The sequence below is a fragment of the Sus scrofa genome, chromosome 1 (genome assembly GCF_054392235.1).
Source record: "Sus scrofa isolate SSC_HxYL_T2T_F1_AM1 chromosome 1, Sscrofa_HxYL_maternal_Yorkshire_Landrace_v2.0, whole genome shotgun sequence".
Classification (NCBI taxonomy): domain Eukaryota; kingdom Metazoa; phylum Chordata; class Mammalia; order Artiodactyla; family Suidae; genus Sus; species Sus scrofa.
Window position 1 is genome coordinate 241,972,770 of NC_139383.1, and position 71,802 is coordinate 242,044,571.

At 43.3% G+C, this 71,802-nt stretch overlaps 1 protein-coding gene across 3 annotated transcripts; it reads left to right on the plus strand.

The window, feature by feature from the left end:
- The first annotated feature begins 12,643 nt into the window (after positions 1-12,643).
- On the plus strand, positions 12,644-42,372 carry PSAT1 (phosphoserine aminotransferase 1). Of its 3 annotated transcripts, XM_084988352.1 has the most exons (10): positions 13,012-13,576; positions 13,749-13,857; positions 16,276-16,336; positions 17,267-17,336; positions 19,972-20,177; positions 20,989-21,161; positions 24,067-24,236; positions 30,105-30,233; positions 40,217-40,354; positions 41,264-42,372. In XM_084988352.1, exons 2-10 carry the CDS (start codon positions 13,750-13,752, stop codon positions 41,367-41,369), a joined length of 1,161 nt encoding a protein of 386 aa, XP_084844478.1. In that variant the 5' UTR covers positions 13,012-13,576; position 13,749; the 3' UTR covers positions 41,370-42,372. The 3 variants fall into 3 exon arrangements, with proteins under 3 accessions (XP_020920809.2, XP_084844478.1, XP_084844469.1); XM_021065150.2 differs by lacking the exons at positions 13,012-13,576; positions 13,749-13,857 and adding an exon at positions 12,644-12,771; XM_084988343.1 differs by lacking the exon at positions 13,012-13,576 and having other exon boundaries at positions 13,754-13,857.
- The last annotated feature ends 29,430 nt before the right edge of the window (positions 42,373-71,802 follow it).

The following is a 71,802-nucleotide window of genomic DNA, read 5'->3' on the forward strand; positions in this document are numbered from 1 at the left end:
TCTCATTTCTGCCTCCACCATCAGTGTGCTGTGTGATCTGAGATAGTTCCTTTCTAGTCCTCTGTAAGATGAGGGGCTAGACACTACCATTCGAAGGGCACTTTCAGCCTTTCTCTTCTTTTAAATATCTGGCTCTCAGGATGATCCATGCTAGTGAATATTCTCTTGGTTTTGAATACCCCCACCCCGCCCGCCTTCTTCAGTTCTTTTTTTTTTTTTTTTTTTTTTTTGTCTTTTGTTGTTGTTATTTCTTGGGCCGCTCCCGCGGCATATGGAGGTTCCCAGGCTAGGGGTCAAATCGGAGCTGTAGCCACCGGCCTACGCCAGAGCCACAGCAACGCGGGATCCGAGCCGCGTCTGCAACCTACACCACAGCTCGCGGCAACGCCGGATCGTTAACCCACTGAGCAAGGGCAGGGACCGAACCCGCAACCTCATGGTTCCTAGTCGGATTCGTTAACCACTGCGCCACGACGGGAACTCCCCCTTCTTCAGTTCTTTGCTCAAGTTTTGCTCACTTCTTCAACGGGGTTTAACTTCTGTTCTTCCTGAGCTGTCTAGAGAGGGTAAAATAGTAAAAAAAAATAGTGTACCCTATATCTCCCCAGTTAAACTGAGGACTCAGGCTTAATAAAATAGAGCTCTCTATTTATTGGAAGAATAGGACATAAAGAAAGCAAGAGGAAGAAGAATCTCAAACTATCCTCGGCAGATAGGCATCTTCTGGTCCCAAGGTTGGATGCTGTCACTAGCTGATAGGATAGAAACGGCCAGAGATACAAAAGATATGTAGCCAGGAATTGAGTTCTGCTCTTAGAAGAGTGGTTTGAGTTGCTATTATGAAAGACGCTTGGGAAAATTACCTATACAGATCTGAGTTCCCCCAACATAACCATGTAAGATGATTTTAACAGAACTGAGACTATTGTTGCTAAGCAAAGTACACTAGGGTTTCTGTGTTCCTTTTAGGAAATATCTTGTCTGTGTTTTGAGGACAGAGAATGATATGATGTGTCTTGAAAGGGCTAAGCCCCTCTGGAAAAATATGCTTACTTGTTCCTTTGCAGTGTGTGTGTGTGTGAGAGAGAGAGAGAGCTCATGCGTGCCCACACACACACACGCACACATGCACATGAGCATCCAAAAGATGTGATTGGATGACACCATGAACTTTTAGTTTCTGTGCTGAGGGAAATAGCAAAATGGGTCAGAGGATTTCTTGGAACAATTATGTTTTCAGAGGCTTGGCTGAATTTCTCAGCAAAACCCCTGGTTGGCTGCCTACTAAGGAGTGAATTTGGCCAGTTTTGGACCCTGGGACAGTTTGTACTGTTGAAAAGTCTCAGTCTTAGACAGATGGTGAGTTCTGTAATTGAACTGACCTTGTATTTAATGGAGAACAAAGAAGCAGCCGCCCATTTCCCAGGCTGACTTACTCTTGGTGTGCTGTGACTTGTTTCCTGGTAATAAAAAGAAACAAGGGTAGCATTGCTTAGAAAGGAGAGGCATCTCCAATTTTTGGTTGGCCCGAAAAAACTGGGGTCTCTCAGTGTCTTTGAGCAAGATAAACATGAATCTGAGCAGTTTGGGCTCTTAGAAGCACCTTCTGCTTTTATTTGTTGAACAGGTAATATCCATACAAAACTGTTACATCAGAAATGGAACATCGGAACTTTTCACTGGTTTATTTCTTTCTAAGGCCCATAAAGAGGAGAGACTGAACAATTATTGGCTCAGTTAATTTATACTGCTTAATTATTCCAAAAAAGAAGTGTGTGTCTCTGTATGCTCACACATGTGCATATGACTTTTTATTTTTGGTTTCCTTACATTCTAATCAAATTTTGCTTAATATCTTGTAAAATTAAAAAGCAAGTTACAAAACAGTGCATGTAGTAAGCTACTTTTGTGTAAAAGGGAGGGAGGGAATGAGTATATATTTGTATTTGCTTCAGCAAATGCTAAAGAAACTCTGTAAAGATACAAAAGCAACTGATAAAAGTGGCTTTGGAGATGAGATGGGTGGAGAACTAGGATATTTTCATGTACATCTTTCATATGTTTGATTTTTGAATCATGTGACTATATTATCAATTCAAAAAATATTCCTAAATTTACATTTTCTTGAAGGTTGGACATTCTCCATCTACACTCTGAATTTATACGAGGCTTGACTATATTAAAATGATCATGGGTTACACTTGCTCAGGAAAACTAAAAAGGGGAGAAAAGCATTTTGGAACAGAAAAGGCTGTCCACATTTTTCCTCTGTAAGAAGATCTAGGAAAACAAAAACAAATTATCATAAATGTTTCCAGGGACCAAAACTGCCTAAAAACGCCAAGTTCAAAAAATAGGGAAGAAGATGGAGTTCCCGTAGTGGTGCAGTGGTTAACGAATCCGACTAGGAACCATGAGGTTGCGGGGTTCAATCCCTGGCCTTACTCAGCGGGTCGAGGATCTGGCGTTGCCGTGAGCTGTGGTGTAGGTTGCAGACGCGGCTTGGATGTTGCTGTGGCTCTGGTGTAGGCGGGTGGCTACGGCTCCAATTACACCCCTAGCCTGGGAATCTCCATATGCCGCCGGAGTGGCCCTAGAAAAGGCAAAAAAAAAAATAAAAAATAAAAAATAAAAAAAAAAAGGGAGAGACTCTCCCAACCTCTGGACCTTTTAAATAAACATATCTCAAAATTTACAATTATATTGCAAAGCTGTCAGAAAGCTTCTCCTCTGAGCCATCCCCCTAAGGAAGGTTAGAACTGTCCCCATGGCACTAAGCAGTTGAGACTGAAGACCAGTGTGATGGCCACAGCTAATCTGGAGATTAACAGATGAAAAAAAGATGAGAAGTAGCTTGAGGTGAAAAGGGACAATAGATCTTCAGAGAAAAATGGAAAAGCTTAACCAAGGCTGCTTGAGATACCACAGATGAACTCTAGCTGGCAGAGAAGGGGAGCAGTACCAGTAAAAAGTCAGAAGATTATGTTTTTCTCCAGATATATGCCCAGGAGTAGGATTGCTGTATCACATAGTAGTTCTATATTTAGTTTTTTAAGGAACCTCCATATTGTTTTCCATAATAGTTGAATGAGTTTACATTCCCACCAACAGTGTAGGAGGGTTCTCTTTCTCCACACCTTCTCCAGCATTTATTGTTTATAGACTTTTTGATGATGGCCATTCTGATTGGTGTGAATATCCATCTCAATGTAGTTTGGATTTGCATTTCTCTAATAATTAGTGATGTTGAGCATCTTTTCATGTGCCTTCTGGCTATCTACCTGTCCTCTTTGGAGAAATGCCTATTTAGATCTTCTGACCATTTTTTTTTTTGATTGGGTTGTTTGTTTCTTTGATACAAAGCTGCATGAGATATTTGTATGTTTTAGAGCTTAATCTCTTATCAGTTGCCTCATTTGCAAAGATTTTCTCCCATTCTGTGGGTAATGTTTTTGTTTCTGTTTTATGATCTCCTTTGCTGTGCAGAAGCTTTTAAGTTTAATTAGGTCCAATTCATTTTTGTTTTTATTTTCATTACTCTAGGAGGTGGATCAAAAAAGATATTGCTGTGATTTATGATACATGCACCTTGATGTTCCTTGCAGCACTATTTACAATAGTGCAGACATGGAAACAACCTAAATGTCCATCAACAGAAGATTGGATAAAGAAGATGTGGTACATATATGCAATGGAATACTACTCAGCCATGAAAAAGAATAAAATAATGCCATTTGCAGCAGCATGGATGGACCGAGAGATTATCATATTAAGTGAAGTAAGCCAGAGAAAGACAAATATCATATGATACCACTTGTATGATACCACTTGTATGATACCACTAATAAAAATGATACAAAAATTTGTTTATATAACAGAAACAAACTTGAAGTTTTCAAAATCAAACTTAGGGTTACCAAAGAGGAAACTGCTGTGGGGGAAGGGATAAATTGGAAGGATGGGATTAACACATACGCACTACTATATATGGAATAGATAACTAGTAAGGACCTACTCTACAGCACAGGGAGGTCTACTCAATGTTCTGTAATAACCTGTGTGGAAAAAAGCATGGATATATGTATATGTGTATGTATATGTATATTATATGTATATGTATGTGTATAGCTGATTCACTTTGCTATAAACTTGAAGCTAATACAACATGGTAAATCAACTATACCCCAATAAAATAGAACTAAAAGCAAACAAAAGAACCAAAACGCCCTTTATCCTGCTAACAGTGCCACAAAACCTATGAGCCACTGCCTCTTGTATACCCAGAGATCAACTTGCACAGGAGCAGAGGTAGGGAGAAGAAATACGGAAGATGAAAGGAAAATGGGTGTTTACCCAGATAATTATATTGAACTAAGTTTACCAAACTGGACTAAAATTTATTTCCCACTGTGGGCTCCAGCAGTAAAAACTTGGGAGGAAACTTATTAATAAAGAAAAAATAAGAAGTTAAAAAAAGAAAGTCAGAGGAACACTGCCTGCAGCCTTGCCTGCTGCTGGAAGAGGATGGGCATTTTACTGAGGGAGTGGCAGCATCCGAGGGCGGCAGGGCAAAGTGGTGCCTGCCCGTGCATGTGTGGCTGCCTGCTCGGCTCACACCCTTCACTTTCTAGATTCTTGTCTGTTGCTCAGGTTCAGCTTGTATTTCCCTGGGCTTTCTCTCTTCTGGGAGAATTTAGATGACTTAACCGACAGCTTTAAATCATTTTAAAAGCAGGGAAATGTGTAGAAGACAAAGTATCATACTCCCTGGAATAGAAAGGCGAGGGTTTCATGTCCTCTCCTTGGTCTGATTGATTAGATTCTTGGTGACTCTAGACAGATCCGTGAGCTGGGTTTCAGCTTTTCCTTCTGTGAAATGGGAGAAGAGGTGACCAGCAGGGCACAGGGATAACACCTGTGGTGAGACAGATGGCAGAACCAACCCAGCCCAGCAGCATCACATTACCCCTTGCCCATTTTCCTCATTAGAAAGTGAAGGAGTTGCACTAAATTCCTGAGATCTATGATTTGAATTCGGTAACAGGTACCCCCAAATGTATATGTCACACTGAAAATACTTCATATTTCCATATAGACAGCATTGTTATAAAGAAGATGACAATTTCATCCCATCCCCGAGTTCTGCAGGCCTCCACCCCAGTCTCTAGGCAGTCATCTGGGAATGGCTTTGTGCTGACTTAGAGGGGAATGTATTTTTCCTGACCATTGTTCCAGGACAACTCTGCGAGAGACTGGCTCTCAGAGTGTATGGATGGATGATTCTAGACAACATGCCAAGATTCCTTCCAGCTCGGTGAGTGTGGGAAAAAAATTTTACTCTACCCTGCCCCCACCCCCTCAGCCCTGCTCCTCTAAGCACCTCTTCTTCCCCCATAAAATATATCCCTTCAACAACCCAAAACTTGCTGAGACCTGTCATGATTTTTGGGTGGTTGCGCAAAGTCAGAGAAGTGGGATTGGATCCAGTGCCCGTTGGAAAGGAATGAGTGATCCTATCATTTCCCCCTAGGAGCCTCAGTCATCAGTGAAAGCACTGACCTAGAATTCTAACTGCAGGACGACGTGTTAGTACTCGATGCAGTGACCAGCCTTTCACCCTCAGCAGAAACACTTGGTGGGAGGATGGGCCTTATCAGTCACAGCCTCTCAAAAGTTGCCAAGTATGGGAGTTCCTACTGTGGCACAGTGGAAATGAATCTGACTAGTATCCTTAAGGATGCGGGTTTGATCCCTGGGCTCACTCAGTGGGCTGGGGATCTGGCATTGCAGTGAGCTGTGGTGTAGGTTGCAGATGCGGCTCAGATCTCCAGTTGCTGCAGCTGTGGTGTAGGCTAGCAACTGTAGCTCTGAATCAAACCCTAGCCTGGGAACTTCCATTTGTGACAGGTTCAGCCCTAGAAAGCAAAAAACAAACAAACAAACAAAAAACAAAAAACAAAAACCTTTGGAGTTTTCGTGGTTGCTCAGCAGTAAATGAACCTGACTGGTATCCATGAGGATGCAGGTTTGATCCCTGGCCTCCATCAATGAATTAAGGATCTGGCATTGCCGTGAGCTGTGGTATAGGTCACAGATGCTGCTTGGATTCCTCATTGCTGTGGCTGTGGTCTAAGCCAGCAGCTACAGCTTCAATTTGACCCCTAGCCTGGGAACTTCCATGTGCCACTGGTGCAGCTCTAAAAAGACAAAAAAAAAAAAAATCAACTTTTACCCATACTACTCTTTGAAAATAACCAACTTTTAAAAAGCCAATTCAGGAGTTTTTGTTGTGGTGCAGCAGAAACGAATCTGACGAAGAACCATGACATTTCAGATTCCATCTCTGGCTTCGCTCAGTGGGTTAAGGATCTGGCATTGCCATGAGCTGTGGTATAGGTCACAGATGTGGCTCAGATCCTGCGTTGCTGTGGCTGTGGTGTAGGCCAGCAGCTATTGCTCTGATTGGACCCCTAGCCTGGGAGCCTCCACATGCTGCGGGTGTGGACTTAAAAAGCAACATAAAATAAACAAATAAATAAAAAGTTGATTCAGTTTTGAATATTCACTATGAAAAATTCTAGAAAAATATAATTTCTTCCTCCCAGCAACAAAAACTATCAGCAATGTTACTTATTTCATTCTTCCTGCCCCTCATATCCACTCTAGAAGTGTCTATCAAGCACGTACCATACCTGATGCTGTTATGACTTTGAACAAGGTCATAGTGAGAGCTCTCAGAGGATGTACATTCTAGGGTGGACAATGAATAAGCACTGAGTACTTCAGAGACTGGTAAGTTATGAAGGAGATGGCCCAGGAAATAAGATGAGGAATTGGAGCGTGGACTGGGGGTCACCTTTGATAAGGTGGTCAGGCAAGATGTGAGAAGATGGTGTCTAAAATGGACTGAGAGAGAGAGGGTAGAGCCAGCTTTGGAGAAACTGGAGGGAGAGAATTCGAGGGAAGGAAGGAGCCTGAGAGGGTCCTGGGCCTGTAGGAGCAGTTTGGGGATTGAGCAAGTCAAAGGCTGAGCCGAGAGGTGATCATTTGACTTTTCATACTGAGATATTTCCACATCATTAAAACGTCTTCGTACACGTCTTTTTAAGTGGTGGTACAGCTGTTCACCACATGCATGAACCATGACACACTGAACCTGTCTTCCGCATGTGCCCGGGCACTCCCCTTTAGCCACAATGCTGGCCTTGCTCTTCCTCTCTTTCTATGATTACAGAAATGGCTCTCACTCATGGCGGCTTTGAATTGGAATTCTTCTTTCTCTCTTTCTTTATCTTTTTAGGGATGCACCTGCGGCATATAGAAGTTCCCAAGTGTTGGGGAAAAGTGACTCTGGCTTCGATTGTCAGTGTCAGAAAGTAAGACACATGAACATGGGGAGATCTTGACAAGGCTCTTTACTTCTGCAGAAGGGTGTGAGTACTCAAAAAGCACGCCAAAGAGGGAAGACCGCCTCCCCGCATTTATCCCTAACACAGGTGGTATATCTGTCCCCTTCCCATTGGTCAGGTCAAGGTGCGCATTCTTCTCGGTTGACTAATTTGAAACAAATTGTTATTGAGAGAAGAGGGAATGAGGGGTGTGGAGGAAGGTGTCTCAGACAAAGCAGGAACAAAATGGAGTAACCAAGAATTCCTTCGACAGAAAAGACATATACTAATTCTCACACAAGCTAGGGGTCAAAATCGGAGCTGTAGCTACTGGCCTATGCCACAGCCACAGCAAGACCAGATCTGAGCTGTGTCTATGACCTACACCGCTCATGATAACATGGGATCCTTGACCCACTGATAGAGGCCAGGGATCAAACCCATGTCCTCATGGATGCTACTTGGGATCCTTAACTGCTGAGCAACGACAGGAATTCTTGTTATTCAAATATTAATACAAATATTAATCTTCTCTGCCTTCCTATACAAAACATAAGCCAAAAAATAAATTAAATTACAATGATTGTTTATATCTGAGGCTGCGTGTGTGGTCCTGCAGAGTTGGGACTTAGTTTGGATTATGAGAAAAAGAAGGGGAAAAACAGGAAGTTCTGAGTCCAACACTGGCTCCTTGGCTTTGCTGTCTCCTTCTTTTGTCTTAGTAACTGCTCAGAAAGAAAAGGAAGGAACAAAACCACCACCTGATTATTAACACTACAGAAGTAATTCTACAACCAAGACTTGATGGTTTCTACAACAGGCACGTGTAGACAGGTGATTAAACAAAGTTCTCTGTGGCCCATTTTCATGCTTCCACGTAGAACCCTGGAATGAATGAGGTAAACAGCACTGATCCAAAACATGCACACACACACACACACACACACACACGTATACACAGGGCTAGCACCCTAAGTATGATAAATAATGTGTCTACAAGCTAGAGAAATGGTGCTGGGAGTTTTGTTCTTTTTCTTAGGAAAATAGTGGTGAAATAAGTATGTTTTCAGGTTAAAAAATCCTGATGGTTTTACTACATCGGAATCTTTTCAGGCTGTCAAAAGATTTAAGCAGTGCGCACTGCCCTGTGTGATGTCGCCCACTGGTCCACAGAGATCAATTCTCTTAACAGGACCCTTTAAAGAATTTACTTGTGTGAAGCTGTGGTAGAATGCTCTCTATGCTGACTATTTAGGAATGAAACAAAAAAGGGGGATTGAGGGATGAAGAGGCAGAGCACAGGGAATTTTTAGGGCAGTGAAACTACTCTGTATGATACTGTAATGGTGGACACATGTCTTGTACATTTGTCCAAATGCATAGAATGCAACACATTAGAGTGAACTCTAATGTTAACTATGGACTTTGGGTAATGATGGTTTGTCAGTGCAGGTTCATCAGTTGTAACAAATGTATCCCTCTAGTGGGGGATATTGATAATGGAGGAGGCCATGTTGTGCAGGGGTAGGGGAGCAGATGGGAAATTACCATACCTTCCTCTCGATTTTGCTGGGAATCTAAAATTGCTCTTTTAAAGTCTATTAAATAATTTTTTTAAAAGCAAAGTAGGTGAGCCTTGAAGACATTGTGCTAAGTGATATAAGCTCTTACAAAAGACAAACTCTGTATGTCCATTTAATAGATATTTAAGTGACTGAACCAAACTTGGGTTCAATTGCCTAACAGGCATCAAAGCCAATTTACCGATACCAGATGTGGTGGAGGAAGCTACGGCATTAATTGCAAGTTGTCGAGCAAGGAAAATGGGCAGCTAATGCTCAAAAAACTTGAACTCCTGTATGGTTTTCAGGGAAGAATTTTTACAGGCAACATTAAGGGTGAGGGTTGTAGGTGATCAGCTTGTGGACATTCTTCTACTAACTGCTAGGAAGGTAACAGAGTAATGTTTTTAAGTCTCAGTCATCAGTCTTCTGGTTCCAACCAGTCTGGAGCCTGTGCTGGTGATCAGCATGCAATTAACTTCTTCCACCTGGTGGAAGTTTTAGTATCTGCAAAACAACTCAAGGATATGGCTCAGGATATTATCTATAGCCATTGAGGAGGAACTAAAGGTCCTTGACTTTATTTTATGGATAACTATTATTTTGTCTTACTTAACTGCTTTCATTTGTTCCTGTACTTTCTCACTTCTCTGATTAAAATTGCTCTTTGGAGCTCAAGGAAGGCCTAGGAGGCTAAAGCTTTTCTATAAACAAGAGGCAGGGGACGCAAGGGTCTGTCCCTGGGAAGACCCTACAGACCCCTTCATTTCCTTTAGAGCAGTCTATTAAAACAAAAGGGGCCCTCCTGAAATGCAGGGGTTCCCTGGGCTGATTTTATACCTCTTTACTGTAATATAGGAAAGGGTGACCAAAAAATAATTTAGACTAAATTATATCTCCCCCAGTTTCTTCCCTTTTCCTAGTCAATTATGCAAGCAGGGGGTGGAATGAGGGGAAAATCATGGTGGCTGAATATTATATAGCAGTCCTTAGAAGGAGAGCTGGTGATCAGTAGATTGAGTCAGGCCTGCAGAGACGCTAGGTCTGGCCCCTCACACTATTGATCTGTACAGTGTTGTGTGATATTTAAATTTGCACGCATTTAAAAGTTGGTAAAGTTCACATGAAAACCTAGGTTTCTAGTTTCTCATTAAATATGGGAAGATAGTTTGAGCAAGCTTGTTTACTCACCTGGCAACAAGAGCTGTTGCATTTAGAATGGTTTGTTAATTAAGATAACGAAGCCCATCAGATTTTAGTGGCATAACCTAAGAGAAGTTGATTCCCCACTCATGTATAACAAGCCCAGAGCAGGTGATTCAGAGACTGGGGATCCTTCCTTTCTGGGTCTCCATCATTCCTGAGGGCCTAGGAGTCTTTGATTTCAGTCTGTGGAATAGGAAGGCAGAAGTGGGAAGCACATCATTCCTCAACCACCTTGGCTTGAAAGTGATATCCTCTGTTCCATTCCATTGGTGGGTCCCAGGACTTCCCTTTTGTCTCACAACATAACTACATGACGTTGCTTCTACAGTGGCTGTGGCTCAACCCCTGGCTCAGGAACATCCACTGATGGGTCCCAGGAACATGACCTGCCTTGGTACAAGAGGAGCTGGGAAATGCGGAGCCTGGCTGGACATATACTTCTGGCAAAGATTCTCTTCCTTGGAAGGGGCAGCATGAATGTGTGGTGGGCTGATGCAACTCTGCCACAGATAGGTGTGTGCATTTTAATTCACCACAGCAGCACTGTCTTTCTATCCTCGAGGGGCCCTGGCTTAAGGTGTTTGTGGACAGGGTGTGAGGAAGAAACACAGAAAGAGATAGATTCTTTCTAGAATGAAAAAAAGATTTCCTTGGGTTGGAAGAGAGAGACAGAGACAGAGAGACAGAGGTTAGGGGGTCCCTGGACAGAAGGTCTGTGTGCCATACTTACTTGTAATATCATCTAGAAAAATGCAAGACCCTTGGAGAAGGACTGCAATGCATGTCTTGGTCATGCATAGCCACCCTCCACCCCACTCAAATTTCCTGTGTCCCTCAGTGGGTCATAAAGAGCTAATCTATTGAAGCAGCAGTGGAGACAACTCAGCCAAATCTGGAGAAGGATAGCCAAATGGATGTGTGCTTCAGACTATGTAAATCCCTGGGATTAAGGGCTCCAGGAAGGAGGAAAGCTAACCACCCCACTCCTCCAGTAGATTAGCTGCTAGGGGTCTACAACTAAGTCATTACATAAAACAATGGATACGTGATAATTTTTGCACACCTGAATTTGTGGACTGAGATTCTTGCCCTCTACTCACTTCCGCAATTTTCTAAATGAAGGTGCTGAGGAAGGCAGTGACTGTGTTCTTTTTAACCTTTTCTAGAAAATTTGCCCTCCTACTCCCAAACCTAAAGCAGTCAATCTCACCCCTGCCCCATCCCTCCCACATACCACAAAAAGCAAACCAAAGTCCTAGCCCTGTCAGTTTACAAGCCTTTTCCAAGTGCGGTAGTTGACACTGTGGCTGGTGTGATGTCAAGCCTCAGGATAGGCACTGGGTGTATTCCTGGTGCATCACTTGTGCGCAAAGATTTGGGAAAATATTTTTTATAAGAAACTCAGTTAAATTATGGGGTAGAAGGCAAAATTCACTTTAAGAAATGATGAAATTCCAGACTTCACAGAAACTTATTTCTTTCGGAAGGGGGCCTCCCTGTTTCAGAACCTCCTGTGGGTCTCCACTGGAGTTCTTTTGAGAGGAACACTTCGGTGGAAAAGTTTGAGCGGCGCTGGCCCTGCGCCTGGCCTGGCTCTGACCCTCTTCGCTGGCTTGAGCTGTGGCTCCCCAGGGGTATCGCGTTCTTGTTATTATCTCCTCAAGTCTCTAAACTCACAGCTTGTCAGCGCCTATTGCAACCTGAGAGGTATTGCTAGGTTCTAGCTCGCTCTTTTCCCTAAAGGAAACGGAGAATCATTAACTTAAAAGGCATTGCCTGGGGGGCATCCCGGTTTCCCCAGTCAATGCTCCTCCCAGCGTCCTTGGTCACCTCCATTCCTTAAACCTGCTTTAATTCTTGGCCCCTTAATCTCCTTTAATTCTTGGCAAAGAACATCATCCCCCCATCCACTTCCCCCACCCACATCTTCCGATCACAGTTCCCCCTGCAATGCCGTTCTTGGAGGCCCCACCTCTCCCCTGGAGTATCTGGCACCCATGGGGGTGCTTAGGAAAGTTTGGCGATTTAATGACCGCTAGTTGAAATATGCATCAGAGCCCAGCCCAGAATATGGTGAAGATGTGGTTGAATTGGGGGGGAGGGGGTATTTATTTCGCATCTTCCTGTGCAGCGGAGGGAGAGGGGCTGCGGTCAAGGTTGGAGGACTGGAACGGGCCTCGTCGAGGGTGCAGAAGCACCAGTGCAAGTTGGCAGGGGCAGCCTCTTCTCGCCTCCCACGATTCTCCCGCGGGCAAGCAGCCGAAATGCCTGGCTGGTGCAATCTCCCACGCGACTTGCAATGATCAAAAAAGGGGCTGAAACTGTAAACGCGAGGAGGAGCAACAGCTCCTGAGCCTCCACTGGGTAGCACGACCAATGGGGATGCGAGCTCCTTTGCAAGGACCAATCAGAGCAAGGCCAGCGACAGCGCGGGCCAATGGGGGCGCTGGCTCGGCGCTGCAAGAAAACGGAGCAGGAGCTGGCTGCAAGACTTGGGCTGCCCACGCGATCGGTCCTCTGCGACAGACTCTCCGTACCGATTGCCGCACCGCACCATGGACTCCCTGATGCAGGTGGTCAATTTCGGGGCCGGGCCAGCCAAGCTGCCGCGCTCGGTAAGTCACCTCGAGTGAGCGCCGGGAGTGCGCTCCAGTCGGGAGCAGGCGCGCTTGTGGCTGTGCATCCCCGCACGGGGCGCCCCGATTCCCCCCTCCCCGCCCCGCACGTCTCGAGGTCCCCGAACGCTCTGCGCAGTGTGCACTTCCAGTTGAGGGTCTCTCGAAAGTGAACCTCTGGGAGAATACTTTGGGGAGGGAAGCTTGGCGATGTTTGCCTGTGCAGCTGCTCTTGGCGCCAGTTGCCTGTACACCGGGTGCAGAAATCTGCTTGCTGGGGCGCACTCGGCCTCACCGCTGCGCACCTACAGATTCCCGTGCGGTGCCTTCTCCCTAGCAGGGCCGGAGACGCGTCGGAAAAGAAAAAACTCTCATCTCCTCGTTCTCGAGCCAGGCAGTGTCGAATGGATGCATGAATGGACGCTAAGAATGAAGGGTGAATGGGGTTTGCCTTAACTGGAAGAGATTGCAAACTGGAGGTCTGCGCACGACCCCTTGTAAGCCAATGTTGGCTTTAACCAGCGCTTGAGAACATTACTTTACAGAAATGGAAATGTAAAAGCTTTCAATCTAGCCCAGACTTTCCCTCGTAGTCTCTCGGAGAAACTTCCTTCCCTAAAGCCTTTTTTCTCCGCTCTGTTTCACGTTCAGTTTTTTTTTTTTTTTTTTGAATTGGCGTGTCCCTTAAAGGCATTCGAGTATTCAGACTCTGGTAGGCGTTGGGCTGCTAGCCCAGTTCACTTTACTTTGTTCCCGAGCAAGTGAATGATTGAATTCTCCCCTGGGCCACAATTAGACCTTTCAAGTAAGTGCAAGTGGAACTCTCTCCCTGCCTTCCCAGCCAAGTTCCAGCTCCTCTCCCTGACCCTCACCCCGCCGTCCACTTCCCCCCAGCTGTGAAAGACGCCAAGTTTCTGATAGGCTTTGAACTGCTTGGACCAGTTGCCAATGCTGATATATATATTTTTTCTAACCAGGATGATTTTGATAATATGTTGTAGCAACATGAGGCACAGTTGCTTTTACAATTATCTATTGTTGAACAGAGTAGAAATCTCCCTGGGACAGAGCCTCCTCTGTGTTGTGGTAAGAACAAAGAATTTTATAATTTTGGAAAGGAAAGGACGTTTTTCTGTTCTAAGGGCAGCACTCTCAGGAACTGAGAGAACAGGGCTTATTTTTCTCTTAGTTTTTGCTGTCAATTTTAGATGAGATTCCTTGCCAGAGCTCTGCAAATGTTTCCTCTGAAGTCACCATGAACCCCTCTCTGTGTTTTGGTTTTCTGCATATTTGTTTCATGCATAATTTGTTCTGAATTTATTATAAAGGCAGTTGTCAGTATTACAATTGTTAATTATTTATTTTCCCTGGGGGGATTTATGCCCTCATATGTGCTGTCTAACCTGGGGGCAGATGTTACTTTTTATGTCTCTTTTTGGTTTAGTTGAATTGTAAGCATTAGACAAACTTTTCAAACTTTTTTTGGACTGTAACCACAGCCTTTCACAGAGTTCGCTTGTGGCACAGCGGGTTAAAGATCTGGCAATGTCACTGCTGTGTCATGGGTTCCATTCCTGGCCCAGGATCTTCCAAAGCCATGGGTGCAGCCAAAAAAAGAAAGAGAAGAAAAATACATTTCACAAAACTAGCAAGTACCTGCACATAATTGAAACAAAAAGTTTATGAAATGTTTAACCTGATGTTTATAACATACAAAATTTTGTATTCTATTCTGGCCTAATCTATTTTAGATCATTTAAAAAATTAGTTGTGACCCATTAAAGTGATTGAATTTTGCATTTTGAAAAAAGATAAACTGCTGGATTAGAGGGGTGTGCTTTTTGGGCAGAAGTCTTTAAAATTCTTTATAATGATTTTGGTTATAAACTTTTATAGATGTCTTTTCAAGGAATATTATCTGTAAGAGAAATATGGTCTCAACAGAAGTTCAAGGATAATTGTCACAGACAGATGTTTCTTTTACTAAAGGAAATGATTTGCTAAAAGTTTGTTTGATCAGCTAGTGCTAATAACTGTCCAACAGTTTATAAAAATGATGACAAAGTCTTGACTTCCCTTTTTTGTCTAATTCTTTACTATTAAAAAAATTTTTTTAGACAAGTTGCAATCCAGTGTAGATTATGTTTTATGAGGTCTTTAGCCTGTATCTTTTAAGAGAACCTCCTTTGATAGCAGGATGCTTCTATTTTGTGTACATTTTTAGAGATTTTCCTTCTCTTTACTTGATGGCAATTCGCTCACAGACAAAGGTAGAAAGAGAATGATCTTGGACCCATCCAAGATTTAACCACTGAGGACGTTTTGCCAATCTTATTTCAATAGTCCCTCCTTCATATCCACTTTCTCCCCTTCTGCCCTGAATTATTATTATTTTTTTCTTTTTCAGCCACACTCATGGCATATGGAAGTTCCCAGGCCAGGGCTGGAACCTGTGCCACTGCAGAGACAGCACAGGATCCTTAGTCTGATGTGCCATAGCAGGAACTCCAGCCCATGGATTATTTTTAAAGCCAATACCAGATGTGTCATTTCATTCCTAAATACTGCCACATGTATCTCTGATAAGGGCTTTCTATTCTTCCTACTAAAATGTGTATGCATATAATATATAAAAATGATAGGTGTTTTTCTTTTCAGTGTATAGTAATTTGGGGCTGGGGAATGAGTCTTGCCCCTTCGCCCCTTTCCTGGCACTGGGGTATTGGCCATAAGATGGGTCTAGTCTGTCCAGTTGTCCCTGTAAGACAGACCATGTTTATGGGATTGTAGGGACCTTATAAGGCAGGTCAAGGGGCCGGGCAGGGACAGGCAGCTGAATACCATTGGAAGCTCAGCTGAGATTCCCCATCTGTAAATTGGGGATGAGACTATCACCTTCAAGGCTGTTGTTGGAGAAGGAGATCAGTCCAGCAGCACTCCCAACCCCCAGGCCAAAACTTAATTCCTAGCAGGTGCTTCCTAATCCTTGCCCACTCCACCCATCCTGGTGGACCAAAAAGATGGAAAATTGAGTTACCAAATTTGGGCCTAATTGACTTTTTTTGTTGTTCTCTGAAGCCTGAACTTTTTGCCTTTTGTGCTTTAGCCTTTAGAGAGTGGCAAATGCAATTGGGGAGGGGACGTTTTCTAGGGAATCAGATTTTCCCTAAAGGTCTTATGTTGCCCGTTAAAAGAAATGTTATCAGAAAAATTCAATACTTTTTTTTTTAAGTCTCAGTGAATTTTTATATCTAAGTGAATTCATGCCTGTCTCAATATTGGTCATGTTGCATAATTTCACACTCAACTTGAGTGTAAGTTGCATCATCGGGGCTCTGTGGGAACCAGGGAAGGAAGTGGATTGGCTGTGGGCAGGGACTAAAGCTTCCTCACAGGCTGGTAGGTGGAACCTCTCTCCTCCCCCCGCCCACCCTGCAGTTTGTGTGTCCAGGGAGAGTTGTGCATGGCATATTGAAATCATCTTTCTTTTATTTTTTTTTCTAGGTATTGTTGGAGATACAAAAAGAATTATTAGACTACAAAGGAGTTGGGATTAGTGTTCTTGGTAAGATTTACTTTTGGAGTCTGTGAATGTCTAGGATTCAATAATTTAAATGCATCATCAAGCCTGGAATTTGAGCAGGGTCTTCCTTTAGGCCTTTGTAGATTTATTTTTAAATTTTGATAACTGCCATCGCCTGTTTGACAAAAGCAATTTTGAAATCGACCTAAATGCTGGTGAGGGGTTTATACATTTCAGCTTACTCTTCCATAATTGGTTTTTGCTATTCATTGGATCTGAGATCAAAAGATACTCTACATTTACATAACAGTGCCCAAACATTTGTAACATTGCTTCACAATCATTTTACAGTTTTTGCTATTCTTAAACAAAAACTCATTAAATGTTTAGAAAGTACACAAGTCCTTTTTTGAATATTCTGCATGTTAAGAGTTTCATTAAGTTTGCCTCCCCTATATTATTGGGAAAAGAGACCTTTGAGTTCTCAAATTGACTTTTTAAAATTTTAATTTCCTTTTTCTTCTGTGGTAGTTCCAGAGACTTCAGTGCATTAAGAGACAGTAGGGTTAACTTTGTGCTTATTGCTATTAAATTTTGCTCCTGTGGATTTGGCATATATACTTAGATTTCTGTGAAGTTAGAGCACAGTTTAGAATTCTGTGCTGTTATGCACACAGATTCCTGTTTGTAAGAAAGATATGAGAAATCAGAGACTGAAAGATAAAACTAGTAAAAGCCTTATTTTCATTCACCTGAAAAGTCACTCAGCTGATTTTGGCCAAAATGTTTGCAATTTGAAAATCAGTTTGGATTTTCCCTTATAGTAATTGTGGCCTACAATTTGAATGCAAAATAACTGACATTTCCTATTATTATTTTATTTGCAAATTTTGTAGTTACATCCACAGTTACTTTTGTTCCTTTGGTTTTGAGCTGAAGCTTTTTTCATTTTGTTTATCTTTCCATCCCCAGAAATGAGCCACAGGTCATCAGATTTTTCTAAAATTATTAACAACACAGAGAATCTTGTGCGGGAATTGCTGTAAGTTTAAATCTTTTAAGACAAAAATTGTGTTACTCTTGTATGATAATCCATATATGTGAGTGTCTGTTGTATTATTTGCTAGAGTCAGTTATGTGTTCAGCATATTGCATACTTAAATATAATTTTTAAGAGACTCCCAGATTCACTAAATCACTACATAATGCTTTTTGTTTGCTCCTTATCTTGTGTTTGCTTGTTTATTTTTGTTTTATGTGGTTTTTCCAAAGATTGAGATCATTGTCTGTGGGAAACATTTTCCAGCACTGTGAAAGTTAAACTGGCTTCAAAGGGATATAAACTACAAGGAAATGGTCATCTTTGTCAGCATAATTAACTATAATTTAGCTCACTGGCTCTTAAAGTATGGGCCTCATACCACCCATCAGAATCACCTGTTGGAGGAAGTATCAAAAAATTCAAGTGCTGGGCCCCACACAGTCCTGTTGAATCAGAGCCAAAATAGAAACTTCATTTTTAGCAGGCTCTTTGGGCAATTCTAAGAGCTCTGAACTTGGAGTTTCCTCTGCAGCGCAATGGAATTAGTGGCATCTCTGGAGCACTGGGATGCAGGTTCGATCCCTGACCTGGCACAGTGGATTAAGGATCCAGCTTTGCTGCAGCTGTGGTTTGAATCTGATCCCTGGCCCAGGAACTCCATGCAGTGGCTAAAAAAGGGGGGAAAAAAAAAAAGAAAGAAAGAAAAAAAAAGGAAAAGAAATAAAAAGAAAAGAGCTCTGAACTCTGGGAATTGCTCCTCAAATGAACTCTCCTAGTTATCCACATTGCTTTCCTTATCCAGAAAAAACCCATATTCTTAAATAGATTGCTACTTACAGGAAAGGTTTTGTAGATTATATAAATTTATTCACATAGACACACAAAAATGGTCACCTTGAAAACAAAACACTTGTATCTTTTTTGTCTGTTTAGTTTATTTATTTTCTGTTCATAAAACTAGAGCGTGTTCAGGGTGGAAAGGTGAGATAAAAAAGAAACTCACAAATTCAACTGGAATTGTTCATAACCTCACTGGTCATGGGTAATCATTGTTAACGTTTTAGGGCCCATCCTTGCCTCATTTCATCAGCAAAATTGGAATTGTACTCTTTATTTCATAATTTTCCCTTTAAAGTGCCTTGATATAATGCTTCAGATGGGGCAGGCTGGGTGACATTTTTGTGAGGAGCACTGGAAACCCGTAGCAATGTGTGTGTTCAGAGCTGGTTGTTGTCTGCTTGGCTTAGCATTCCAGGGCTGCCTGCCGGGTCCTCTGTCATGCTCAGTGAACAATCCCGTCCTTCATGGGGTGGGTACTTGGAATGTTGGCCCAAGATATGTGGCGTTTGACCCGCATGGCTGTGAGCCTCTCCACTCTGGACTTCCAGTTCAATTTAGAGGCCAATCCCTTTGTCTCCTAACCAGGTTTCTACTTTGTACCCCTGTACCTAGGCCACTATCTGGTGTCCTGCTGCCCAGTTCTTGGCCATGTTCACTGCCCTGCATCTGGGTAGATTAACCAGGAACCCTGCCTTGGGCTGCCATCCTCCCAGCTGCTGAGAACCTCATGGTTAGAGTCTCCTAGGACTTGCTTGTGTGCTTTGCTATCCTCCTGAGCGCTGGATAGAGGCAGGCATGGTTCAGAACCAGACATATGCACACCACCTCTCATGCTGATGAGGCCAGGAACCCCTCACATTACCTAGCCCTTTGGTGCTTTCCTTTTGCCTCTGTGTGCTGGAGGCCATCTGCCTTCTGTATAGCCTGTGTCCAAGCTCTGACATTGCCCAGAGGCTCAGGTACAGTTTCCAAGGCCTAATGCCTCTGGAACTGGCTTTACCCGACTGCCTGTAGCCATTCCAGCCATCATCTTAATTTTCCATGCTGGAGTCAAATAATTTCACTGTTCATTTGATGTATCTCAGTAGGTGATACATGCTCAGGCCTAAAGCATTATCAAAGATCCTTCTCCAGTGTCCACTTGGTTCATTGCATGGACCAGCACATACAACTTTTAGGACTTTTGGTTGCAAGTGACAGAAACCCAACTCTTGGTTTAAGCAAAAAAGGGAATGCATTACCTCTGATAACAGAAAAGTGCAGGAGTGATTTAGGAGCTCACCTCGTGTCAGGAAGTACTTTTTCTCATTTCCTAGCTCAGCTTTTTTAGGTATTAGCTTTACCAGATGGCCACCAGTAGTTGCATGATTAGCTCCTACAAGTTCCTTCTTTCCCTTGATAGAAATAGCTCCTCTTTCTTAGAAGTTTGATCCAAGGTCTCAGAACCAAACCCCATTGGCCAGCTTGGGTCACGTGTTCATCCCCCAGAGCTGGGATTGGCCACCCTTGAGCCAGGTGGCCCGAGAGTGGCAGTGGGATTCTTCCTCAAAGGAACAGCAGGGTACTAATAGCTTCTGTCCAAACAGTACCCATAGGCTCCCACCTCAGGGCCCAGTACATATTTGTACAAGGAACTGAGTAGATAAAAAGTGGATTGGGGAAGGCAGAATAGTAATGAATTCTACCATGATTCTTGTAGTGGATCCACCCAGGGTAAAGTGCTGGAAGAGCATCAGTCATTCTCAATCTTTGATCCTGTGAGTCTCTATTTACTGTCACCTCTGTTTTGGCCCAGATCCATTCCAGACAACTACAAGGTGATTTTTGTGCAAGGAGGTGGGTGTGGCCAGTTCAGTGCTGTCCCCTTAAACCTGATTGGCCTGAAAGCAGGAAGGTGTGCTGACTATGTGGTGACAGGATCCTGGTCAGCTAAGGCTGCAGAAGAAGCCAAGAAATTTGGGACTGTGAATATTGTCCACCCTAAACTTGGGAGTTACACAAGTAAGTGCTGGGAGCTGAGCTGGAGAGTGAAATGCTGGCTGGTGGCTGGTTCCTTCTTAGCTAGCAGGTTATTCCTGCCTGGGGCAATTCTTTCTTCCCCTTGTCTGTCGTTAGATAACATTTAGATTGGCTGGCTGTGCCCGTTAAGTTTACTGCTGCAGAAAGATTAATTCTAGGCTAACTTAGCTGCAAAGCTTGGGAGCCTGTTTAGCTTTAGGTATGGATTGATCAGGGGCCTCCACAGTGTCTCATGGTCCTGGTGTCTCTCCCTATCTCCTCCACAGTCAGTAAAGTTGCCCTTCCATTGTAAAAGATGGCTACAGCTGCTCCTGACTTTATATTCTCCCACATTTCAATGGCTTTGCTCAAGGGTGCCCAATGACAGTCTCATGTCTCCTATATCCCTTTCCAAATCAGTCACATGGCCATGCCTGTGTGGCATTCTACCTTCCAGGATGTGGGTGGAATTGGCTCTACTGGATCTCCATGGGCTGAGAGTTGGGGAGGCTGGTGCTGGAAGAGGTCATAGGATGGATGGATACTGGGTACTAAGGAAAAAACCACAAATTCCCACCATACCATTCTTAAAGAGTATTTGCCCCCAGTAACAGTCCAAAAGGGTGGGATAGATCATCCTTTTAGGGTGTTGGTGGTGATTGTAGTGTAGGGTGGATAGGGCGTTTTCACTCGTGAATGTTCTGGAATCCATCTTGTACCGCTAGGGGAGGGGCGTCATTCCTGATGGACATCCATCTCCCTAAGGGAAGAGGGATGTAAATGTGCAGAGTCCCCAACTTGTCTCCTGTGATAGAAATTCCAGATCCGAGCACCTGGAACCTCAGCCCAGACGCTTCCTACGTATATTACTGTGCTAATGAGACCGTGCATGGAGTGGAGTTTGACTTTATCCCAGATGTCAAAGGAGCAGTGCTGGTCTCTGACATGTCCTCAAACTTCCTGTCCAAGCCAGTGGATGTGTCCAAGGTAGAGACTAAATGAGGCTTGGGTTGGGGATGGGGATGGGGATGGGGAACCCAGCGTCTCAATTCCTTTAAGGACATTTTAACGTATGCTAGAACAGGGAAAGGCTGACACGACTGGTTGTCAGAATGTCTAAGTCCTGACATTCCCAGCCCTGTGTTAACCATCTCCTCCAGGTCATGCTCCAGTCCTTGGGAGTGGCTCTTAGAAAATATTTTTGGTCAACACATTGGTAGTTGCTTGCAGTCATCAGAGGAAGATGCTCGTGCTCTAAGCTGGGGGTGGGTGGTATGGAGGAGCCCCGCTTTGCTTTGTACCTTCCTCAGCTGCAAGAGCATCAAAAACGAGTGGCACATTAGGGTGGGCAATGGGAGCAGTGTGCCAGAGGCATGTCATGGGGAGGAGGTTATATCTGTAAGGAACTTAAAACAAAGTGGTCTGCGTTTTTTTTTTTTTTTTTTTTTTTTTAGCTATTTCTTGGGCTGCTCCTGTGGCATATGGAGGTTCCCAGGCTAGGGGTCCAATTGGAGCTGTAGCCACCGGCCTACACCAGAGCCACAGCAATGCGGGATCCGAGCTGTGTCTGCAACCTACACCACAGCTCACGGCAACGCCGGATCATTAACCCACTGAGCAAGGGCAGGGACCGAACCTGCAACCTCATGGTTCCTAGTCGGATTTGTCAACCACTGCACCATGACGGGAACTCCCAAAGTGGTCTGCCTTTTAAAAAATTATAGTAAAATATGCTTACTGTAAAATTGACCATTTTAACTTTTTTTTTTTTTGCTTTTTTAGGGCCACACCTGTGGCATATGGAAGTTCCCAAGCTAGGCTTGGAATGGGAGCTGCAGCGGCCAGCCTACACCACAGCTCTTGGCACCACTGCATCCTTAACCCACTGAGTGAGGCCAGGGATTGAACCCACATCCTCATGGATACTAGCAGGTCCTTAATCTAAGCCACAGTGGGAACTCCCCATTTTAACTATTTTTAAGCATACAGTTTTGTAACATTAAATACATGCATACTGTTATACAGCCATCATTGTTATTTATCTCCAGAACTTTTTCTTCCCAAACTGAAACTCTGTCGCCATTAATCAATAACCCCAGTCCTCCTTTCCCACATAGCCCCAGCCCCCGGCAACCACTATTCTACTCTGTGTCTCTGTGAATCTGAGTGTTCAACATAAACTCATATAAGTGGAGTCATGCAATATTTGTTTTTTTGTGTCTGGCTTATTTCACTTAGCATAATGTCCCCTAGGTTTGCCCATGTGGTAGCATGTGTCAGAACTTCATTCCTTTTTAAGGCTGAGTAATATTTTGTTGTATGGACGTACCATGTTTTGTTTATAGCCTGCTTTTTATTATCAGTCACCATGCACTGGCAATTCTAAACAATGTCAACTATAAAATACTTCTCCCTGCTGTCCCCCCTCCTCCCACTTAGGATGCCACTGAATTTTCCCAAAGGTTTCATGGGACTACATGTATATCTTATTCAAAAAAATTTCCTGGAGTTCTTTTTTTTTTTTTAACTTTTTAAACTTTAATTAATTCAAGTACAGTTGATTTACAATGTTGTGCCAGTTTATGCTATACAGCAAAGGGACCCAGTCATGTATATGTATGTATACACACACACACAAACACACACATTCCCTTATATTATCTTCTCTCATGGTCTATCCCAAGAGACTGCATATAATTCCATGTGCTACAGCAGGACTTCATTGCTTATCCATTCTAAATGTAATAGTTTGCATCTACTAATCCCAATTCCCAGTCCATCCCACTCCCTCCCCAGCCCTCTTGGGAATCTGTTCTCCATGTCTGTGAGTCTGTTTCTGTCTTATTGATGGGTTCATTTGTCCAAAGTACCTTTAAACACTTTTTTTTCTAAAATTTCTTCTCTTTCAGGCAACTTGTCTCATTATTTCTCAGTATTTTCTGATTGTCCCTTTATGCAAATATAAACGGATAAAAAATTGGTTTCTTTAGGTTACCAAAGCAAAGTAGTCTTACTTTGTTTTTTTTTTGTTTGTTTGTTTTTTTTTTTTTTGTCTTTTGTCTTTTTGTTGTTGTTGTTGCTATTTCTTGGGCCGCTCCCGCGGCATATGGAGGTTCCCAGGCTAGGGGTCGAATCGGAGCTGTAGCCACCAGCCTACGCCAGAGCCACAGCAACGCGGGATCCGAGCCGCGTCTGCAACCTACACCACAGCGCACGGCAACGCCGGATCGTTAACCCACTGAGCAAGGGCAGGGACCGAACCCGCAACCTCATGGTTCCTAGTCGGATTCGTTAACCACTGCGCCACGACGGGAACTCCCCTTACTTTGGATATAGAAAAAAGGTATAGAGTGAATATGGTAGATACAAGGTTAGAAGGTCTTCATAGTGATGGGGGTAGGCTGGCCCCTTCCTGGAGAGAAGGCCTGGGCATATTCATAATCTGCAGGCTCTGAACTTGTATTTTTTTTTTTCTTCTTAGGGCCACACCCATGGCACATGGGAGTTCCCAGGCTAGGGGTCGAATTGGAGCTATAGCTGCCAGCCTATGCCACAACCAGGGCAACGCAAGATCTGAGCCATGTCTGTGACCTACACCACAGCTCATGGCAACACTGGATCCTTAACCCACTGAACAAGGCCAGGGATTGAACCCAAGTCCTCATGGTTACTAGTCAGGTTCATTACAGCTGAGCCACAAGGGAAATCCTGAACTTGTGAGTATTGATGTATTGTCCCAGATAGAGATTTTGTTAGAGAAAAAATATATACTTGAATACTTAGAGTCAGTTCCTCATAAACATTGCGCTTTGGAAGGAGACTGAGAAGTATGACCACATTTATGAAAAAATGACTTAAGTGCATCTGAAACAGCAGGCTTTCTCCTTTTCAGTTTGGTGTGATTTTTGCTGGTGCCCAGAAGAACGTTGGCTCTGCAGGGGTCACGGTGGTGATCGTCCGAGATGACCTGCTGGGGTTTGCCCTCAGAGAGTGTCCCTCAATCCTGGATTACAAAGTGCAGGCTGGGAATAACTCCCTATACAACACACCTCCCTGCTTCAGGTAACTCTGGGGTGTGGTTTGGGGGCCAGTGAACTGGGGGGGGGGGTGCTCAGTATTTCCCATCAGTATGAGGTGATTTTTTAAAGTAAGGCATGGACCTCCCTGGTTAGGATTCAGCATCATCACTGCTGTGGCTTGGGTTTAAACCCAGGCCCAGGAACGTCTTCATGCCATAGGTATGGCTAAGAAAAGAAAAAAAAGTAGGGCATGATTCCATGAATCAATCCCTGACCTTAGTCCAGTTAGACTGTCCAGATTCTTTGCCCAGCTCACCTTTCTCTCATCACCCTCTGTGTACTGATTGATCAGCTTTTCTTACCTTTCTTTTTTTTGGGTATTTTTGTTTGATCTCGGTAGCCTTGGTGGTTCACCATTAACCCAAAGGTTTTTGCACATGAAGTGTCATGCCTGCCTCTCAAACAACCAGGGCAGCTTTGGAGAAGGAGTTTCAAAGGCGCGGAGCCACTGGCCTTTTTCTTTCCTCACTGGACCTGCTTGAAGCTGGCTGCCTGGCATTAAACACATTGTCTGGAACAAACACCCCTGTATTCTTTTACCCAGTTGGTAGAGGTCCTTGTTTTCTTGGAGCAAGGCTATCCTGTCTTATTGTCTTCACTCTGAGAGAGTCTCGGGTAGTTTTTAAATTCATTGTGATGCCTAGGATTTAACAATTGCCTGAGAAGTTTTACTACTAACTAGCTGTATGACCTTGGGCAAGTTGCTTAACCTATGTGCATAGCAGGTGTTTCTGGGAACAATTGGTTGCACGGTGGGTGGCAGGAGGTGTTGTCCTTACCTGTTAGAACGTGCTGCCAGGGCCTGGCTGGCAGACAGGGCGAGGCAAAGGCCATAATGCTCTGGGAGTGAAAAGGTGGGAGGAGGCAGGGCAGCACTGGCCCTGCACTGTGGCCTGAAGGCCGGCAGATTCCGGTCTGAGCACAGGCTAGAGGACCAGGAGGAGTTGTCAGCTCTCTTTGGCACCTTCTCCATGACTAACCTTGAAACAAATTTTTTTAAAGACAAATTTTTTTAAAGACGTAATCAAGAGGTTAAAATGTGATCTGTTAATATTAGAGTGAAAAATCAGCAGGAAAGCTGATCAGTGAGAAAGCAGACCAGTCTGATGGGAGGTAATAATGGAGTCAGATCCATGAAGACACTGAGAAAGTTCTCCTTTCTGAGCCAGACACACAAAAACAAGGGCTGAAAAAGAGTGAAGTTTCTTTTCCAGATAGATTAGGATAGGGAAAACAGATCATCTCCGGGCAGAATTGCTAATAATATTTGATGAGAACTGTTTAAAGATGGAGGATGATTAGAGATTGGGTTAAATGTGCTCTGATCCAAAATAACCCCTGGTGTCTTGTTTCTTTTACCCTGAAGGAAGAGAAAAGAAAAAACGTAAAACTCTGTATGATTGAGCAGTTACCCTGAATCTATGACTTGAAAAACTTAGGTTTCATTTGGGGTACTTCAGTTTCTAAGGTTAGGAAATTGTAACTCACCCGGTGAGAACAACTAACAAATGGAGGGAAGAAAGTTTGTGCAGAACACCCTCCCCGGTCCCTGGATGCAAGCTGATAAGGCACCCAGATCACTTCAAACTGTATCACACGCAAGTTCTTGAAAAAGAAGCTTTTTTCCCCTTTTCTTTTCAAATCGGAGCTAAATGACCACAGGCCCTGGGCAGTTTGTTTGAACTGAGCTGGATGACTGGCCCTCACAAAAAGTTGCCTGTAGCCCTGAGCAGTGAATTGGGGTGGAATGAAGGACCACATGGGTGTTCTGTTTAACCCTTTAGTGGAACTCACTAAGCACAGTTTGTGGACAAGCAAACAGATGCCTAACCTTCCCTTCTAACCCAAGGCAGTTATGCTTGTCATGATATACTGAATCCATAAGTACAAATTCATTTTAGCTGTAGTATGAAGTAAAGTAACTAATGAGAAACAGGAGTTCCTGCTGTGGTGCAGTGGGTTAAGGATCTGGCTTTGTCTCTGCAGTCGCTCCAGTCACTGCTGAGGCGAGTTCAATCCCTGGCCCAGCACAGTGGGTTAAGGATCCTGCAGTAACTGTGGCATGGGTTGCAGCTGCAGCTCAGATTTGATCCCTGTCCTGGGAGCTTCCATATGGTGCAGGTGGGGCCATAAAAAGTAAAAAAAAGAAAGAAACAAAGTAACTCTACTCACCCAGGCAACCATTCTTATCAGAATGGGAGTGTGGGCCTGCCCAGGGGGCTTAGTTCTTTAGGGAAAGTTTCTTGGGGGACTTTCTGGTGTGCTTTTCTAATCCATAGTGCCCAGAGAGGATTTTGTATTCCTTTAAAAAGTTAACACATGATCTTGGCAGAGATTTCTGAGGCGGGCAGAGCCTGCCAGGGTAATCACTGTTAACTGCTTGCTGTGTATCCTAACCCTTGACTGGGTACATGCAGATATACAGAGCTGTATAATTATGCAAGTGGAACTTTACCATGCAGGCTGTTTTGTGAATTCTTTTTTCCACCCAGCAATGTACTATGAACCCTGCCATGTCAGCTCAGCTGCCTGCCTTTTTTTCCCTTTGAGTTGCTGTGTCATATTCCATCAAATGGACCTACGGTAATTTTATTGGTCATTTAACGCATGGGCTTAGACAGTACACCTGTGCTGTGTGGGGCAGATGGGCATTTGAGAGATGAAGGCAAACATAAGTTAAATGTGTTACCCTGGTGAGTGGGGAGAATGGAGACCAAGTTGCAAAGATGCATAAGTGTTTTAGGGCCTGTGTATTTTGAAGATTTTGGATTATAGGAGGGTAGAAGCATGAGTTAATAATGAATTGAAAGCTGCAGTGGATTCACAGGGCATGACATCCTTCCTCTCCAGGGTGTTTGTTCTCCAGGAGAGCATGCCTCCTTCTGAGCCATCTGCCTCATGCTGAGACTTTGTATGTGGAGGCTAAAGGTGCTGGTTCTGGGCAGTATGTAAAATGGGTGGTCTCTCTGCTGACTGCGCCTGCCTGGATCCCATTAAGATTAGTCAGAGAGCACGGGCAGTGGTCTGCATGTGGGGGTGAGTCACACAAGGGAAGTGTGATGGTGCTGAAATCTGGCTGGGACTGTGGACCTAGCCTCAGCCTTTGCTGCAGCCTTGATTTGATGAGTGAAATAGCAGCTTGGGATCCCTGGGATAACAGAGCTTCAACTGGAAGTGAAGCTTGGCCTCTGAAAAATACTGTTGTTGAACAGGTGACTCTACTTGGCTCATGTGCAGAGGTTTTTCTATGCTTCCTGGGGGAGTGAGTGGTTTGGGGTTAGATGGAAATTCTAGAGTATCTTACAGAACAGAGGAGTGGGAGGGCAGCATCTTATCTGGAACCTGCACATACACATCTACACACATGCATGTGTGCTGTGATGCCGCTGGAGCAGCTGCTCTTGGTAGCCATGTCCATGAGGCTTGGTGCTAGGCTGACTTCCCTGCTAGCAGGTAAGATAGTGGTTGAGGGCGCTTGAGGTCCTAGTAAATGAGAAGCCTTTGGGCTTGGGAGTCTGACCAAGTAGGGTTGGAATCCTGGCTTTATCAGCCACTTAGTGGATGACTTAAACCAAGTTAAGCTCTCTGAGCCTATTTCCTTATCTGTAAAATGGGATAATGGCAGCTCAGACCTCAGATCGTTTCAATCAATTAAAGGGAGAGCTGCTAACAGTGCACCTGGCCTGCTCTTGACCTTAACGAATATTCATTCTCTTCCCTTACTTTCCTTTCTCCGTTGACTCTCTGATTTCTCAGCCTGTCCATAGCACCCCAGTAGAGACTATAATTTACTCAGCGGCTGTTTTCATTCCTCCCAGGACTTTGGGGGAGCTAGGCTGGGGAAGATTCTGGAGAGGCTATATTGAACTTCTGGGTGCTAGCTGCTGGCTGCTTGGTGGCCACTGGGTAGCCCAGAGTTGGCTTCTGCTACCTAATGGGGGTAAAAATGCCTGGGTCTGCTCACCTGGAGACAGTGAATGAGCCAGTCAGCATCGTGGGCTTCCCTGGGACAAGCTGCTGGCTCTTAGGGAATTTTCCAGATCCAGTGATCTGCCCCCCCAGCCCTCACCCTGTCATGGTGTCAGTAGACTCATGGCGTTAATAAAGGAGGAGGCAGCTGCGTCCAGGGTCTTGGCGGGGCATTGACACCCAGCAACTAAGTTGACACAAATTCCTCTGAGGGACCTTTGTCCCCTTCCTGGAGAGGGCATAGCTGAGTGCTGACCTTCTCCCAACTCCAGCTCAAGGAAGGTGGTGTCTTTTCCCTGGAGGTTTCCACTCCCGCCCCCTGAGCTTTCAGCAACGTGCACACAGGGCCCTTGATACCTTTTTAAACAGAGAGTCTTTCAGAAGATCACTGGGAAAACCATCCACTGCTCTCAAAAACCTGCATTTTGGGCTTGGTTTTGAGCACTTAACTAGTAAAGGTACTGCTAACTACACTGTGTGGCCCACTTGCCATGTGCCAGTTTCTCACTAAGCACGTTTCCCAACTCATTTTCTGCAGTCCCCACAAGGGCCCTGAGGTCTCTAGGTAACAGAATTGAAATTTTGGCTCAGAAAGGGATGTTCCAAGCTCTGTGAAGGACCAGGATGCAGCGGGTCCTCCTGGAGCCAGAGACCTGAATCCCACCTCATCTGCACTCCTAATTCATAGTTGAGCCTCCTTCAGATGTTCCCTGTGGCTCTTTCCTCATTTCTCCCGGTCATCAATACACCATTCTGCCTCTTCTCACTCCCAATTCAGAAAGTCCCATGGAGGGCTGTGATTGGTCCAGTTAAGTCCCCTGTCCAACTCTGAGACCAGGGGAGCAAGGTCCTGCTGGGTCTTCCTATTTTTTTTTTTTTTTTTTTGTCTTTTTGTCTTTTTGTTGTTGTTGTTGTTGCTATTTCTTGGGCCGCTCCCGCGGCATATGGAGGTTCCCAGGATAGGGGTTGAATCGGAGCTGTAGCCACTGGCCTATGCCAGAGCCACAGCAACGCGGGATCCGAGCTGTGTCTGCAACCTACACCACAGCTCACGGCAACGCCGGATCATTAACCCACTGAGCAAGGGCAGGGACCGAACCCGCAACCTCATGGTTCCTAGTCGGATTTGTTAACCACTGCACCACGACGGGAACTCCTGGGTCTTCCTATTTTAAGAGCAGGGCAGTTCAAATGCTGGGTGTTCACCATGGGTTGGTAGGCCTCCCTGTTTCTAGTTGGGAAAGCCAAGGTTTGGATTCCTGAGGTGATGAATCTTGGGTAATCTGTTAGTGGCAGCACTGGGACTAGAGTCAGGACTGGAGCCCTACACTCTGTGACACTCTGCCTCAGCCAGGTGGTGGGCCCTGCATGCTGAGCTGTGCTTCCAGCCTTCTGTGTGTATTTAGACACACAGATATAGAAAATATAGGAGCTAGTATTACAGTCTATGGAAAGTATTGGCAGAGGGCTCTGGGCATTCAGGAAGTGAATCGTTACCTGGGTGGGGGTGGGGAGCTGGGGGTTAAAGGATACTGGTGGCAGGGATAAAATGTCAGATATGGAGACAGGGAGCTGTGCTCCAGGTGTCATGAAGAATATGCACTGAGACTTGGGACAGCTGGAGACTGATGTGACCTCCAGTGAAGAGTCTAAATAACCCTCTTTGGAAGCACCCTCAGGGGCCTAGAGTTGGGTTGATAATAGTTTTTGCTTCATGACACGGTCTTGTCTTTGGCCTCCACATGGCCCACTTTCTTCTTTATTGGTGTCTCAGTGTCCTTAAGTCTGTTTTAATACAACTTCAGTTTGCTTGGATGTCTTTCCACCTGTACAAAGCTGAACTAAATGGCTATACATGTATTTTTTTTCATCTTTATTTTAGCGTCTATGTCATGGGCTTGGTCCTGGAGTGGATTAAGAACAACGGCGGTGCTGCAGCCATGGAGAAGCTTAGCTGCATCAAATCACAAATGATTTATGATATTATCGATAATTCTCAAGGATTCTATGTGTAAGTCGATGGGGTTTTATCTCACATTTTGCCACTCGTGAATTTACAAATGTGTGTAAACCATGTCCGTTTGGAATATGGAGGCAGCTACCTTTCTCTGAGACACTGAAGTCCCCAGGAACATGAAGCAGGTGGGTCTTCCCTCCTGTGTCCCTACCCCAGGTATCCAAGGCTTTGGGATCCGTCTCCCATTGGGTGGTCATGTTTCTTATACCAAGGACATAGCCCAGGGGAAGAGTCTCAATTCACCCCCAGAGGCCAACCCCCTCTCTTCCTGCCTGTTTCCTCTGAATGTCTCCTGAGGGCAAAATACACACTTGCTAGAAGTCTCGGCTTTACCCCAGGACTCCACTGGAGGGTATAGACACCCACTTATGACCCCTCCTCTGGGTTCTTTAGCTTTTGGGGAAAGTTTACTATTTCCCTTATTATAGAACAAATGCTCCCATCCCAGGCCTGCAGCCAGTGAATGGAATTTGCTGATAAGAATTGACTCCTAGTTAAACATTTTTGTGACCAATTGATTTGAATGTGTGTTGACCACAGGACCAGCGCCAGAAAACATATGGGCCTTGTATTAGTTTCCTAGTGCTACTGGAGCAACTTGTTGGCTTAAAACAAGAGCAATTTATTTTCAGGGTTCTGGAACCCAAAAGTTCAAAATCAACATGTCAGCAAGGCTTTTCTCCCTTCAGAGACTCTAGGGAAGAATCCATTCCTTGCCTGTTCCAGCTTCTGGGTGCTCCAGGCACTCCTTGGCTGTGGCCACCTCACCCCAGTCTCTGCCTGTGCCTTCACATGGCCTCCTCCTTTCTTGAGTGTCTTCTCTTCTGACTCTTCCAAGGATGTCATTGGATTTAGGCCCCACCCAGATAATCCAGGATGATTTATCTCATCTAGAAATCCTTATTAGCTTAATTGCATTAACAAAGACCCTTTCTCTTTCTGTCTGTCTGTCTTTCTGTCTTTTTAGGGCTACACCTGCAGCATATGGAGGTTCTCAGGCTAGGGGTCCAATTAGAGCTGTAGGCGCTGTCCTGTGCCTGGGCCACAGCAACTTTGAATCCGAGCTGTGTCTGTGACCTACACCACAACGTGTGGCAATGCCAGATCCCTAACCCACTGAGCGAGGCCAGGGATCGAATCCACGTCCTCATGGATGCTAGTCAGGTTCGTTAACTGCTGAGCCATGATGGGAACTCTAAGACCCTTTTTCTAAATAGGTCACATCACAGGTTCTGGAAGTGAGCACATGGATTAACCTTTTCAGAGGCCCCCTTTCAGCCCTCTACAATGGGCCCCTCACCAAAATACCAGCTCTAAAGTGCCTAGTACAGTGCCTGGCATATGAAGAGTGTAACAGATGACGTTTTCATTTCTTTTCCACTCCTTCAGTGTGGGGACAGCTGTCTGAGGACCAGACTTTGTGCTATGTCTAAATGCATGTGCATAAACATACTCATTTACCAAGCTCGGATCCCCTTCTTAGTAGTTTGTACTCTTTGGACTTTAATATTGTAACAAAAATATCTGGCAGATAGTAACAAGGGAGTTTTCACTCTCTTTTGAGGATTTGGTGGGCCACATAAGACAAAAAATGATGCCTCAATCTCAAATTAAAATTGTGTTTCACCCAGGGTTTGCTAACACATCTCCATAACCATCTATGGGATGTGGGTGGATGTGTACTTTTGGGGGCAGCCTTAACTGCTCTTACCACCTCTGCCCTTGAATGCTTGCCTGCTCCAGTGAGTTCTTGGCATGCAGTGACCTCCAGTCACAAGCCTCAGGGACTCAGACTTGGCTGAATGCCTTGCCCTTTGGGATGCTCTTCCATGTGCCATCTGGGGGAAGGGATACCCTGTATTTCTGCCTGCTCTGTGGTTCTGTGCACCAGAGGCAAGTGCAAGGTCAGGGCTTGGTCTTGGAATTTTCCACCTTAGACCCTGATGTGTGAGTTGGGAGGCCACATTACTCCTGGAGCGCTTCTGGGAGCCATTTTAAGATGTGTGGTCCAAGGTGTTCATGGCCAGGGGCTAAATAATGTGGCGTGAGCTGGGCGCAGGAAGATACTGCTTTCCCTGGAGGTGAAGGAAAGGCTTTTGGATGAGCTTGAGCCTTGGGCATAAGTAGAATTGGCAGAGAAGAGGACAAAAGTACTTTTATGAATTCTGGGGAAAGCAGGGAATGGACCCTGCAAAGGTACGGAGGGAGGAAAATACAGTGTTTTTGGAGAGCAGAGAGTGGGCTGCCTGGAGGGCATAGCTTGTGCTCGGATTAGAAAGAAAGTTTATGGAAAGGTCTGAAGATGTTCAGTTCATGAGTGCATTTATCCCTTTGCCTCTCTACCCATCCATTGACTTACACATTCGTCTATCCATCCACCCACCCATCCACCTGTCCATCTACCTATCCATCCACCTTTCCATCCATCCATCCATCCATCCATCCACCTTTCCATATACCTATCCATCCATTCATCCATCTGTCCATCCATCCAATGGTACCTGAGCACTACCCCAGGCTAGCCTTGTTCTAGGCTCTGAGGATACCCACAGTAAGTCATCTTTCCTGCCTCCCTAAGAGTTCTCAGAACCTGAACGTAAGTGAGAGCCCTTGGCAGCTATTGTAGACTAGAGACCAATTTTCCATTAGTTTTTGGCTCCATATATTTCTCAAGAGATGTGTAGGCACAAAATGGAAGGAAAGAATTATGATGCCTCTGGAAGAAATCCAGGAAATTAGAAACAAAGTGTAGCAGTTATACCAAGAATCTCCTGAATTCTCCCCCCCTCCTCTGAGATCCTTTCACTCCAAGCACCTAGGCTGGCATTCTCCAGAAGGGAATCTGTTAAAGCCATTGTAGCAGGTGAGTTGTCTTCTGGGGAATCTGTCACCTTCCCACACAAAACTCCTTATTCACCTCTGAACTGTCTCTACACATACTTGCATCCTCTTCTGAATAAACCTCTTTCTGGGAACTTCCATTCACCCCCTGGGCCACCTGCCCAGGAATTTCATCCCGGTTCATGGTGTCCCTGTGGGACCTTGTTATCAGGGTTAGGGGAAGACTTGGCTCCCTCTCTCCTCTGTGTTTGAAATTGTGCTCCTTAGCTGTCCCTGTGTGCACTTGGGTTTTCAGGAAATTCTTCACAATGGAAATAGGGCCCCAAAGAGGTGTTGCACAGTTTGTAGGAGGAATGCCAGGTAGCCTAGAATGGGAATTTGAAGTTTACCATCACGTTTGCTTCTTATCTTTGCTTCTCCGTGCCGCCTGACTCATAACTCAGCCCCTTTACTGAACACAGTTCTGGGCAATTTGCTAGGGGTTGTACCAGTTCTGCTAGGGACCCTGGCAGGGTACTCCAGGACTTGAGAAGGCACCCACTGAAGTCCCTACATCTATTCCATAGCCTAACCACCCACAGGTGTTGGTGGGCTGCAGGTTGAGCCCATGTGGGCAGAATAGCACTGTGGCCTTAGAAGCTCTGCTTTGCTAGTTCCTAGCATGTGGCTTTGGGCTAATGTCCTAACTGTTTTAGACTCAGTTTCCTCATCTGTACAACGGACATATTATGTCCATGATATCTTAGGACTGTTATGAGGAGTCAATGAAAATGCATGTGAATGAAGAATAATAATATTGGGGTTAAGAACATGGGCTCTTGCACTAGGTTCATTTGTGTAAAGCAGCAGAAACCATACCTGGCACATAGGGAGCATTCCTTAAGAGTTAGCTCTTAGTGTTGTGATTTGTGCTTATTATGGAAAGCTCCTAGGGTGTTTCTGACGCTGCTTTTAATATGTGTTAAATTTTTAATATGATAAAGATGTGCAAGGGATAGAGTCCATATCCAGATCTGAGGTCACCTTTTCTCACCCCCTTTGTGTGGGGACCAGGCCTTAGGAAAGAAATTAAAGTAAAGCAGGCAGAGCTCTTAGTGCTTTACAGATATTCATACATTTTATTATCATCAGGACCTTGTGAGCAGACAGTGTTTGACGGCAGCACAGGTAGGTTAAGGTCAGTGGCAGCAGGGACGTAGGCTCAGAAGTTGAAGAGGGTCAAGGAGGGCTGGTTCCAGAGCCTTTACCTAAAGAAACAAGAAAAATCACAGATGACATGACTTTCTATTCAAAATGTAGGAGTCAATGGAAAAACTTAGAAAGATCAAGTTCAGAATTGTGTGTAGTTACATCTAAATATGTAAAATTCCTATACTCCAAAAATAACAATAAAAAAAGAGGAAAGATCTCATTCACAATAGTCACGAAAATTAGCAAATATCTAGAAGTTAGTTCAGCATTCATCTGGGGAAGATAGTGCAAAAGGATAGCTGAAAAATTCTAAACATATAGGTTAACATTAATAAAATGTAATGTTAACACATGATCTATTAAAATATAAAGCCACTGGTAGAGGGAAAGACAGATCGGTGGAAAAGTCCAGAAACCGATCTATGTTTCCTTGAGGATTGCATTTTATGAGACTGACACGCTGCCTGCTGTGCTAAGAGGGCAGATGAGGATTGCATTTTAAATTAGACAAAAAAGCATGTTTGTAACCCCTTGAAGCCTTGATAATTCATTTGAACAAAAACTAGAGTTACATATTTGCATACACAGGTTCTAATCACTTGAAAAATACAAATGCGCCTAAATGCAAGAAATAAATATAAAATACAGGAGAAAATTTCTGTTTAAGTGTAGAGAGTACAGAGGGCTTCCTAAATAAGCCAGAAAACTCAGAGGCCGTAGAGTAAAAGACATTTAATTACATGAAAATTTAAAACTTTTCTATAGTTCGACATAAAATGACAGACATGAAAAAAATTTGATAGCATGTAACAGAAAGTTTACTGTTGATACAGGGAAGAACTCACAAATAAATGAAAAAGGATAACAAAATTTTAAAAAGGTAGGGGGTAGTTTCTAACTGTATGAGCACACAACCTAGAAGAAACATAGCTGGCTAATAGATACATGAGAAGGGGCCAGCTTCCTTAGGAAATGCAGATTAAAACCATGATATTTTCTCCCTTCAGAAATTCTATTTATTCATTATTTATTTATTTAATTTTGCCTTTTGTCTTTTTAGGGCCACACCCGCGGCATATGGAGGTTCCCAGGCTAGGGGTCCAATCGGAGCTGTAGCTCTGGGCCTACGCCAGGGCCACAACAATGCGGAATCTGAGCCGCGTCTGTGACCTACGCCACAGCTCATGGGAACGCTGGATCCTGAACCCACTGAGCAAGGCCAGGGATCGAACCCACAAGTGCATGGTTCCTAGTTGGATTTGTTTCTGTTGTGCCACGATGGGAACTCCTAGTGTGCAAATTTTAAATTATCTTTTTTTTAATTTAAAAATCAAGAAGTTCCCATTGTGTTTCAATGGCTTAAGAACCTGACATGGTGTGCATGAGGATGTGGGTTTGATACCTGGCCTTTCTCAATGGGTTACGGAGCTGGTGTTGCGGTGAGCTGTGGTGTAGGTCGCAGATTGGGCTCGGATCTGGTGGTGGTGTGGCTGTGGTGTAGGCTGGCTGCAGCTCCTATTCAACCCCTAGCCTGAGAACTTCCATATGCCACGGGTGTGGCTCTAAAAAGAAAAGAAAAGAAAAAAAGCAATCAGGAGAGACCTAGTGACTATTCTGTGGGCTTCTATCACCTCAGGATGCACTTTTCGTGCCCTCCCTATTTCTGTTATGTCTTGGAGTGGACGTCACTGAAATGGGTGTCTTATAATTGCTGGCCAACTGCCTGTGGTTTTCTTGCATCCACCTGACTCTCACCACCTTCGTGAGATGGTCTCTCCCATGGAGGCCATACCCCTCTGGTACCTTGGAAAGTCCCGATGATTCTCAGGGGATATTTGAGGACGCGAATCCCAGATATGCAAAGGGTTTCTCAGGCACATGCATTTGGGGAAAACTGTGTCTATGTGAATAATCCTCCTGGGAATTCAAAATTCACAGCTACTCTAGAAGTTGTGCCAAGAAACCTGTGCAGCCCAGTTAATGCAGGATTTCCTGAATTTCTATGACTCCGGAACTGCTTTTCTGGTGATATCTATCAACAACTGTCCTCTTTGGCTTCCATCATAGACTCGCCAGGAAGCAGTGCTCAGACTTTGTCCTGAAATCTTTTTAGTTGTAGGATTACCCAGCTCGCTCTCTCTCTCTCTCTCTCTCTCTCTCTCTCTCTCTCTCTCTCTCCATGCCCACCCGGCCCCACACTAACCCTCTGTCAGCCTTGGCACCTTCTTCCTGCACTCCAATGCATCCAGGCAACAGATCCTGCCTTTCTCTGAAGTTTAGTGATAATGTTTGAAAGCAGCGGCCCAGCTCAGCCCTCAGCTGTATGGTGCTCGGTGTGGCTCGCAGTGTTGAAAACACAGTTTGAGCCATAATTGGAACATGGGAAGACCTTTAAAATCCAGATTTCTGGGAGTTCTTGTTGTGGCTCAGTGGTAATGAACCAGACTAGTGCCCATGAGGATGCAGGTTCTATCCCTGGCTTCACTGTCGATAAGGATTACCATGGCTGTGGTGTAGGCTGGCGGCTGTAGCTCCGATTTGACCCCTATTGAAACTTCCATACGCCACAAGTGCAGCCCTAAAAAGCAATAAATAAGTAAATAAATCCAGATTCCTTATTCCGAAATCCACATATCTCTGAAAGTGGGAGGGCCTTGAGTTTCAAGAAAAAAGGGAGGGAATCTTTCTCTATGGAAGTAAACAATAGGCTCATATGTTTAATTCCTAACTTAGGGAGTTGTGCTGAGTCTGTGCTGAGTCTGTCACTTTGGGCCCATTATACTCATTTATAGGACAACTGGGTCTCTATCGCCATTTGAATTTTCTACCCATGCTAGAAATGGGTCTCAGCCATGGGCCCTAATTCTTTTGACCTAGAAAGTTCCTTGTAAGAACTAGAAATTGAGGACTCAACTGGCATGCAGCATATCTGCACAGTGCCCAAGCGTATCTCTGGCAATGTCCCCACCCTTCAGTTTCTTTGCCATAATTAATTTTTTTTTTTTTTTTTTAAGAATCAGGAGTTCCCGTCTTGGTTCAGTGGGTCCCAAAGTCCCCAGCCTTCAGCCTCTTTGTGTGTCATAGTTCCTTGTCTAAAAATGCAGATCTCCTTGTGCAAACCTCCTTGCTCTCCTTTGCTCAAGGATCCAAACCAGTTTCCAGGAGATTGTATCTGCAGCATCCACCGTTCATGGTTCTGGCCCCAGCCAGGCCCTCAGCACTTCAGCTGCTGCAGAGAGACTTGCCAGGGTCCCCCGTGCCTTGGCAGACACAGCTGTCTGCCACGTGCCCCTCCTTGTCTCACCCTGTCCTAACCACACTCTTCCTCCAGGACCTTTCTACCTTCTCTCAGGCAAAATTACTTGCTCAGCTCTCTGCTTCCATGGTTCTTGTCCTGTGGAATTTTTTCTTATAATGATCTTTATTTTTTCCATTATAGCTGGTTTACAGTGTTCTGTCAATTTTTGACTGTACAGCAGGTGACCCAGTCACACATATATACATGTGTATATTCTTTTTCTCGCATTATCACGCTCCATCATAAGTGACTAGATATAGTTCCCAGTGCTATACAGCAGGATCTCATTGCTTATCCATTCCAAAGGCAATAGTTTGTATCTATTAACCCAAATTCCCAGTCCATCCCACTCCTTCCCTGTAGAATTTTAGTTCCCTACACAGCCATCTTGCTAGGTTGGGAGCTTCTAATTCCGCATCATCTTCCCCCCGCTCCTTCCCTCAGCCCCACACCAGAGATACACTCAGGCACTGTGCAGTTATCTGTTACATGCTAACTGAATCCTCCATTTCTAGTTGTTCTAACATTGTTGCTGTCGTCATACCATCTACTTTCATGATAGGATGTGAACTGTAAATAGAGATTCCATGTAAATCCAGATTCTTAATTCTTCCCTCTTATAAATGTTTCCCTTAAATCACATGTCTTTTTTGCCACTCCAGCTCTATAATTGGACCCTTGCATGGGGAGCCTGAGGTAGCAGAATATCAAAAGAGGGTAGACTCTAAATTTTTAATTTAAATGTCAACCAGGAAACCCACTACCTGTGAAAATGGGGGGACCCAGAATTTTGGCTCAAAGTCTCTTACCAGATACTTGATTTCCCTTCTTGCCTTTCTTCTGCCTGTAGATATGCACTTGACTCCTATTAACTAGCAGAAATTATGTGTGTGCCCTCAGGGGTGAGCATAACTTTTAATAGGGGCTTCCTCACACTGCTTTTATTTGCCATTTAATTTTAATGCATTCCACTCTGTAGAAGTGTAAGAATAAAACAGGAGGTGCTTGAGAAAATGGAGAGAGTTACTACATATTTTCTTTGTGTTTCAGAGTAGCAAGTCAGCTTTCTTTCTGTTTATCTCCTGTGGTTGTCAATAGAAAGTAATTTTAGCTTGCTTGCTTTCCAAACCAGAAACCGAAGTCAAATACTAACCTATCCTAGATGAAAATGGACTCATTCTATTTTTTTTTCTTCTTTTTTTTTTTTAGGGCTGCACCTGTGGCATACGGAAGTTCCCAGGCTAGGGGTTGAATTGGAGCTGCAGCTGCCAGCCTACGCCACAGCCCCAGCAACGCAGGATCTGAGCCCTGTTTGCAACCTACACCACAGCTCGTGGCAACGCTGGATCCTTAACCCTCTGAGCAAGGCCAAGGATCGAACCCGCAACCTCATGATTCCTAGTGGAATTTGTTTTCTTTGCACCAGGACGGGAACTCCTGGACTTATTCATTTTGGAGAGTCTGTATGAACACTGTCCAAAGTGCTGGGAATAAAAAGACAGATTTATTGACTTTAACAGATACTTATGTAGCATGCACTGTGTTCCAGACACTGTTCTAAATTCTGTCAGTTTTCTACTTTTGCATCACAGAACACTCGAAGACAGTAACTTAAAACCACTGCCATTTTCTTTGCTCAGGATTCTTTTTGGTCAGCAGGTTGGGCTGCGCTCAGCTGGGTGGTTTCCTCTGCTGGTCTCATCTGAGATCGCTTATGCAGCTGAAGTCATCTGGTGATTCACCTGGAGGCATTGATCTAAAATAGCCCTCACTCACCTGTCTGGCAACTTAGTGCTGCATGCTGGCTGGGTCTGTTATTTCCAGCAGGCTAGCTCAGGCTTGCTTATATGGCAGTGATGTTTTAAGAGGATAGGTATGAAGCTGCATGCCCCTTGAGGCCTCTGCTTGGAAGCTGCACGGCATCGCTTCTGTTGTAATCTCTTGGCCAAAGCAAGTCACAACACCGACCCAGATTCAAAAGGTATGCAGAACTAGACCCCTTCTCTTGTGGAAGGACTGCAGGGAATTTTTGGCCATTAAAAAATATACCACAGAAATTCTCTGTAAAGACTGGCTCATTTAATCCTCACATCAGCCTTATGTGGGAGGTGCCATTATTCTTCCCCCATTTAATAGATGAAGAAAGTGGAGCACAACAGAGAGATTTAGTAACTTGTTCAAGGTCACACAGTTTGGGAAAATACAGTGTTATAAATGCTTTGAAAGCTGCCGCTCATTATTTTTAAGTCTTACAGCCACTATTGGGACCAACTAACTTCTTTTCTCCACAGCCTTGTAGAGCGAATGTCACTCTCATTACTGTGGGCCACCTGCCATGTGTTGGAACCTTCATATATGTTGTACCACTCCATTGTCACAACTAGTCCGAAATGGAGATATTATTCTCAATATTCAGATGAGGAAACTGAGGGTCGTGGAAATTAAGTGAAGTCGCATAAGAGAAGCTAACTCACTATTCCATATCCAAGGTCACTCTAAGTAAAATATAATAAACGTCCTGGGGCAGATCCTTTTCTTAAAAACCTTGTTTGCATCTAGAACATGGTTTCTAAACATTTTCTGCTGATTCGTTAATGGCAGTTGCACATTGCAGAAAAATAGCTGGAGCAATAAATCTGTCTTTCAGATGTCCAGTGGAGCCCCAGCATAGAAGCAAAATGAATATTCCATTTCGCATTGGCAACACCAAAGGAGATGATGCTCTAGAGAAAAGGTTTCTTGATAAAGCTCTTGAGCTGAAAATGATCTCCCTGAAAGGGCACAGGTGAGTATGTGTCCCATCCAGAAGTTTGTCAGAGAACTGGTTTAATTTTTGCATGCAGAATGAAACACATCTAGGAGCCTGCCCAGCAGTTATAATAAGTCATTGGGAAAATCAGTTGTTACAGGGTGATCCTCCTGTTGCCTACAGAACCCTGAGCATGACTCCTCGGCAGAGAGTGTGGTGGGGCCACATTTGCAGGGCTTTTTGTCAGAATCACCTTTGAAAATCCCTGTGCTCTGACATCGAAGAGGTTGCCGCCTCATCTCTGGTGCAGCTGGTACAACCCCGTTCAGTGTAAGAACAGGTCACGCTTGCTGCCACTGAATGTGGGAGAGAGTAGTTGACCTTGCGTGCTCTATAAAAAATGTATGACTTCCTTCAGGGCAATAGCTGCCAGCTCCCTGCCCCCTGTATGGCAGACTCACCGAACTGCTGAGTTAATCTAGGTTACATGTGGCCATGATGGTCCTTTGCTGCCTTAGGAAGAATTTTCTTTTTCTTTTTCTTTTTCTTTTTTGGGGGGCTGTACCTGCAGCATACAGAAGTTCTCAGGCTAAGGGTAGAATCGGAGCTGCAGCTGCCAGTCTACACAATGCCAGATCCGAGCCATGACTGTGACCTATGCTGGATCCTTAACCCACTGAGCGAGGCCAGGGATCAAACCTGCATCCTTATGGATACTAGTTGGGTTCATTACCGCTGAGCCACAATGGGAACCCCCCAGGAAGAATTTTCTAGTGACGGAGATGCCTGAAGCTCTTGGCCACCTGTGGGGACTTTCAGGTGGGTGGTTGGACACGATCAGGTGCCAAGACTCTCTCAGGAGCAGGTGACTGACTGGAAGAAGGGCTGTCTTGATGCTGATTCAGATGATTTTGTTCTTAATGGCTGCATCCGTGGTTGTTCTAGGTCCGTGGGAGGCATCCGGGCATCTCTCTATAATGCTGTGACCATTGAAGATGTCCAGAAGCTGGCAGCCTTCATGAAGAATTTTTTGGAGATGCACCAGCTATGAGCACATCCTAACCAATACACACTGTTCCCTTGAACAATGTACAAAATTGAAAGTCACTTGGGAATGGGTACACAAATTTAGGAAACATGGTATTTTTCTTGAATGGGCACACTTATGATAGATTCTTCTTTTTTCAGAGAACAACAAGCTGTTGGGACTTAACGTTAATGCTGACTTGAACTGGAAGGCTTTAAAAAAACTTCCTCTTGCTTTTCTAACGAATTCTAGCTTATGTTGTCTTTGCTGCTAACTTTTTCTACCTAGATCTCATTCAGAGCTGCCTGTGGGTTTAATTATGCAAATTGCAGGTAATTATTTTTAGAGACAAACAGACACATGGCGTGGAGGGTGGATGGGGCCCTCCAGGTGCTGAATTTTGATCCTTTGCAAAATGACAGCAGTGGGGTCTCCTGGGTTCTGAAACTATTAATTCAGGTCAGCACCGACCGTATGGTGAGTGTTTAGGAGTTCTAGACTAAAGGGCAAACTGGAGATTTCTTTATACTGTTATTCTCATGAAAAGGTAAAAATGACATACTACATTTTATATAGTGAGGCCTGTTTTTAATACAAAATCATTTATATCTATGCATTTATATTTCTAATAATACTGTTCTTGTTGGTATATGTTGAGACTGAGAATTTGTTAGAATCCTTGACCTTGTGCCTTATGGTGTTACATTCTCAACGGTTATGTCCTTCCCTGCCCCCTCCCCCTCTAGGCTGCTTCGTAAGGTTGAGAAGCTGCTTGATTCACTTTTACTTACCTGTCAGTGGGTAGAAGAAATGTTGGTTGGTTGATTGGTTCTTTGTTGATCAGGTATGCTGTTAAACTAAAAATCTCTGTTAAACTCCCTTCTTGTTTGTTCACATGCTTCTTCTGTTTGACCTGTGAAGCTGTGAGTTCTGGAAGGTCTTTGCTGAAGACTCTTTTTCCCTATTGTATATCCCTTGTGTTTTATGTTGAACATGTAAAGGACATTAAAGTCCTAAAACATCTAAACCTTTGTCAGTGAATTTCTTTACATGCTCTTTAGACAGATTACACTTTCACAAATTTTACAGCATGAAAAACTTGAGTCTAAAAATAGCATCCGAGAAAGGCATTTTGTTCCACCAAAGGTGTAAGACTTGAGTCCTGTGCATCCATGTTTTGAATGACTCAGCACCGTGGTAGCTTTCCATTGACTTTTGCAATGAGCATTATCAACAAACCAGCTTACAACACAGCTCACAGTATAAAGTTCTATGAACTTTGTCCCATTAGGCCAGAAACATGCCAGTAGGAGAGTTTTGAGTTATCTTTGTGTTTTGTTGGATTGTGTAATGAGGGCCTTACTGATCTTCATTCCATCTCTGCACCAGTTAGTTGTTTTGGTTGGAATCCTGTTTGGGGATAAGCCTCCTTAGTCTTGGTTCTCTCACCTGTAACAAAGAGGTTTGAGATAACTCCCTGCTTATCTCAGGGATGTTTGAAGAGCTTAAAACAAAGGCTCCATGCAGGATGTGAATAATAACCACAATAAATGTTTAAATAGCAAAAGCCGGACAGTCCATGGAATCCAGCCAAATGTTCACATGTAATAGTGCTCAGAGTCTGTTTTGCCTCCTTTGTCATCCATTCATATGATGGTTGCTAGTCCCTGTGGTTTGTGCCAACCCCAGATGTCACTTATTTCCATTCCCATTGCCACAGCCCGCTCTGTCAGCCATAAGGGGACCATTCCAGCACCTTACCTGCCCTGTCTATACCCCACCACCAACCCCAGCACAGCCAGTTTGATGATCACTTCCCTCATGCTCCTCCTTGGTACATAAAAAAGCCCAGGCTTCTTAGCCCAGCAGTCACAGCTTCGTAGCATCTGGTCTGGCCTCTTTTTTCTTGTGTTTCTGGTTCTTGGAATGTGGCATACACATGCCCATGCCCCAGGTAAGCCAAGTGTTCCAGTCCCCATTCTGCAAAACTGACCTTCCTTCAAGACACCTGCCAACCTCCTGACCTTGTTTGTGTCGTCTCCATTACAATGATGCTCTTTTCCTCTGATCTTGCTGGGGTGACCATTTTATCCCATCACAGTACCTCCATTCTGTTCCTTACTGTCATGAGGGTGTTTGCATATCCGCCTAGAGGACTGTGGAACAAACCTTATTTCCCCACCTCCATCACCTGGCATCCTGCCTTGCCCTTAGGAGGTGCTCAACAATTGTCTGTTTAAGGAATGGAAAGGAAGGTCTTCCTGAATTTTGCAAGCAGCCTGCAGTAAAGGCAGAAGTACAGTCTTACATACATGGATTTTTTTTAAATTTTTCAAAAATTTAGTATACAATTAGATTTTTTTTTACTAAAATTTAAAATCTTGGAGGGCTCCCAGATGCTTTCTATATCTGAAAGCTTCTGGAAAAGGGTCAGCAACCGCGTCTATACAAGCACAAAGGGCAGTCACTGTGCCTGGACACAGGGAGGTTCATGTTCTGCAGCACAAATTTCTGGAAGATAGTCATTGAGGGAAAACCTTGACCTTTGTATGTCTCGAGTGGATGAACTGATGCCAGTCTGCTGACCACGGGAAGAGAGGTAGAAGGGGAGATAAGGACGCAAGCTCTAGGTCAGCAGGCTGCGGGAGCCACAAATGGTCTGTCTTTAAAAGCAAAGTGGACAGACAGGTGTCTTTCAGGCCTTGAGAAGTCTGTGCGAGGCATGGTAACCTCATGTTCCTTCAGATCCTCCAAATTGTATTTCTTCCCTCAAACTGATTTTGAAGTTTTATTTTTCCCTTTCACTATTTTACAGCACATAATCAGGTTAATGTCACCCAAGTGAGGGAAAACAGATTTGTTCTCCTGTTGCTAATGTTTGCCTCCACACCCAGCACAGAGGTTCTGTTCTCTGTTGGCACAAGAAACAAAATTGTATTCTGTTCCGCACTAGTCTGTGTTTATCTAAGTATCCAGTGCTGTCTCATCACAAACTTGGCAGACACTGGAAGGTTTGGCAAGCCCTTAGGTGACTAATGTGATGTGACAAATAATTATTCCCTTCTTCCTCCTTCACACCCTAAGAAGCCACCAAGACCTGCAAAATGGACAAGACCCATTGAGAGATGTCCAGTTCTGCTGAAGGTGCTAGCAGGTCTGGCCTCTCATCACTCCATGATTAATGTTTGTTGTATCATGTTCTTTGGAAGGAAAGTTAAAATGAGGAAGAATTTTCTCACATTTGATCAGAATGAACATAATTAAAAAGTGAAATGCTACTACGTCTGCAGAGAAATCAATCACTTTAATTGGAAAGAAGATTCCTTGCCTCTGTTAGTAATTGGGCCCTTGGTAATTTAGCATCGGAATCCATGACAGTTTGTGATAAATTGTCTCCTTTTGGGCTAAAGAAGGTAAGAAGTTCTAATTACCCTTGGATTACTCCTAAGTGGATGGAAAAGCTTGATCAAAGAGTTATTGGGAGAGAGATAGAAAAACTAGCAGTGAACAAAGATTTATTGAATTTCTTTTTAAGAAGCTAAACAATAACAGTTCATTTGATGTGACAAAAAACAAGAACTTGTGGTATTTGAAATCCCAGAGATGTAAATTGGATTGTCTAAGGATATAGGGAACTGGGCATATTGGAAAAAGTTAACATACACAAAAGTTCTATAATTTGGTTGTAGAAATTGGCCTTGTTTACTTGTTAGCATGTGAGAATACTGACAACCTTGGGCCTCACTTGGGGAAAAGTATGGAATTCATACTTTGAGTGTTTAGACATCTAAGTAATTGGTACTAAGTTTAAGGAAGTCCAAAACATTTTACTCAAATGAAAGCATAATCTAAGTTAGTAGAAATGTAGACACAGTCCCAATTAATGAATCTACTGACCCAGTCCCTGCTGGTACCCTAGACTTTCTTTCTCTTCAGATTATCTAAGGATACCTGAAGAATAGGCTGGATATTAGGTTGATGCATTTATTTTGGATTGTGTCTGTTTATTCTAAATAGCTGTAGGTATTTAGTTATAGATAATAATTTCAAGTTTAAATAAAAGCTGCAAGATTAGTACAAAGAACTCTTGAATATGCTTTACCTTGATTCACTATTATTAATATTCAGCTTTATTTGTTTTTGTATTTACTTTTCTTCCATGTATAAATGCTTTTTTTTTCCTGAACCATTTAAGGGTAAGGAGACATTGTATCCCTTTACTGCTAAATAGTGATTATTGCAGTTCCTGTGTGGCTCAGCAGGCTAGGGATCCAGTATTGTCACTTCAGTGTCTTGGATCACTGCTGTGGTGCGGATTTGATCCCTGGCCTGGAAACTTCCACATGCTGTGGGTGTGGCAAAAAAAAAAAAAAATACAATAGTTATAAAAACATTAGTGATTTTTTTTCCAAGAGCAACAAAATTTTCTCTCAGAACCATAGTCTGAAATTTCTCATTGATACAGTTGACTAATCTACTGTCTGCATTCAAATTTTCCAGTAACATTCTTAATGGCTAATTTTTCCAGCCCAGGAAACAGCCCACGATCATGTTGCACTTGGTTCTCATGTCACTTTGGTCTAACTATGAAATAGCTTTTCATCCTCTTTGTTCTTCATGTTATGGACTGTTTGTGAAGAGTAGAGGCTGGTTGTTGTGTAGAATGATCCCCAGCTCGGGTTCACCCTCTGTTTCCTTATGATTGTCTCAGATTAGAGCTTTTGGTAGGGGTTACCCAGAAGTAATGGTGTTTCTGGGTACACCCTAACAGGATGCATCTGATGGTCATCTCTCTTGTTAGCATCTTGGTTAAAGTGATGCCCATGAGCCGCAAAGGGAACTTCAAAGATGAAGTGATTCTTAATGTTTTTTCCCTACTAGTATTTTTACAACCCACTCTCTTCTCTCTCAAAGGAAAAAAAAAAAAGACCCTGAAATGTAAGCAAAGATGTGCAGAAGAGTTCATTGGGAAGTCAAAAGGGAACTATTGGAAGATATATATTCCAGAAGCCCTGAGAGAAACATATTTTGAGAATATGAATAGTTTGGGCAAATGTGTTTCTTGGAGAGCTAGGGAAGGAGGAAAAGAATCCCCTGATCAGGATATAGGGACCAACTTGTAGAATTTTCCTTCCCTGTACAGTCAAGTTTATTTATTTCTCAATATTTTTTAGAAGTACAGCCCTTTGGCCACACAGACCTTTAATCTAATAACTGAATCGTGAACTAAGAGCCTGATTATGCTTTGAAAGATGTCATATATATATAACAACCTAAAGTTAAAGTTTCTTCTGATGACTCTAGCCTAGCAGAATAGCCCCCTAGAGAAAAATAAAATCTCGGCTTCCATTTAGTTGGAGGAAAAGCCATAGGCATCTTAAATACCTGAGGAATGAAACTTGAAGTTGAAACCAAAGAAAAGTAGGAAGTTATAGGTCATTCTGGGGGAAAAAATAATGCTCTTATCTAGCAGAGTGAAAGGCAGCTAGAGGCTGAATCATTCCTTTCTGTTCCCTTCCCCCACTTTGAAACCATAGTTTCTTTAGGTTGAAAGTCCAGGGGTTGAAGAAGAAATTTCCAGGACTTCTTGGGAAATGACAGCCAAGCATGTTAATAACCTTAGGTAGCAAATATTCTGCTATAGAATACTCTTTTTGGAGTTTCCTGGTAGCCTAGCAGTTAAGGATCTGGTGTTGTCACTTCTGTGGCTGAAGTCATTGCTATGGTATGGGTTCGATCCATGAATCAGGAACTTCCACATGCCATGGGCATGGCCAAAAAACAAACAAACAAACAAACAAACATAAACGCTTTGGCAAATACTTCTGAATTTCTGGTGCATTTCAATCTAAGGCAATCTAACATATTTTCTAAAAAATTATGTTCAAATTAAGGCTCCAGCTGAAGTTACCCAGTCACCTCCCCCAGTAAGCATCTCCAGTTTTCCCAGTGGCCGATTGTTCCAGATACAGGGTCTTCCATGAGCAAGGTTCTTGTGGATAAAGGGGCAAGCAAAACAATAAGGTATATCAGTTAAAGCTTTGTTGGTCACAATAGATAGAAAACTTGGACCAAACTGACTAAAAAGAAAAAAAAAAGGAAAAAAAGAAATTTATTGTTTGATAGAACTGAAAAGTCCAAAGGTCTGGTTTGCTTCAGAGGCCCATGATAGCCTTTGGAACCGTATTTCTAGAACTGTGCGCCTTTGTCCTCCTTTGTGTCATGTTTTGTGATAACCACCTTGGTGACATTGCCTCTTCCAAAGAGGTGTGTATCTCTGCCTTCCCTGCCAGAGCATCAGAGCATACAGGCTTATTGTGCTCAGGCTGCCTTAGGTTAAGTTCTTATTCCTGTACCAACTACTGGGACTTGGAAGAAGGGATATGCTAAATGACTGGAATACAACTGGGTGCACCCTTGGAGCTGGATGGTGGCCATTCCCACCTAAACCATATGGAAGCCTGTGCAGTTTGCCAAATAAGTTCCTCTTTCTGTTGCCTTCATGGAGCTTACAGCCTAATCAGGGAGGCAGACAAACAAACAAATGGATATATGATATGAAATAAAATAACAGAGCTGTGAGACTGAATGATGGGGGGGGACGGGGGGGTCCAGACTGAGATCTGAGTTGAGATCTTAATGATAGACCAGGAATTAATCAAGAAAAGAGGATTAGAGAAAGACAAGAGCAAGGTGGGCATTTGGGGGGACATTTAACATTTTACTTTCTCTTAGGAGAGTTGGTGTGTGATGCTCAAAATATTGAACAACTAATATGGTACCCTATAGAGGCTGAAGTTAGAAGTGGCCAAAGGAGGATGAGTGCAGGAAAGGACCAGCTGGCTGTGGGTGCCCACAAATGGGTCACGCCACTGGCCTGCTGCTAGTGTCTGAGGCCCACGGGGCTGGGAATGGAGCAGTAACTATTAACCAACTAGGATGGAAATAGTAGATAAATATATAATAACTGGTATGGCAGCAGAGGTATGTACCTGCTGGATTTCAGCCCTGAATATACCCTGTTCTTTTGAGCTTCTTTCCACTATTTACTGACGCTCAGATCTTCCTTATGTGGTAGTCAATAAATATTGACTAAACATGTAGATGAGTGGGTTTTTTTTTGCTTGTTAGGGCTACACCTACTGCATACGGAAGTTCCCAGGCTAGGGGTTAAATCAGAGCTGCAGCTGCTGGCCTATGCCACAGTCACAGCAACACAGGATCCGAGCCACAGCTCAGGGCAATGCCGGATCCCTGACCCACTGAGCAAGGCCAGGGCGAAACTACACCCTCATGGATACTAGTTGAGTTTGTTTCCACTGCACCACAATGGGAACTCCCATAGATGACTATCTTGATAGGATGGGAATATTGCTACGTTCATGCCTGATTGCTACTGATGCAAGATTTTGCCCTAGAACAAGTTAGCAAATTTTCCCCCAGATTGCACAGAGCATCTTAGGCATTGATTCACAACTAGAGGCTTCTGGAAGTTGAATCAACATCTACCTGTGGTTTGCAAGTTGAGGGGATCTCAGCCTGAAGATATATGTTGATTCCTCTGTAGAGTATTGGATGCCCACACGGAGTAACAAACTCAGAGTTGTGCTTTTTTCAAACAGTTTAATACTTACTAACTTAATGGCCACATTAAAAAACTCATGAGAGGAAACATTCACATCTTGATTCCTGTCTTCTCTTGAAGGGGTAGAAAACTTGGACCTGCATTTCGCTGTGGATGTTCATCTGGAGTCAGTAGAGGCTACCTCTTTAGATGGGTGCTCTAATTTGCCTTTCTTTCTTTTTTTAATTTTCTTTTATTATTTTCTTTTCTTTTATTTTTTTATTACTCAAATGAATTTATCACATCTATAGTTGTATAATGATCATAACAATCTAATTTCACAGGATTTCCATCCCACAACCCAAGCACATGCCCCCACCCCCCAATCTGTCTCCTCCAGGGACCATAGGTTTTTCAATGTCTGTGAGTCAGCATCTGTTCTGCAAAGAAGTTCCGTCTGTCCTTTTTTCAGATTCCATATGTCAGTGGAAACATTGATGTTGGTGTCTCATTGTATGGCTGACTTCACTTAGCATGATAGTTTCTAGGTCCATCCATGTTGCTGAAAATGCTGCTATTTCATTCCTTTTAATGGCTAAGTAATATTCCATTGTGTATATGTACCACTTCTTCTTGATCCACCCCTCTTGTCAATGGACATTTAGGTTGTTTCCATGTCTTGGCTATTGCAAAGAGTGCTTCAATGAACATTGGAGTACATGTGTCTTTTCGAGTCATGGTTTTCTCTGGATAGATGCCCAGGAGTGGGATTGCTGGATCAAATGGTAGTTCTATGTTTAGTTTTCTGAGGCATCTCCATACTGCTTTCCACTGTGGTTGCACCAATTTGCAATCCCACCAGCAGTGTACTAGGGTTCCTTTTTCTCCACACCCTCTGTAGCACTTACTGTTTGTAGCCTTTTGATGATGGCCATGCTGGCTGGGGTAAGGTGGTACCTCATCGTGGTTTTGATTTGCATTTCTCTAATCATGAGTGATGTTGAACATCTTTTCATGTGTTTTTTGGCCATCGGTATGTCTTCTTTGGAGAATTGTCTGTTTAGATCTTCTGCCCATTTTTGGCTGGGATTGTTTGTTTTTTTGGTATGGAGCTGCAGAAGGTGTTTATAAATTTTGGAGATGAATCCCTTGTCAGTGGATTCACTTGCAAAGATTTTCTCCCATTCTGTGGGTTGTCTTTTTGTGTTGTTTAGGGTTTCCTTTGCTGTGCAGAAACTTTTAGGTTTGATTAGGTCCCATTTGTTTGTTTTTATCGTCAGTACTCTAAGAGGTGGATCTGAGGAGATGTTGCTGTCGTTTATGTCAGAGAGTGTTTGGCCTGTGCTTTCCTCTAAGAGTTTGATAGTGTCTGGTCTTATATCTAGGTCTTTAATCCATTTTGAGTTTATTTTCGTGTATGGTGTTAGGGAATGTTCTAGTTTCATTCTTTTCCATGCGGCTGTCCAGTTTTCCCAGCACCACTTATTGACCAAGCTGTCCTTTCTCCATTGTATAGTCTTGCCTCTTTTGTCATAGATGAGTTGGCTGTAGGTGCATGGGTTTAGTTCTGGGCTTTCTCTCCTGTTCCACTGATCTATATTTCTGTCTTTGTGCCAGTACCATATGGTTTGGTGATTGTTGCTTTGTAGTATAGTCTGAAGTCCTGGAGCCTGATTCTTCCAGCTCCATTTTTCTTTTTCAGGATGTCTTTGGCTATTCTGGATCTTTTGTGCTTCCAAACAAATTTTTAAAATATTTTGTTCAAGTTCTGTGAAAAATGTCTTTGGTAATTTGATAGGGATTGCATTGAATCTGTAGATTGCCTTGGGTAGTATAGTCAAGTTGATAATATGAACTCTTCCAATCCATGAGCATGGTATATCTTTCCATCTATTTGTGTCATCTTTGATTTCTTTCACCAGCATTTTATAGTTTTCAGAGTACAGGTCTTTTGTCTCTTTAGGTAGGTTTCCTCCTAGTATTTTTTCTTTTGGATGTGATGGTAAACAAGATTGCTTCTCTAATTTCCTTTTCTGCTTTTTCATTGTTAGTGTATAGAAACGCTATCGATTTTTGTGTATTGATTTTGTATCCTGCAACTTTCCCAAATTCGTGGATAAGCTCTAACAGCTTTCTGGTAGAGTCTTTAGGATTCTCTAGGTATAGTATCATGTCATCTGCAAATAGTGATAGTTTTAGTTCTTCCTTTCTAGTTTGGATTCCTTTTATTTCTTTTACTTCTCTGATTGCCATGGCTAGGACTTCCAGAACTATGTTGAAGAGTAGTGGTGAGAGCGGACATCCTTGTCTTGTTCCTGATCTCAGCAGGAATTCTTTCAGCTTTTCACCATTGAGAATGATGTTCCCTGTGGGTTTGTCATATATGGCCTTTATCATGTTGAGTTAGGTTCCCGTTATGCCCACTTTGTGAAGGGTTTTTATCAGAAATGGGTGTTAGATTTTGTCAAAGGCTTTTTCCGCGTCTATTGAGAGGATCGTATGGTTTTTATTCTTCAGTTTGTTAATGTGGTGTATCACACTGATGGATTCGCGGATATTGAAGAACCCTTGCATCCCTGGGATAAATCCCACTTGATCATGATGAACAATCCCTTTAATGTATTGTTGGATGCGGTTAGCTAGTATTTTGTTGAGGATTTTTGCATCAATGTCATCAGTGATATTGACCTGTAGTTTTCTTTTTTTGTGAAGTCTTTGTCTGGTTTTGGTACCAGGGTGACGGTGGCCTCATAGAATGAGTTTGGGAGTATCCCTTCCTCTGCAAGTTTTTGAAATAGTTTCAGAAGGAGAGGTGTTAGCTCTTCTCTAAATGTTTGATAGAATTTGCCTGTGAAGCCATCTGGTCCTGGACTTTTGTGTGTTGGAAGTTTTTTAATCACAGTTTCAATTTCAGTTCTTGTGATTGGTCCATTCATCTTTTCTATTTCATCTTGGTTTAGTCTTGGAAGATTGTACTTTTCTAAGAATTTGTCCATTTCTTCTGGGTTTTCCATTTTATTGGCATATAGTTGCATATAGTAGTCTCTTATGATCCTTTGTATTTCTGTGGTGTCTGTTGTTGCCTCTCCTTTTTCATTTCTAATTTTATTGATTTGAGTCCTCTTTCTTTTTTGCTTGATAAGTCTGGCTAGGGGTTTATCAATTTTGTTGATCTTTTCAAAGAACCAGCTTTTCGTTTCATTGATGTTTTTTATGGTTTTCTTTGTTTCTATTTCATTGATTTCTGCTCTGATCTTTATGATTTCTTTCCTTCTACTACCTTTAGGTCTTGTCTGTTCTTCTCACTCAAACTGCTTTAGATGTAAAGTTAGCTTGTTTATTTGGGCTTTTTCTTGTTTCCTGAGGTGGGCTTGAATTGCTATAAACTTTCCTCTTAGAACGGCTTTTGCTGCATCCCATAGGTTTTGGAGTGTCGTATCTTCATTGTCATTTGCTCCTAGGTATTTTTTAATTTCCTCTTTGATTTCTTCAGTGATCCATTGGTTGTTCAGTAGCATGTTGTTGAGTCTCCACGTGTTTGTGTTTTTTGCAGTTTTTTTCTTTTTGTTGATTTCCAGTCATATAGCATTGTGGTCGGAAAAGATGCTTGATATGGTTTCAATTTTCTTAAAGTTACTGAGGTTGGATTTGTAGCCCAGGATATGATCCATCTTAGAGAATGTTCCATGTGCACTTGAGAAGAATGTGTATTCTGTTGCTTTTGGATGAAATGTCCTATAAATATCTACTAAATCCATCTGGTTTAATGCTTCATTCAGGGTCTGTGTTTCCTTATTGATTTTCTGTCTGGTTGATCTGTCCATTGCTGTAAGTGGGGTGTTAAAGTCCCACTATGATTGTGTTATTGTCAATTTGTCCTTTTAAGGTTGTTAGCAGTAGCCTTGTATATTGTGGTGAACCTGCGTTGGGTGCGTAGATATTTAAAATTGTTATATCATCTTCTTGGTTTGATCCTTTGATCATTATGTAATGTCCTTCTTTGTCCCTGAAAATATTCTTCATTTTAAAGTCTATTTTGTCTGATATGAGTATTGCTACTCCAGCTTTCTTTTGATTCCCGTTTGCATGAAATATTTTCTTCCATCCTTTCACTTTCAATTTGTATGTGTTCCTAGAAGTGAGGTGGGTCTCTTGAAGACAGCATATATATGGGTCTTGTTTTTGTATCCATTCAGCCAGTCTATGTCTTTTGGTTGGGGCTTTTAGTGCATTCACATTTAAGGTAATTATTGATATCTATGTTCTTATTGCCATTTTATTAATTACTTTGGATTTGTTTTTGCTGCTCTTTTTCCTTTCCTTCTTCTCTTGTTCTTTTCTGCCTATAGAAGTTCCTTTAGTATTTCTTGTGAGGCTGGTTTAGTGTTGCTGAATTCTCTCAGCTTTTGCTTATCTGTGAAGGTTTTGATTTCTCCTTCAAATCTGAATGAGAGCCTTGCTGGGTAGAGTAATCTTGGTTGGAGGTTTTTTCCTTTCATCACGTTGAGTATATCATGCCACTCCCTCTGGCCTGCAGAGTTTCTGTTGAAAAATCTGCCAATAGCCTTATCAGGGTTTGCTTGTATGTTATTTGTTTCTTTACCCTAGCTGCTTTCAAGATTTTCTCTTTGTCTTTAATTTTGGTCAGTTTGATTAGTATGTGTCTCAGGGTGTTCCTCCTTGGGTTTATTTTGTATGGTACTCGTTGTGCTTCCTGGATTTGAGTGAGTGATTCCTTCCCCATGTTAAGGAAGTTTTCAGCTATTATCTCTTGGAACATTTTTTCTGTCTCCTTCTTTCTCTTCTCCTCTGGCACCCCTATAATATGGATGTTGGAGCATTTAACATTGTCCCAGGGTTCTCTGAGACTCTCTTCATTTGTTTTCAATCTTTTTTCTCTTTTCTGTTCTGCATCCGTGATTTCCACTAATCTGTCCTCCACCTTGCTTATTCATTCTTCTGCCTCCTGTATTCTGCTGTTAGCTGCTTCTAGTGCATTTTTTATTTAAGTTATTGTATTTTGCATTTCATCTTGTTTAAGTTTTATATCTTGTATCTCTTTGGTCAGTGTTTCCTGAAAGTTATCCATCTTTGTCTCCAGTTTATTTCCAATGTCTTGCATCTTCTTCAGCATCAACAGTCTAAAATCTTTTTCCTGGAGGCTGAGAATCTCCTCATGGCATAGCTGTTTTTCTGGGGTTTTTTCTTTCTCCCTCATCTGAGTTATAGTTCTCTGTCTTTTCATTTTTATAGGTTTTTGGTGTGGTGACCTTCTTACAGATAATAGAGTTGTAGCCTCTCTTACTTCTGATGTCTTGGTTGGAGGTTTTTTCCTTCCCCCTTGTGGCTGAAGTCAGTATGGAGGCTTGGTGTAGGCTTCCTGATGGGAGGGGCTGATGCCTGCCCCCTGGTAGGAGGAGCCGATTCTAATCCCTCTGGTGGGTGGAGCTTAGTCTCTGGATGGGATTAGAGGCAGCTGTGTGCCTGAGGGGTCTTTAGGTAGCCTATTTATTGAGGGGTGGGGTTGTGATCCCACCTGGGTTGTTGTTTCCCCTGGGGTTTCTCAGCAGCTGGCTGATGGGTGGGGCCAGATTTTCCCAAAATGGTCACCTCCAGAGAAAGGCACTGTTGCTGAATATTCCTGAGAGCTTTGCTTTCAATGTCCTTCCCTCACAACAAGCCACATTACCCCTGATTTCCCAGGATGTCCTCCAAGAACTGTGATGGGGTTTGACCCAGATTCCCTTGGAGACTTTGCTTTGCCCTGGGACTAAGTGCTCCTGAAAGTCTGTGTGTGCCTTTTAAGAATGGGGTCTCCCAGGGGGTGCCAGAGACCTAGTGGACCAGCTGCATAGGACTGCCAGCTCCAGGCAGGACCCCCTGCAGCCCAGAAAAGCTGCAACAAGCCTGGCCGAGTCAGGCAAAGATCTCAGACGGTTTTTCTGAGTTGGGCTGCCCTGGGGAGGAGCCTCCTGGGTTTCCAATGGCCCTGCTACCCGCCCAAGCCCCCAGAGGGTGCCCCACTCCTGAGAAATAGCTGCTTAGCACCACCAGCCCCCTGGAAGAGCCGCTGCAGCCCAGAAAAGCTGCAACAAGCTCGGCCAGACTGTGAAAAGATCCGCCTACATTCTCAGGCTGTCCTTCTGAGTTGGGCTGCCCTAGGGAAGAGCCTCTTAGGTTCTCAGTGACCCAGATAGCTGTTCCAGCCCCCAGGGGGTGCTGCACTCCTGAGGAGCAGCTGCCCAACACCGCCAACACCCTGCAAGAACCCCACAGCCTAAAAACACCAGAGCAAGCTCTGCATGACCAAGTGAAATCTGCTACCATCGTGGTGTGGACCTCCCAGTCCTGTCTGCCCTCAAGAAGTCCTCCTTTGCTTCAAAGAAACACTGTTAGCCCCATCAACACTCCAGAAAAGCCACACTGCCTCAAAAAAGATTGACCAACAATGCCAGCCCTCAGGAAATATTCCACGGCAGTGACAAGGCAAACACTGCCTGATAACGGAGAGTACAACTCCCTCAGGAGAAAGAAAACAACAAGCAAGATGAAGAAGCTGAGAAACCACCTCCAGTCAAACCAACAGGAGAACTCACCTAAAACAGTCAACAATGAAACAGATCTCTGCAGTCAGAGAGACCTGGAGTTCAAAAGAGAAATAGTGAAAATACTGAAGGAATTAAGAGAAGATATGAACAGTAATGCAGATACCCTCAGAAAGGAACTAGAAAATATAAGGAGGAGCCAAGAAAAACTAGAACATTCATTTGCAGAGATGCAAACTGAACTAGGGGCAGTAAAAACCAGAATGAATAATGCAGAAGAACGAATCAGTGATATGGAAGATAGAATAATGGAAATCACTCAATCCGGTCAACAGACAGAAAACCAAATCAAAAAACTGGAAAGCAATATGAGACCTATGGGATAATATAAAGCAGGCCAATCTACGCATAATAGGAATTCCAGAAGGAGTAGAAAAAGATAAGGGAATGGAAAATATATTTGAAGAAATTATCGATGGAAACTTCCCAAATCTTAAGGATACTGGATTCAAGATACAAGAAGCACAGAGGGCCCCAAACAAACTGAACCCAAACAGACCCACACCAAGACACATCATAATAAAAATGGCAAAAGTTAGTGATAAAGAGAGGATCCTAAAGGCAGCAAGAGAAAAACAGAATGTTACTTACAAGGGAACCCCCATAAGAATATCAGCTGATTTCTCTACAGAAACACTACAGGCCAGGAGGGAATGGCAAGAGATATTTAAAGTGCTCAAAGGAAAAAATATTCAACCTAGAATACTCTATCCAGCAAGAATATCATTTAAAATAGAAGGGGAAATAAAAATTTTTCCCAACAAACAAAAACTTAAAGAATACAGCAACACAAAACCCAGGTTAAAGGAAATATTGAAAGGGCTTCTCTAAACCAAAAAAAAAAAAAAAAAAAAAGGAAGGAAAGGGAAGAAAAAAGAAAAGAAAAAAAAAAGAAGAAGAGGAAGAACTAGGACTGAGGAAACCGCAATCAGAGAGCAGTCACTCAAATAAGCCAGCATACAGATTTAATCATGAACATGCTTCAAACAAAATAAAATTAAAAAGAAAAAAATAAAAAAGAGTCATCAAAACCATAAAATGTGGTCAAGGGATGTTAGGAAGTAAATAACCCTTTTTGTTTGTTTGTATGTTTCTCTTCTTAATTTTAATATAGTAATGAAGTATTTGAACTTACAGGACCATCAGGCTAAAACACACAATTATGGGAAGGGGTTAGCATACTTAAAAAACAGGGCAACCACAAGCCAAAACCAAATACTGCATTTGCAAAAAATGAAAAAAAAAATATACTCAAGCAGATAATAACAGGAGACCATCCGACCAAAAAAAAAAAAAAAAAAAAAAAAAGAAAGGAAGAATGGAGAACCATAGAATCAACTGGAACACGAGGATCAAATGGCAATAAATAATCATCTATCAATTATCACCTTAAATGTCAATGGACTGAATGCCCCAATCAAAAGACACAGAGTGGCTGAGTGGATAAAAAGGCAAAAACCTTCAATATGCTGCCTACAAGAAACTCACCTTAGGACAAAAGATACATATAGATTGAAAGTGAAAGGGTGGGGAAAAATATTTCACGCCAATAGACATGACAGAAAAGCAGGAGTCGCAACACTCATATCAGACAAAATAGACTTTAAAACAAAAGACATAAAGAAAGACAAAGAAGGACACTATTTAATGATTAAGGGATCCATCCAAGGAGAGGATGTTACTATCATCAACATATATGCCCCAAATATAGGAGCACCCAGATACATACAACAAATATTAACAGACATAAAGGGAGATATGGATGAGAATACAATCATAGTAGGAGACCTAAATACCCCCCTCACATCAATGGACAGATCCTCTAGACAGAAAACCAATAAAGCAACAGAGATCCTAAAGGAAACAATAGAAAATTTAGACTTAATTGATATCTTCAGGACACTACATCCAAAAAAAGCAGAATACACATTCTTCTCAAATGCTCATGGAACATTCTCAAGAATCGACCACATATTGGGACACAAAGCGAATCTCAATAAATTTAGGAGCATAGAAATTATCTCAAGTATCTTCTCTGACCACAATGCCATGAAATTAGAAATCAACCATGGGAAAGGCAAAGAGAAAAAACCTACTCCATGGAGACTAAACAACATGCTACTAAAAAACCAATGGGTCAATGAGGAAATCAAAAAGGAAATTAAAAACTACCTTGAAACAAATGATGATGAAGACACAACCTCTCAAAATCTATGGGATGCTGCGAAAGCAGTGCTCAGAGGGAAATTTATAGCAATCCAGGCCTTTCTCAAAAAAGAAGAAAGATCCCAAATTGACAACTTAACCCTCTACCTAAATGAATTAGAAAAAGAAGAACAAAAAAGTCCTAAAGTCAGCAGAAGGAAGGAAATTATAAAGATCAAAGAAGAAATCAATAAAATAGAGACTCAAAAAACAATAGAGACAATTAATAAAACTAAGAGCTGGTTCTTTGAAAAGGTGAACAAAATTGACAACCCCCTGGCCAGACTCACTAAAAAGAGGAGAGAAAGAACCCAAATAACCAAAATTATAAATGAAAAAGGAGAAATCACAACAGATACAGCAAAATACAAAAAACCATAAGAGAATACTATGAACAACGATACGGCAACAAGTTTGACAATCTGGAAGAAATGGACAATTTTCTAGAATCTTACAGCCTGCCAAAACTGAATTAAGTAGAAACAGACCAACTGAACAGACCCATCACTAGAAATGAAATTGAAGAGGTCATAAAATCACTCCCTACAAATAAAAGTCCAGGACCAGATGGCTTCACAGGTGAATTCTATCAAACATATAAAGAGGAATTGGTGCCCATCCTCCTTAAACTCTTTCAAAAGGCTGAAGAAGAAGGAATACTCCCAAAGACATTCTATGATGCCACCATCACCCTCATTCCAAAACCAGACAGAGATACCACCAAAAAAGAAAACTATCGCCCAATATCATTGATGAATATAGATGCAAAAATTCTCAACAAAATCTTAGCCAACCGAATCCAACAACATACCAAAAAAATTATACACCATGACCAGGTTGGGTTCATCCCAGGTTCACAAGGATGGTTCAACATACGCAAACCAATCAGCATCATACACCACATTAACAAAAAAAAAGTCAAAAGTCATATGATCATCTCAATAGACGCAGAAAAAGCATTTGACAAAGGCCAACATCCATTCACGATCAAGACCCTCGCCAAAGTGGGTATAAAGGGAACATTCCTGAATATCATCAAAGCCATTTATGATAAACCCACAGCAAATATAATCCTCAATGGGGAAAAACTGAAAGCCTTCTCACTCAAATCTGGAACAAGACAGGGATGCCCACTCTCACCACTGCTCTTCAACATAGTTTTGGAAGTCCTAGCCACAGCAATTAGACAAACAAAAGAAATAAAAGGCATCCATATAGGAAGAGAAGAGATCAAACTGTCACTGTATGCAGATGACATGATACTATACATAGAAAACCCTAAGGACTCAACCCCAAAACTCCTTGAACTGATTAATAAATTCAGCAAAGTGGCAGGATATAAGATTAACATTCAGAAGTCAGTTGCATTTCTGTATACCAGCAATGAAACATTAGAAAAGGAATACAAAAATACGATACCTTTTAAAATTGCACCCCCAAAAATCAAATACCTGGGAATACACCTGACCAAGGAGGTAAAGGACCTATATGCTGAGAACTATAAAACTTTAATCAAAGAAATCAAAGTAGATGTAAAGAAATGGAAAGATATTCCATGTTCCTGGATTGGGAAAATCAATATTGTGAAAATGGCCATACTACCCAAAGCAATCTACAGATTCAATGCAATCCCTATCAAATTACCCATGACATTTTTCACAGAACTAGAACAAACAATCCAAAAATTTATATGGAACAACAAAACACCCAGAATCGCCAAAGCAATCCTGAGAAACAAAAACCAAGCAGGAGGCATAACTCTCCCAGACTTCAAGAAATACTACAAAGCCACAGTCATCAAAACAGTGTGGTATTGGTACCAAAACAGACAGACAGACCAATGGAACAGAAGAGAGAATCCGGAAATAAACCCTGACACTTATGGTCAAGTAATCTTTGACAAGGGAGGCAAGAACATCAAATGGGAAAAAGAAAGTCTATTTAGCAAGCATTGCTGGGAAACCTGGACAGCAGCATGCAAAGCAATGAAACTAGAACACACCCTCACACCATGCACAAAAATAAACTCCAAATGGCCGAAAGACTTAAATATACAACAGGACACCATCAAACTCCTAGAAGAAAACAGAGGCAAAACACTCTCTGACATCAACATCATGAATAGTTTCTCAGGTCAGTCTCCCAAAGCAATAGAAATAAGAGCAAAAATAAACCCATGGGACCTCATCAAACTGAAAATCTTTTGCACAGCAAAGGAAACCCAAAAGAAAACAAAAAGACAACTTACAGAATGGGAGAAAATAGTTTCAAATGATGCAACTGACAAGGGCTTAATCTCTAGAATATATAAGCAACTTATACAACTCAACAGCAAAAAAACCAATCAATCAATGGAAAAATGGGCAAAAGACCTGAAGAGACATTTCTCCAAAGAAGATATACAGATGGCCAACAAACACATGAAAAAATGCTCAACATCGCTGATTATAAGAGAAATGCAAATCAAAACGACCATGAGATACCACCTCACACCAGTCAGAATGGCCATCATTAATAAATCCACAAATAACAAGTGCTGGAGGGGGTGTGGAGAAAAGGGAACCCTCCTGCACTATTGGTGGGAATGTAAACTGGTACAGCCACTATGGAGAACAGTTTGGAGATACCTTAGAAATCTATACATAGAACTTCCATATATGACCCCGCTATACCAGTCTTGGGCATCTATCCGGACAAAACTCTACTTAAAAGAGACACGTGCACCCGCATGTTCATTGCAGCACTATTCACAATAGCCAGGACATGGAAACAACCCAAATGTCCATCAACAGATGATTGGATTCGGAAGAGGTGGTATATATACACAATGGAATACTACTCAGCCATAAAAAAGGATGACAAAATGCCATTTGCAGCAACATGGATGGAACTAGAGAATCTCATCCTGAGTGAAATGAGCCAGAAAGACAAAGACAAATACCATATGATATCACTTATAACTGGAATCTAATATCCAGCACAAATGAACATCTCCTCAGAAAAGAAAATCATGGACTTGGAGGAGAGACTTGTGGTTGCCTGATGGGAGGGGGAGGGAGTGGGAGGGATCGGGAACTTGGGCTTATCAGACACAACCTAGAATAGATTTACAAGGAGATCCTGCTGAATAGCATTGAGAACTATGTCTAGATACTCATGTTGCAACAGAAGAAAGGGTGGGGGAAAAACTGTAATTGTAATGTATACATGTAAGGATAACCTGACCCCCTTGCTGTACAGTGGGAAAATTAAAAAAAAAAAAAAAGAATGGGGTCTCCATTTCCCCCAGTCCCATGGAGCTCTTGCGCACAAGCCCCACTGGCCTTCAATGCCAGATGCTCGGGGGCTCTTTCTCCCTGTGCCAGATCCACACAAGTGAGAGTTTGATGTGGGGCTCAGAACTCTCACTTCTGTAGGTGAGTCTCTGAGAACCAGTTAGTTTCCAGTCTGTGGAGCTTCACACCCCAGAGGTATGGGGTTGTTTATATCGCAAAATCACCCCTCCTACCTCTGATGTGGCCTCCTCTTTTTCTTCTGGAGTAGGGTATCTTTTTTAAGGTTTCTGGTCCATTTTGGTGAAGTGTGCTCAGTCTTTAGTTGTGAATTTTGTTGTTTTTAGGAGAGAAGTTGAGCTCCAGTCCTTCTATTCCGCCGTCTTAATCCTGTCTATTAATTTGCCTTTCTTTCATCTTTCCTGCTTTCATATTTTACATACTGGTCTTTGGGTACTGGGTCTGAAAATAGCTAGATTTAATCTATTAGAAAACTATCCCAAGGTAAAAATAATAAGGTTATTCCTGGTATTGCCCTTCTGGCCTTTTCCATTTTAACCTCAGCAGGAGGAGCACAAACTTTACTGCTATGCAAAGGACTCAGAACTGAATCAGAGCAATCCCCAAATCAGCTGAAGTTAGTCTGTTAGGTCTGTGCAGACTGAAAGCATTAAATAATCATTTCCAGTTACACCCTCTCGCCATTGCCCATTTGTCTCTAGTTTCCTTGTCCAGGTTCCTCTCTTATACCCTGAAAAACTGGCCCAGATCTAACCTTGGAGCCTCCACTTGGGTAAGTCATTATTGTCATTACCTCCTTATAGTTTCTTAAGCATCCCTCCTGTTTAGGGCTGAATTCCAGTCCTATGTGATTTCAAGCAAAAACTCCCATCCATAGTCACACATCCATTCATCCAAGTTTACTTATTTATTTAGCAAAATGGGGAATCATATTGGCAAGATCATTATTCTCAAGCAATTTTGAGCCTAGTAGAGAAATTAAAATGTGAACATGCAGAAATTAAAATGTAGAAACTCTGGGACATGTGCTTGTCAGGGTTGCCAGATAAAATACATGATGCCCAGTTGAAATTACATGACTCATTTGTTAGATCTGATAGTACTACCACTGGGGAAAGTGTTGGGTGCAGGGGAACACACATGAGGAGGATCAGGGAACTCTTTCTAGAAGACCTGCCATCTAGGCCAGCATGAGAGGGGTTAAGTCAGAAGAAGCGAAGGATAGAGGAGTGTTTTGTGAAGAAAGAAAATAGCACATGTGAAGGCCTGGACTTGAGAGCTGCCCCAGGAAATCCAGTGGCTTGAGGTTCAGGATGTGGGAGCTTGGAGGATAGGGGAGTCAGTCAGGGGAGGGAAGCCTGCAGAGGCAACAAAGTCCTGCCATGGAAACAGGACTGGATCCTAAGCACAACGGGCCAGCCATTGTAGGACTTGAAGCAGCAACTCCACAGACTGGAAACTAACTGGTTCTCAGAGACTCACCTACAGAAGTGAGAGTTCTGAGCCCCACATCAAACTCTCACTTGTGTGGATCTGGCACAGGGAGAAAGAGCCCCCGAGCATCTGGCATTGAAGGCCAGTGGGGCTTGTGCGCAAGAGCTCCATGGGACTGGGGGAAATGGAGACCCCATTCTTTTTTTTTTTTTTTTTAATTTTCCCACTGTACAGCAAGGGGGTCAGGTTATCCTTACATGTATACATTACAATTACAGTTTTTCCCCCACCCTTTCTTCTGTTGCAACATGAGTATCTAGACATAGTTCTCAATGCTATTCAGCAGGATCTCCTTGTAAATCTATTCTAGGTTGTGTCTGATAAGCCCAAGTTCCCGATCCCTCCCACTCCCTCCCCCTCCCATCAGGCAACCACAAGTCTCTCCTCCAAGTCCATGATTTTCTTTTCTGAGGAGATGTTCATTTGTGCTGGATATTAGATTCCAGTTATAAGTGATATCATATGGTATTTGTCTTTGTCTTTCTGGCTCATTTCACTCAGGATGAGATTCTCTAGTTCCATCCATGTTGCTGCAAATGGCATTATGTCATCCTTTTTTATGGCTGAGTAGTATTCCATTGTGTATATATACCACATCTTCCGAATCCAATCATCTGTTGATGGACATTTGGGTTGTTTCTGGCTGGAGTGTAGTAGATGGATTAGAAGAGGGAGTGTGGGGCTGGAGAAAGGAGAGTGGTACCTTTTGAGTAATGATAATGAAAGATGGTGGTGGCTGTGAGGAGAGAGGGATAGATGGGCTACATAGAGGATGGATGGTTAGATGTGAGAGGTGACTTTTGAGTAGAGGATGGTTCCCCTCAGTGGGACAGGAGAGGTGGGGAGAAGTGGGAATTGCACTGCCATTGCCCATTTGCCTCAGACCTACTCCCTCCCTCTCGAGTGCTCTCCTTGGTGTCAGAGGACTGACCCTGCAAACCCCATCTCCCAGATTTCCTCGCCAACTCTTTTCCAGGTGGTGTCAACTGAGGTAGGAGATGGGCTTCACGCTAGAGCTTTACAATTAGCCTCTTGTTTATACTTCTGGAGGCAGGAGATAGGTGGGTTCCAGGCTAGGGATTTATAACCAGCCTCCTGTTTATACTCTGAGATAGAAACAATAACCAGAGCAGGTAAATAATTGGACTTTGTCTCCTGTGAACACTTTTCAACAATGGTAATGACAGGAGCAGAGAGGGGCTAAGCCCTGTGTGCACAAAAGAGCAAGATGTCATGTATTTCCCATCTTTGGGGTCAGGAAGACCTTGACCACACATGCAGAGAAAGACTCCTCAGGGTCAGAAAGGGAGGGGGTGCCTCCCCCTGTGTCGTGTCTACCTTTTTCTTGGTCTTTTTGTCTTTTTAGGGCTGCACCCGCAGCATATGGAGGTTGCCATGCTAGGGGTCTAATCTGAGCTACAGCTGCTGGCCTATGCCAGAGCCACAGCACCGCCAGATCCGAGCCACATCTGCAACCTACACCGCAGCTCACGGCAACGCCAGATCCTTAACCCACTGAGCGAGGTCAGGGACTGAACTCACAACCTCATGGTCCCTAGTTGGATTTGTTTCCGCTGAGCCATGAGAGGAACTCCTCTGGTGTTTATCTTGCAATAAGCCCTTGTGCTGGAATCCATCTTGCCTAAAAGATGCACACATATTGGGGAGGGCCCTAGGTTCAATCTGCTGTGAGAAATAAAGCAAGATAGTTGGCCAGAGGTAAACAAAGATCCAGAAGAATTGCCCCATATGTGATTTAATTCACCCCTTTGGCATGCTTCATGCTAGCAAGTTTGTCTACGCTCCTGAGTGTGCTGTTTTACTTCTAAACTGCTTCATTGTGTGCTTTCCCACATGTGCTGTGCTTATAATAATAAACTTTGTGCCTCTTTTTAGTTTTTACGTTGTTGAAACAGTCTTACTTTCAACCTGGGCAAGATTCAGGGCAACTCTGTTTTAGCCTCTAGCCCCAAGTGGTCTAGCAGCTAGGGTTGCTTGTTTTCACCCAGGCTGTCCAGGTTCCATTCCTGAGTGGGGAATTAAGATCTTGCTTCAAGCCACCACTCAGGACTGTCTCTGTGAAATCACAAGCAGTGGGAAGCATTGGCTGGAGGTTAGAGGACAGGAGGCAGGGAGAAGCTGATGTATTTCTCCCTCCTCTTCCACTCTCTCCTCAGGCCCCTGCAGCAGGGCTGATGGCCTGCTTTGCTTTGTGAGTCCCTGCCCCATGAGGCAGCCACTCCCGCTGTGTTTCCAGCTCCTGCCTAGCGACTGCAGCAACACCACTTCCTTCTTTCACCCACCATCCCCAGCCCAGCAGTGGGGCGGCCATGGCTTCCTCTGTGGTGACTCTCTGGGCTGTCTCACCATCCCATTTGGCTTTTTAGCTTTCCCATCACCATATGAAATTTGCCATATCAAACTGTTTTTCTGAGTGAATATTGAGTAATGTGGACATGTCGAATTTGAGGTGCCTTATGAGACACTTAAATGGAGATGTTTAATAGGAAGATGTATACAGACTGAAAGCTGCAGAGAGTGGTCTTGGAAAGATTTAACTGGTAATCAAAACAAAGGGAAAGGGTAAGATCCTCCAGAGAGATGGCATAGAGGATAATGAGCATAGAGCCTTATACAGAATCCTGAGAAATACCTGAAGAAAGATCAGCTCAGAAAGAGACTGAGAGGGCACGGCCAGAGAGAGAAAACTATTAGGAGGGTTGGGTGGAGCAGAAGCCAAGGAAAGAGATCTTCAAAACAGATATTGTTTGAAGACATAACTTGGCTTGGTGGTCAAAGACATAAGGATCGAGAAGTCGTTCCTTGGACTTGTCAGCAAAGTAATTATCAGGGGCTTTAAGGAGATCACTTTGCTGAGAGTGGTGGTGGAGAGGCAGAGACCAGATCTCAGTGGGCAGAAGTGTGGATGGGAGGAGAACAATGAGGCAAGCCAACAAATCCGATGGCCAAGGGATAGAAGAGAGGGGTGGGTGGAAGGACATGAGAGGGGGATGGAGCAGGGCATTTCCGGGAGAGAGCCTTATGGCTCTTGAACTCTGACTGGGAGGGGCCCGCAGTGGAGGAGAATCTGAAAATGTGGGAAGAGATGTTGGCATCGTGAGCCCAGACAGGGTGGCTCCTGTCTTCAGCTGGATGTTCCTTTTCTCTACTTTCCCGCGTAGGCTGTGAAGGTTGCCCCTTGACTCCTTGAACCAGCGGCCCTAGATTCAATTGCCATCCTTTTCTTACTTCTCAGCACATCTGGGTCATATGCTATGTGAAGACAAGAAACCGAAACAAACAAACAAACAAAAAACCCACTAATGGTGGTTAATTTTCTTGAACGATCCCCTAGACATGTACCATTTTGGAGACCTGCACATTGGGTCTCAAAAAGCCAAAGTAGCCCATTTTTCCTCTAGCATGTGGAGAGTTGTGTTTCTTGGAGAACTTGATGACAGGGGTGACTCGCACTTAGGAAAAACGTTGCTTGAAAAGTGCAAAAGGTGAGATACTTTGACTTTGAGAGGCCTCTGAGGCCCTCGATTTCCTAAGAGCTGCCAGATTCACCGCTCCTATTTCCCTCTGACCCTGGTCTGTGAGCTGTGAATGAGAAGGTGCATCAAATCCCTGACATGATTTACATGATAATTTTGTTCTCCCTTTTTTCATTCCGAACAAATTTAATGGAATTTGTATAAAACGCATAGATGGAACATCCATTCAGTGGGGCTTGACTGCATGCTCGTGCCTCCCTTTTGCTTTTTTACGTCTGCCCTCTTTAGCTCTTCAGAACATAACCCCACCCCATTGATCTACCCAGGTGGTTTACTGAGCCTTTCTTCCTCCTTCTCATCTGGTCGTTGTTGGCAACTTGCTTGCCACCATCCCCCTCTTGCAGTAGATTTTAGGTCCAGGGACGTTGGTTCACTCTGAGCAAGTAACTGTCAACTCCATGAACAGGTGGAAGTGACTCAGCAGTGTGAATGAGCCTGCCCTGAGTTAAGTATACCCATGGGGGTCCAGGAGAATGAGGAAGTAGCTGGTCTGCTGAGCCCCAGCCATTCTGAGACACATTCTTGGATCCACATGTTACTACATAGCCAGGCTTGCCTATCTTTGTTCTCTGCCTTGATCCCACTCAGCTTTCTGCTGTCTTTGTCCCTTTGGGGAGAAAGGTCATTATCAGCCTCAGGGTAGTCCCCAAATGCTTCCTACTTCCAAGCCCTATGTAGGCTTCTCAGTCGATTTGCTTGAGTTGCCCTGGCATTCATTATAACAAACTGAGTGGTTTCTGCCCTAGTCTATCTTTCCTGGCTTCCATCCTTGTTGCAATGTTGGAGGAGGTCATTGAGGGGACATGATCTCCAGGTGACCCAAGAGCTGGACCTGGGCAATCGGAGGCTCCTCGACCCCTCCCTTGTCCCTGGAATGTACTTCTGCCCACTACTCCCACGGTGGGTACCATTTTCAAGGATGCAGCCTTGAGAGAGTAATGTGTCATTAAGGGCATCTGGACAGTACACGAGACTGAACCCTGTTAAAATCTCCGTATGAGCTTGAGGTTCTGGCAGGTGGGTGCCCAGATCTATTGTTTTTTCACCAACCAAGATAAACCTTGTAAGTAGGTTCCCTTGCTTGTTAAAACTGCCACCTACTGGAGTTCCCCCTGCAGCACAACAGGATTGGGGGTATCTCTGGAGCCCTGGGACGAGGTTATGATCCCAGTCCAGGTTTGATGTCTAGCACAGTAGGTTAGTTATCTGGCTGTGTAGATCACTCAAAAAAAAAAAAAAAAATCCCAGGAACTCCATATGCCTCATGGTGGCAAGAAGGAGGAGAAAACTTGTCCACTGGAGTGGTCTGTCTCTCTTGGGTCTCTCCTTGCCCTCTGTGTATAGTGGCCAGTTTTCAAACCAACACATAAGCTTAATGCCTTGTTTATCCTCCAAGTCTATACAAATCAAATAGTGCCTTTGTGATCAACATTAGACAAAGAACCCAACATATAATTTCCATTGTTGTACTACTTGGTGAAACAGACATGTTTCTTCACACTTCTTGCTCTTTGGACTTTTTTTTTTTTCCCCCAGTTATGTCTGTTTTTCTTCAGATGATTGTCTACTAATTTATCAAAACGTGAATTTGGATATACTAATATATTTTACTCTCAACTTCAGTTTTTATCCTTTGCTCTCCAACAATAATTGGAGGGCTATTTTCAATATATCCACTCAGGGATTCAAAATAGCAAAAGTACTTTTGAAAAATAATGTCATGTTTGCAGAGTGGTTTAATACAGCATATGCTTATGCTCATAATTCTTCCTCACATTCCAGCTTATTGCGACTGAAATTGCTCCTATACCTGTGGTGTCAGCTGCGGGCTGGTTGTCAGCTAGGCTGGGGGACTGACTGATATTTCTTAAGTCCCAGCCGGTCACTGGGGCTTGTACTCGTGGTGGTGGCAGGGCTCCAACAGGGGAATAGAAGCTGCAGGCATCTTGGGACCTAGCTCTAAACCTGCACAACCTCGTTTCTTCTATGTTCTATTGGCCATGGCAACTCACAATGTGAACCCAGGTTCAAGGATGGGGAAACCGACTACCTCTTGTTGGAAGAAACTTTAAAGTCATATTGCCAAGAGAAAAAGGTACAAGGAGCCAATCTGGAGCCAGTTTTGCAATTTTGGATAATTGTTGCCGTCTTCCTCAAGGAAGTCACAAAAAACCTTCATTTTTCAAACATCTTAAGTTGCTATAAATCTCCATCTCTGGTTTGGTAGTCTCTAAAAATTCCCAATCAGTTTTGGTGAGGGGATATTTTGTGACAAGTGTTGTCTTTCTAAAATGAGTAGTTCCGTTATCAAAATTACATTGCTCCTCATACATTATTTACAAGGTTTCCTTGTGTGTATGTGCAACATATTCCTGTGTATATTTTGAGAAATAAATTGTACCAACCTCTTTTTTCTTTCACACCCCCCCAGAAATGCTAGAGAGGCAGTAAAAGTGTCCAAATTTGTGAGAAATTGGAATAATCAGGAGTTACCTGTATGGAAAGTCTGTTAACGATGGCAATTCACACTAGAGTACCTTTCATCTGAGACACTTAGGGTCTGTTAACAGATTAAAAGTAGTAAAAGACACCGATCTAGAGAATTTTCATTATCTTGTGCTCTGAGAACTTGGATTTTCATTGGTTTGAATGGGCCTGAAAATACATTTTTATTACTAGGGGCGTAGAAGCCTCTAGCGGTGTTCTTAATAAAGCAAGGTGAGTTATAAGCAATCATCTGATGGAGGGTAAATGTACCATACTCCATTTTAAGAAAAATACAATATAAAAGTCTTACCATGGAAGAAAATCTTTATGTGATCTTTTTTTCTTTTTTTTAAAAAAAATACTTCAAGAAAAATAAAGACATGACACTATATTAAATTTAAAGCCAGTGACTTATAAGCAAAGAAAAGCAAAGACAGTCTGATTAAGGCTATTGCATTGTTCTGGCATTTTTTTTATACCTCACCCATTTCTGTGACCTTTTTAGAACCCAAGTTTTAGGACCCAGAGAACAACTCCATCTTGATGTAGGACTGAGCAAATGCACGGAGAGATCCTCAATAAATAGGCATTAAATTCTATGTCCAGAAGGGGCCTGGAGATGCCCTCTCTTTACTCCTTGGTAGAACTGTTTTAACCAGCCCAGAAAAACAGCATTTTTTCCTTTAAATCTCAAAATTCAGAGATCCCATGATTTGAACCTACCCCTCACATTTGCCTTGTGGTCTGCTATGGACATCTTTGGAATGATGCGAACTCTGTTTGGGGACCCTGGCCGCTCTCCTGACTCATGGTCTGGGAAGCTGTGGAGGGACGCTGTGCTGAGGGGCCTTCCTCTTTGGGGCTCTGGGCTCCTGAGAGCTTTGGCTGTGTTCTTTTATGGAAACTTCGGTGCTTGACTCCTCTGACCCTCGGTCTCATTGGCAGGATCTGCAGAAGATGAAATGAGCTCATGTGATAGGTATTCAAGTGACAGAGGTAGAGTAGGTGGGGATCAATCTTTGCTTCTTTTTAATTAGTTGCAGAGAAGAAGATGGCCCTAGGAATGAACTACTTGGACTCCAGCTTGGTACCCCTCAAACTTGAATGTGGGTATGCCTCTCCTGTGGATCTTGTTAAATGTGGGTTCTTTTTTTTTTTTTAATATTTTTTCAGCTGCACCAGCAGCATAGGGAAATTCCTGGGCTAGGGGCTGAATCGGGGCTGCAGCCGCCAGTTTACACCATGCCACAGCAATGCAGGATCCGAGCCATGTCTGCGACCTATACCACAGCTCATGGCATCGCTGGATTTAACCCACTGAGCAAGGCCAGGGATCACACCAGCATCCTCCTGGACACTATGTCATGTTCTTAACCTGCTGAGCCACAACAGGAACTACTAATTGCAGGCTTTTATTCAGTAGTTCTGGGGTGGAGCCTGGATTCTGGATTTACAAGCTCCCAGGGAATGGTGACGCTGCTGGATGGTGGGCCACACTTGGATTAGCAAGGTTCTCCCTTCCTGGCAGAGCAGGGTGTCTACCCTGGGGAGGAGAAAACATCTGCAATGTGACTGCTTTAACCTCCCTTCCTCACAGACAAGGGGCCTGTACCACTGTTACAGAACCGGGTTCATTTTGCCAGAGGTGCAGCAAGACAAAACACCAAGATGCTGAAGTTTGTGGCAAAGAGAAGGTTGATTCGTAAGGCAGCCAAGTGAGGAGGAGATGAGAGAATAAGTCTCAAATCTGCCTCCCAGAAGGCAAGAGGCTCTGGGCACCAAGGGGTAAAGAATGAAGAAGTGGGACGGTCTGTGCAGGCATTACTAGACTACAGGTCTCTGTGTGTTTGGAGGGTGGAGTTTTCTGCCCTCTGATGGCAGAGGGTCAAAATGCACTTGCCCAGTTGCAGTATTGGTGGTCCTATCTGTCTTACATGACTTGGCTTATCGAGACTCAGCTGATTCCAAATTCCTGGAAAATAACTGGGAAAACAACTTAGTGTTTATGCTATGTGCCACTCAGAGGACCTGAAAAGTCTTAAAACTACCTTGGTTAGTGAAGACAGGATTTGACCAATCAATACCCATAGTTTCACCACCAGTTCAAGGCAAGTAGAAGAGCCCTATTGGCCGAGTCTGGTTCTTGGCATCTGGAAGTGTAGGCAGATGGTCTGGGTTTAAAAATTGGTTCTCCCACCCTCTGTGTGATCTTAGGTAGATTACTGAACCTCTCTGTGCCTGTTTGACCATCAGCAGGATGGGGATTCTCAGAGTCCCTGTATTGGGGGCTGTTTGGGGGGTTTTCAATTCAATGAGATATAGACACATGTAGAGGCACGTGGTAAGAACCCAATGTATGTTACCTTAGCTCTCATTTTTATTAGGAGGCAGGCATTACTAGAAGACAAGGTTTCAATAGGACTGAATGTGTTTTAAAACAAAAGCTCCTGCAAAAATGTCAGTCTCCTTGCCTTCTGCATCTTAAACACACAGGAAAGAAGCAGGTGCGGTTAAAAAACCTTATACAAGGGGCATCTTGCCTCCACCAAGAGGGTCCAAGGGACAGCTTTGCGGGCCGGTATGTCAGTCCTTGTCGCCCCAGTCCTTTCTTTGATTTCTCCCCCTTATCTTCTGTGGGTGAACTCACCTCTTTCTGCAAGAAGAGAGAGGGGAATGTGCATTAAAACAAATTGATGTGTACCTGGAAACTTGACTACTTTTTAAATTAAAAAAACTCCTGACTGAGAGGAAGGAGCCGATTCAGGATGGACTTTAATTGGCTATTAGTGTGCCTACTGGCAGTGGAAATCACTTGGCCTTTGGCTTCAGACCCTGCCGGGCACCCATGGCAGGCACTAATAGCCCATTAATGCACACCCTGTCAATGCTTTATTTCCTAATTAATACTGCCTGCTTTAAGGATAGGGGAGCACAGCAATGAAACTGTTTCATCTATTGCTTCAGCAATGAAGGAGAAAAAAATGTTATTAGCATCTCATGCTTGTCACAGTTACAGCTGAACTAGAAAATCAGAGAGATCAGCACCGGTTTTATTTTCTTAATCCTCACCTCAGGGTGGAGAAAGGTCAATCCCAAACCCAACTTCAAGATTAGGTCAGGAAGCCCTTGGGTTCCTTATAGTATCTCAGAAATATGGGAGGTAGAATGATAATGTGGGGGGCAGATAAACCTCATTTTCCTGTGAAGCTTGAGGAGAGGGATGGAAAAGAAGAATGACCACAGGCAGTTGGG

What these genes read in the sequence shown, in the direction of transcription:
- PSAT1 (XM_084988352.1), top strand. Translation starts at nt 13,750, where the DNA reads ATGATTTTGATAATATGTTGTAGCAACATGAGGCACAGTTGCTTTTAC. An exon ending in AGTTGGGATTAGTGTTCTTG is followed by an intron (nt 16,337 to 17,266) that starts GTAAGATTTACT and finishes TTCCATCCCCAG; the next exon opens with AAATGAGCCACAGGTCATCA. An exon ending in AACACACCTCCCTGCTTCAG is followed by an intron (nt 24,237 to 30,104) that starts GTAACTCTGGGG and finishes TCTTTATTTTAG; the next exon opens with CGTCTATGTCATGGGCTTGG.